The following is a 72,089-nucleotide window of genomic DNA, read 5'->3' as shown; positions in this document are numbered from 1 at the left end:
GTGGCTCAGCAGTTAAGGACACAGCCTAGCCTCCATGAGGACATGGATTTGATACCTGGCCTCACTCAGTGGGCTAAGGATCTTGCATTTCCTCGAGATGCAACATGGTTCACAGATGAGGTTCAGATCCAGGATTGCTGTGGCTGTGGTGCAGGCCTGAGGTTTCTACCCTGATTCAAACCCTGGCCTGGGAACTTTCATATGCCACAGGAGATGCCATAAAAAGGAAAACAAATTTTTTTAGCGTTCTTACATTTTTATACAGAAGTAAAACCAGTTTTGTATTTCTGCTCACATGTAAGTTTTATACTCAAGTAATTCTGATAATTTCTGTGATACTACTTATTTAGTCTGTTAGTTAAGTATTTTAGTTTGGGGATTATTTCTCAGTGCCAGTTAAATAAGCCTCCTTATGTTTGGTTCATGTGTATTAAATCAGGCATCAGTCCTTATATATTGCTACTATTGAAAACTAAGCACTGACACTGGTCATTGTTGCTATAAATGACAATTGAGAGTTATAAGTAGATACTGTGGACCAAGAGATACCCAAGGGACCACTGCAGTGTCAGACATATTCCTCTTAGTCCTCAACTGTCTCACTATAGTCAGTGTTATTATAGTTTTTTTAAGCAATATAAAGAGACATAAACAAAGATACCTTATATAGTTATTTAAGTTTCTATTTTTAATGTTTATCATATTTCCATCTTATATTATTTTTCTACCACTTTAAGTGCTTCCTTTTATATTTCTTGTAGTGTGAGTCTACTGGTGGTAAATTCTTGCAACTTTTGCCTTTTCTTTTTTTTGTCTTTTGTCTTTTTAGGGCTGCGCCTGTGGCATATGGAGGTTCTTAGGCTACAGGTCTAATCAGAGCTGTTGCTGCCAGCCTACGCCAGAGCCACAGCAATGCCAGATGTGAGCCATGTCTGCGACCTACACCACAGCTCATGGCAACACTGGATCCTTAACCCACTGAACAAGGCCAGGGATCGAACCTGCAACCTCATGGTTCCTAGTCGGATTCATTTCTGCTGTGCCAAGATGGGAACTCCAAGCTTTTGAATTTCTTTAAACATCTTTATTTTGCTTTTATTGTTGAAAGATATTTTCACTGGATGTAGCTCTATTGAGAGTCACATGAGATACTATGTATACCTTAGTTATGGCTTGGTGTAAGTTGCAGCAGCCTGCTATTAACTGTCATGAACTGACCCACTAGTTGTGTGTCACAGATTTAAAGGATATATTTAATTTGTGTCTGGTCCTTGCAAAACTGACACAAATTAAATATATCCTCTAAATCTGTGACACACAACTTGTGTCATTACCTAGGGATACAACATTGCTTGTTATTTATTATCTGGTCATAAGGGAGCAGTTTCAGAGGCTTCCATGTGAGTTTTCCTACTAGAGTAGCTCTTATCCCACCGAGGGTGTGTTGTAGACAACCAAGAATGTCCATTAAATTATATATTGAAGAAATGACTAGAAGGCAAATACATGTACATAATAGACACATTTTGACACAAATTTGGGTTAAAACTTCAATTATTACCTAATTCCTATATGTGCCCTATGTCTTAAGAGTCTCTTAAAAGTCCACTTTCTCCAATGTATGTTTGCCTGAGAAGGCTGATTTTTTCTTGGAATACTGGGAAGATCACAACTGTGTATGCTTTTTCCGCCTTTACAAGGTCCTTCCAAAGCAGACTGGCCATTTCCATCACATGGAACTGATATAGATCAGAGAAAAAAAAATGGGAAAATTTTTGACTTGCGCAGCTCCATGCCTAATATTTTCTGACTATATACTGAGAAATACCGTTTTGGCTGTCCATCAGTTTAATTCCTGGAGACACCAAGAACTACGACTCATCTCCATAGGTACCTGATGGTCGTATTCCTGACTGACATACCTATTTCTCTGAGATTTGATCCATTTTGCCACACCTTGTAGTGATAGTTCTGGCATCTCTACTCCATTTACTGTGAACCATTAACTTTTGTTACTTTGTCCAATCTTCTAAGAAGAGCACAATAGAACTTTCAACAGGGCCTCTGCCAGTGTTTTGGATCTTGCATAGCATTTATAAATACTTCTATCCAAGCAGTGGGTAAGATTTTATCTTGTGAAGTATCTGCCCAATTTCAGTACTCTGTCTTTTCTTCTAGCAAGACAGTAGTCTATTTTCTGACAAGGTAGGGTGGGCCATGTTTGAAGATTCAGTTGGAACAGGGGAGACTGAGAAGTCAATGTTCTCAAATGCCTCTACCAAGGAATCCTCATACAAAATCAAAGTGCCCCATTCCTTCCCTTTAATGACTTTAATGTGAAACTTTCCTGAATACCTGCCACTCTGGGAATTAAGTATTGCACTTGATACTCAGCTGTGTCTGATTAGGGGCTATAAAAGATGAGAATCTATTTAAATGCTATGAAGTCTCTCCTTCTCTCTCTCTCAATTTTAAATTGCTAATTAATTATCCAGGCTTGTTATTTCAACTCTTTAAATGAATTGGTCATGTTGCAAATAGCCATCCAGTTCTACAGTTGCTGTTTTTTCCATACTTCTCAAATTCCCAAGACACATCTGTATCTCATCCCAATTTAAACAACGGAAAGTCTTTGGAGTCACATTAGGGTTGCCAGAAATTTTTATTACTTCACCTACCACCAGGGATGGGATACTCCTCTTTGCAAACAGCTGACAAGAGATGCAAATCCAGAACCATATCCTTTGAGTCTGCTTTCTAGGGCCATTCACAGTACCAAGAGCCTCAGATCAGCTTCCCTAAAAACAAAAGCACAAGATGGGAATCCTGTTTGAGTGATTTATTGGGGGAGAACAAAGGGACTTCTTTTATAGTCAGTCCTGTCTGGAGACAAGAAGCCTGTGTCATCTTATAGCAAGGTGGGGGCAGCAGTGGGAAGGTCCTCTGAATAACTTGGCACCCTTCGGCTGAAGGCAATTTTTTGGAAAAGAAGGCAGCTGTGGGCTGTTCAGAGGCAAAACTAACAGGCTGAGAGTGTCCCTGGATAGTGCAAGGGGCACCAGCAGAATCCACTGTAGGAAGTTTAACGCCATGAACATTCTGTACATTTCTTGAGGCTGATGATTTTAAGATATTAGTTTCACTCAATGAATGTTTACTGAGCACTTACAATATGATAAATTTTGTGATAGCCATAGTTCTCTACTCTTAAAGCATTAGACAGTTCGAATAAAATAGTAGATAGGCAGTGCAGTTAGCAAAATGTAGGGCAGAATGTAGAAATCGCCTTAGGTCTAAAGAGAGATTAGATCAAAGAAGCATTTATTTCAGAGAAAAACTTTTGTGAGTATGAGCTATGGGTTTTCCTGATATTGTGATACATAAAAAAAGTTGCTCTCCTTCACTGTGAAATAAATATGATGCCTTTATTCTATTTAGTTTTATAACTATTCATTAGACATCACATTCTGAGTATAAAAGTATAAAGGGTAAGACAGTCTCTGACTTCATGAAGTTTAGGGTAAATATTATATTTTGAAGGGTTTTTTCCTTGATTTAACTTAAAATCAAAAATAAAGTAGTCATAATTTGCAAAATTTTCCCAATTAAAGGTTTTGTTTTTGTTTTTTTGTTTTTTTAAAAATCTCTTAGTTTCCAGAAAGAAAAGTTTTGCTTGCAATTCACACTAGTAAGAATGGCTGAGGAACTCCTAACCTTGAAGTCCCTATGTACATTTTTCAATTTTCTTTGTGTGTTCTAACAATTAACTTGTTAAACAGTACAGATATGCCATACCAATACTCCAGTACCCCCAAACTTTAGTGAAATGTAGCATTGTGTTGTGATATTGGAAGTATCCAATTAAAAACAAAACAAAACAAAACAAAACTAACATGGAATATAACAGTCCTACAGCAAAGTAAGATGACTCAGAGGAAGAAGATCCTTAGAGAAATTTTGTGTAATTATACTGATTTTTACTTTCTTCTAAATGATTGTCATAACTTTGGAGTCTCCTCTCCCTTTAAGAACTCTGAAAAGAGTATGCCTGGATATTGTATTTGTTTTATAAAGCAGAATGTTGCATTAAAAGTAAATGATCTTTTCCAAGTGTGTGTAGATATTTGATGTTAGTTGATATGACAGCTGAGATAATACAATTTCCACCTCAAGGCTTTTTATAAGAACTATTGCCTTGTGAAATTAAAATATCCTTGATTTCTCAAGACAGTTTTAGAACCAGTATTTTTAATTATTGTAGAAGCAACAGGTTATTCTCTCTTCCCTGTATCTTGTCAATCTTTGTTGATAGGTGTCAATTCCTAAGTACATCAGAGTTTGGATGGAAGTCAGTCTCCATTTCATGTTTGCATTTGAATTTAGGTCTGTCACAAATGATCAAGAGTGACAAATGTGACATTGCCATGTTGAAAGATCATTAAATGTCACTCTGTGTCCTGGCAGCCAAATGGCTGGCAGAAAGTCAATGATGCAGATGTAGTTTGGAGCATGGAGACTGGAGATAGATCTAGGGCAGCACGGAATCATGCAAGCTGTGAACAATCAATCAATCATTTCATTCAAAGATGGGTGAAGTGACACTTGATGGAAATACTGTGTGCGCACCTACAGCAGTGGACATCTTGGTTGTAAGTGTTTTGATTTACATCTATAACCATCTAGTTGCCAGCAGCTATAATAACAGGCTGGGAAAACTACATATTTGATCAATTTACTTGAAAATCTCCTTGACTTTAGATGTTCTTTATACACCTTATGTCTTAAACAGTCTTAACCAACTTTCCTAGCTCTAGAGCACAGAGAGCCTACAGTGACTCTGGTGTACAGTCAGCCTATTAGAGGTATGATTTATGCATCCTGATAAAGAAAGCACTAAATCTGACTGGCGATGCTATTCTACTTCTTCAGAGCTTCCTACAATTTGCATATAATTTATTTAGCTTTCCACTTTACTCACTGCGCTTCCATTTCTATGAATTGATTCCCTAACGTTGCTAAATATAAATTGTACTTAAAACAGTAAGTGCTTACTCAATATTAATATTTATTTTCAAAAAGCTTTTAAAGCCATAACGCAAAATATGGAGCACTTTTTCTATGTTGATCCAGTAATTTACATCTTTTGCGTTTTCAGTGTAAGTTAGAAAATGAAACACATGGCCATTGACTACTACCAGGTATCTGTTAGACTGATAAATCTGTTTAATCTAGTTCACTTCCACTTGATGAAAATGGAGGGTATAAAATACACCAAGCAAAAAGTGGAGCGGGAGGCATTACGGGAGAAGGTTGCATTAGTGAGTTCTTTCTGTATTCAATATGTTTGACTCAGGGTATTTTAGCATGAGTTATGAGTGTGTCGGTATAAGTGTACTGAGAATAATATTATCTGTTTCAAGTCATAACCATATTTTAAATTTTTGACTAGACTGTACAGGTAGTGGATATTCTAAATCAAGTTCAGGTAGTTATTTTCTGAGGTAGAATTAGAAACTCATTTTTTTTCCTAAAATTCATGTCAATGAAATTCAGGGAATTGGGCAGTATTCATTCAGCAACATTCAGTTTAATGTAACCATTCAGACCCTTTGGCCAAATTATCACAAGATAGAAATAATGGGGTGGATATTTGAGCCTAATGTCATTGACAATTAAAATTATCCAATCAAATCCCCATGTTCCAATTTACAGGAAGTGACAAGTATTGTTCTGAGCAATCCTTAGAGCCCCATCTAGATTTTCCTGCAGGAAAAACAGAGAATTTCTAGGTGCCATGGTATCGTCTGGGTTTTTTGTTGTTGTTGTTTTTGGCAATGATGTTTTTATTTAAGGATCAATAAATAGCACCCTGATTAAGTTTAAATGAATATTTTAGCCTAATGTGCCTGTTTTAAAAAAACATTGCCTTCATACTGTCATTAAATAGCTACCTGAATCAGAATCCACCTTCCCTTTCTACCCACTTTTGTGGCTTAGGTCTCTCCTTCTATCACGTACTAGACCCTCTCCTTGCATGGTGACTTCTCCCCAGTTACCGCAACAAAGATAGTTCTTTTAACAATTTCTTTTTGTTTTATTTTACTTGTCTTTTTAGGGCTGCATCCACAGCATATGGAAGTTCCCAGGCTAGGGGTCGAATCGGAGGTACAGCTGTCTGCCTACACCACAGCCACAGTAATGCCAGATCCAAGCCACGTCTGTGACCTACACCTCAGCTCACGGCAACACGAGCTCCTTAACCCACTGAGTGAGGCCAGGGATCGAACTGGCATCCCCATGAATACTAGTCAGGTTCGTTTCCACTGAACCACGACGGGTACTCCTCTTACGTATTTTCTTTTTTTCTCTTTCCTGGATCATTCCTTCATTTATTATTTCCCAAGTAATAAACATGAAATTTCCATTTACCCTCTGCCTCTTCTAGCAATACTACCTTTTTTCTCTTCTTCCTTTAAGGTAACATTTCTCAAGAGTTTTTAGAGTTCTTCATTTGTTCATCTCCCCTTCATTCCCTCTCTCTTTTTAAATATTTCAGGAGTTCCTGCTGTGGCACAGTTGGTTTATGACCTACCTTGTCTCTGTGGAGGTGCTGTTTCAGTCCCCTGCCTGGCATGGTGGGTTAAAAATCTGGCATGGCTTCAGCTATGGTTATAGCGCTGGCTCAGATTCCATCCCTGGCTGCGTGGGTGTGGCTAAAAAAGAAAATAGATAAATAAATAACATTTGAAACAGCATAACTTCTGAAGTGTCTAAAATTATACAATCTGCTAAAAGAAAGAAAAAATGAGTGTTCCCAACAGCTGGGTGAAAGGGTTAGTTACTATTACTTAGAAGTACCTGTATGTGTTTTCCCACTGCATTCCATCTCTTCCTTTAGAGGTAACCACCATTCTAAATTTTATTTCAATCATGATATAATTCAATAATATATGGTTTAGTTTTCTTACCTTTTTACATGCATATAAATAGAATCATATGGCACGTGATCTTCTATGGGTTGTGTCTATCAATCAACATTATGTTGCATTATTATCCAGGGTAATATTTTTGGTTTTAATTTATTTACTTTCACTGTTGTAAAATTACATCTTTGAGTGAACATAGCATAATTTGTGTATCCATGCATATTGTTGATGGAAGAGAGAATTTTAAAAGCTTCAAATTCTTTGACACCCACTCACAGATAAGACCTATGTTCTCTCCTCTCTACTCTGGGCAAACTTGTATTTGCTTTGACAAATAGATTATGAAAGAAAAGAAGTTTTCCTTCCATTGATAGATAACATGTGACCAAGGAACTTCCATTTTGTTTACTGGAGCAATTATTCTTACTGCTCCAAGATACAATTTTAATAATCCAACTGCCCTTAGGTTACCATTGTGGAAACCAAACCTACAGACACTCTGGTCGATAGTCCCAACCAATACCAGCCTTCCAGTAACCCCCAATGAGAAACCAAACTTGTGAGGAAAGTGATCTAGGATCTTGCAGACTAGCCCATTTACTAGTTGAATACCACCAAGTGACCTCTGTTAATATTGCATGGAACCAAAAGATCATCTAGCCAAGTTTTGCTAAAATCTCTGATCCTCAAATCATGAGATGAACACAATAATTGTTGTTTTAAGCCACTATGTTTGGGAACAGTTTTATTGCAAAAAAAAAAAAAATGGAAAATAATTTTTGCACCTGGAAGTGGGATAATGTATACACTGTACAAAACCTTAAACTGTTATGGAGTAGGGTGGCAGTCAAAGACCTGAAGGAAATCCATTGATGGGAGTTTGTAAAAAAGTGTGAACAAAGTATTGGAAGATAGAGAAAAGAAGGCTCTTATTATATAGCAGTGGGATTTCGGCAACATCACTGCCTGCAGTAATGTGAAAAATAGGAAATATTCCAAATGAATTCGGTGATCGAATTAAAGAGATTTCTCCACTGAGTATTAAATTGTCACTTGCCTTCTTCTCTTTGCTTATCATAAAGAGACAGATGAGTGAAAGATAGAACTTTAGGTTTTATAACTTTTTTTTTTTTTTTTTGTCTTTTTGCTATTTCTTTGGGCCGCTTCCGCGGCATATGGAGGTTCCCAGGCTAGGGGTCTAATCGAAGCTGTAGCCACCGGCCTACGCCAGAGCCACAGCAATGCAGGATCCGAGCCACGTCTGCAACCTACACCACAGCTCACGGCAACGCCGGATCTGTTAACCCACTGAGCAAGGGCAGGGACCGAACCCACAACCTCATGGTTCCTAGTCGGATTCGTTAACCACTGCGCCACGATGGGAACTCCTATAACTTTTTTTTAAACTTTAGTTTTTGAGTAGAATTTGGATGGAATGTGAAAGGGCCAGGACAGTCTTTTTTTCAACCAGAAAAGGGTTCCCCAAAAAGAGTAAATGTCTCAAGGAAAAAATTAAATCCAGCTCACGGTCAAGTTGTCATCCAATGTGAAAATGGAGACAAAGTGGTAACTATAAAAACATTTTTAAAACCTTAGAAAGATTCCCACTGACGCTTCAAAGACCCTTTTGGATAGACAAAGGTCTTCTATGGATCTGAAGATCGGCCCCACAAGTCTTATTTGTTAAATGAAAGAACTTCTAAGAAGCTTCCAGGCATTTTCCAGCTGCAGCTTCATAAAATGCCCAGAGTAGAGAAAAACTTATCTCAAAGAGATCTGTGGCCATATCTGTTGCCTAGTGGAATAGCTGTAGGAGGATACATAATACTCTCATGAATTTTACAGGATTGTATCAATTTGCACTAAATAGGATGGAGAAAATAACTCTATTCCTAAATTTCTATGGGAAGAAAAGTCAAGAAAACTATTCAGCTGAAATATAGCCTATTTCTTCCTCCCTTCCTCCCTCTCTGCCTCCCTCCCTCCTGCCCCCCCTTCCTCCTTCCTTCCTTCCTTCATTTTTTTTTATGAGGAAGAATGGTTCAGAATATGGAATCAAGAGCCCAGAAGGCAGAGTTAAGGACCAGAGAGATTCATTCTCAGGAAGGAGGTCTGAGCCCTATACAAGATTTGGCAACATGACCCAGCTGGTTCTCAGATCTGCTATCAAAGAGCAACTACTATTTCTCCTATTTTCAGAGGGGAGTTTCTCTTAATGTTAACTTGTGCCTGCCATACCACTCTGTGCTGGATTCTTGCAGGTTAGATAACTGGTCTCTAGTTCATAGCTCTTTAGATCTAAGAAACTGAATGTGAGAACCCTCTTGGGCACCTGGATTTGATTTGAATGAAGATTCTAATCCTTGAGTCCAAACCTATGCCATCACGTGATGTGACTTTTGAAAGTGTTTTTGGCAGGAGTGACTTCATTTTGTATTGAGGAATATGTGAAATTTATGGCCAGAAATATAAATAGGTGTTGCCTTTTTTTTTTTTTTTTAATATGGTGACATCTTTTTGACAGACCTCCCCACAACATGTGCAGTCTCTCTCCCCTGCCCTTGAATCTGAGTGGGCTGGTGTCAGTTTCAACCTATAGAGTCTAGCAAATGTGCCTCCAACAGTGGATCACACCATGGCATACAGCTGTTATCTTGCCCCTGAATCACTTTATCTTGGATCTCTGACCCTGCAGGAAAGACTTGAACAACTAGAGGTACCATGCAAGAGATCAGACAGCACTCTGATCAAAATAGCTGAGTCCAGCCTACCCCATCTCTACTAAAGCACATGGTAAGAAATGACAGCCCTTCCATCATCTGAATAACATCACGTAATTTCAGAGAAAAAAAGAATCGCTTGGCTGAACTCTGCTGAGTATCCAGTTTCCTTTTCCCACATTATTCCAGCGTTTCACCCTAAAATACATCACAAATTCACTACTGTTTCTTCCTCTCAAGGGGAGCTTCTTTAACTTAAATGCTTAAAGTAGTCAGTCCTTCCTTATTCTCTCTCAACTGTAATTTATCTCAATTACTTTATCTCAATTCCCTATTTTATCTTCTTCATTGTAGTTATAAATATCTGAAATTACATTATCTAAGTGTTTATTTTATCTCTACATTCATTATCTGCCTAATAAATACAATCATTCCAAGGCCAAGCATTCCCTTGTTCTTATTTATTATATCATCCTCAAGCCAAGAAGACTAACTCACACTTTTGTAGGGGCTTTATAAGAAAACACTGAATAGCTGACTAAAGGAACTTCCATTACCGTCACCTGCTATTTTACCTACAGAACACTTTAGTTATTTTTTTAACAGATATTTATACTTTACATTATCTTGCTTCAAGTCACCATTATGTCTCGTTTGGGAAAATTCCAAAGCTACTTGACAAATTTTTTTCTTCTATCTTCAGTCTTTTTCCTTAAAATTGATTTTCCTCAAAGACATATTCATAGATCAAAACAAAATCTTTAAATCTATGAGAACATTTAATTTAAACAAATATCAAAATCCCCAAACATCATTTGAAAAATTGTGCATGATTTCTCCTTTTTATCCTTCAGGACTGGGCTTAGAAGTTCTCCCCAGGAGGTTCTCATCACCATCACCCTACCTGCAAAATACAAAACAAAACAAAACAAAACAAAAAAACAGTATTTTTCATCCAATGTAAGTGTCCAACACAGTATGTAACTCATATTTAGTAAGTAGGGGTATTCCATAAATAATTGATAAATAAATGCACCAAACGAGGAACTGATCAAATCTAATCAACATGTATATTGATGAATGACTTCATATGGAAGATATGTATGACCAATAGCTTTTTCCCACAAAAACTCCAATGAGATAATAGGTTTCTATATCCAGCTTAAAATGCTGGATGATGGTTCAATTCATATAATTCTTAAACCCATAGGATGTGAGAAAGAGAAAACATTTGCTAAAAGGCAATTAGTGCAGAATTTAATACATTCATCTTTAAGCAACATTTCACTATTTTTTATATATGTAGCAGAAATACTACAGGAATAGATACAATAGAATCTTCCTGCCTTAAAAAAAATCAAACCTGTTTATAGTAAAGTTCTAAACCTAAGTTTAAATAACTCCTTGCATTTAACCTTCTGCTCTAGTGATTGTTTATCTTACATTGTTTTCCACATGGAATCAAGTTAATTGTCCTCACTATTTTTAGTGTCTCAGTAGAGATCTAATTACTAATTAGAGTAGTAGGAAGGGCCGTAAAATTTTGAAATTTTTCTAGGTAACAATTTTTAATCTTTTTTTTTTTTTTTGTCTTTTTTTTGCCATTTCTTAGGCCACTCCTGCGGCATATGGGAGGTTCCCAGGCTAGGGGTCTAATCGAAGCTGTAGCTGCCAGCCTACGCCAGAGCCACAGCAACGCGGGATCCGAGCTGCGTCTGCAACCTACACCAGAGCTCACGGCAACGCCGGATCATTAACCCACTGAGCAAGGGCAGGGATCGAACCCGCAACCTCATGGATCCTAGTTGGATTCGTTAACCACTGCGCCACGATGGGAACTCCCCAATTTTTAATCTTCTTATACCTTAATTTTATTCCATTTCAAGACATAACACATGACCAAATTCCATAATTGTATTTTATAATTATGAAATCTCAAAATATATACTCACATATTCATTTATTCAACAATTTTTTAGAAATTTTTGTCTTTTTAGGTCAACACCCACAGCATATGTAAGTTCCCAGGTTAGGGGTCCAATTGGGGCTACAGAAGCTGGCTTATGCCACAGCCACAGCAATGCAGGATCTGAGGCTTGTCTGCAACCTACACCAGAGCTCACGGCAATGTCGGATCCTTAATCCACTGATCGAGGCCGGGGATCGAATCCACATCCTCATGGATACTAGTTAGGTTTCTTAACTACTGAGCCACAGCAGGAACTCCCAACAATTATTTATTATTTAATAGGTGTCTGGCATGGTACATATGAGGAAGATCCACAGATACCATCTGTGGCCTGATGGTCATTAAGGGTCAAGGAAGACACTACCACTAAGTAAACTATACATATAATTCTATAAATCGTAACGTAGTGATAGGAAGAGAAACTATAGGTTGCAGAGACTATGTACAAGATGGCAGCTTAACCAAGTAGGAGGTTCAGGTAAATATTCCATGAGTAAATACCTTTTAACCCAAGGCCTGGGAAATAATCTGGCATTATACAGGTAAGGGGCTGGGTTGGGGGATGGGAGTGGAAATGTAGATTCTGTCTAAGGCAGAAAGAAAGCTTGGAAGGAAATCTATGTGTTTATTATGTAAAGCATTTCCCATGAATGCTCAGATTTATTCAATTTTTTATCTCATAAAACCTCTTAAAGATAATGTATTTGTTCTTTATTATTTATTCTCTTATTAAAACATTTCTTACATGTGTCTTTGAATAATACGTTTTTATGACCACAAGTTTTCATAGTATACCATGCTTTCTTAACACATAGTGTTCTCTAGATTCTTTTTTATTTCTAAAGAAGACTTGTAAGAGTTATGATTTTATTTCCATCACTTCTTAAGGGAAGATTCTAACTCCCTCCCTCCCCCCCAGTGATTGAATACACTGGTCACCCGTGTCCTTCCTTCTTTCCTGTCAAGTGGATGATTTACCACCTGAGTAGTTAACCTACTGTTCGGTAAGAACGGAAATAGTTCCCATCAGTACAACAGTGTACTGGTTGTACCCTACATAAATAATGTGAAACTCACAAAAGAAACTGCTTGTTCAGCCTTATTCTCTCTGAGTCTAATGAAAAAGGTCAAATACCCATCATGTGCACTTGGAGTTTATTTTTTCCTATCCCTTCCCATCAATGTATGTGCCAAGAATTTTCACTTCCTCAGCCCCCACACTAACATTTACAGCAATAGCATCATTCTCTTTATTTTCCTCTTTATTCAATTTATGGTTAATTTTATGTTCCAGCTTATCTAGTATAGCTTAATTTTCGAAATGGCCTTCTTTTATTCTTTGTTAGTATAAATACAATGCTGTATATAAATATGGCCATAAATAGATAATATCAATAAATACATGCTGTTTTGCTCATTTTTAACTGGCATATGTCATGTTCATCAATGTTAATATGTACTTTCTGAGGGGAGTGCTGCCTCAAAATGCTATACACATATGGGACAGCCTGTCCTGGTCTCCTGGTCATTTCTTTCCTGACTCACCTATTGAATAAAGAATTGTTGACATTTATTTTCTGTTCTCTAATCTGCTATATTTTCTCTCTTCCAACGAATTTGGCATGCCTTTGTATCTTTTCTTATGTATCATACTTTCACGTTTTCAGCAAGATGGCTACTAAAATTGTATGAAATAGTGATTGGCATGTGTCAGGATTCTCCTATTTCTGAGATCTTCCTTATCTCCTCTTAATATAATTATTTAAAAGCTATTAAGGAGTTCCCACTGTGGCACAGTGGATTAAGAATCCAGCATAGCCACAGCTGTGGCATAGGCTGCAGCTGTGGCTGAGATTCAATCCTTGGCCCCAAAATTTCCATATGCTGTGGGGGCAGCTGAAAGAGAGTTAAAAAGCTATTAGGCTGATGATAATTTTCTTTCTCTTCTATATGCATAGACAGCTTGTTCTAAAAAAAAGTCAGTAATTTAAGCTACAGACACTTGACCATATTTTAAAATCACATCCTTCTTTTCTTTCTTTCTACCTGTGCATTTTCACCTGTGCAGTGATCAACAAAAGTTTATTCTATGACTGCTTCTTGTGAGGCACTTGTGCTAATTTCTGAGTATGTAGAGATGCATAAAAGCATAATTCCTGCCATCAGGTGGTTTATGATCCAATAGAGAATAAAGAGGCATAAGTGAATAAATAAAGTAGAAATTAGTAGATTTACATGTGGGCCTGAGTGGTAAAGGATGATTAAGTGTTTATCTGTTAAATGATACATGGAAAGCGTATTCTGGGGAGGAGAAAAACAATCAAAAGCAGAATTGTATGTTGGTATCAGCAAATATGTTAGCAGGTCCTATAACGAAAAAAAGAATGAATGTAAGGCAAGATAGATTCACTACATCATGGCTAGAATCTCTCATTTTATTTTACTTGAGGAGAAGAGAAGATTCTGAAGAATATTTATTTGGGGTAGAAGAAAATCACATTGGACTTTAGAAAATTTAATTTTATTTCTCCATTTTAAAAAAATCCTACAAATATCTTATGTTTCCCTTTTTTGCAGACGTCTTTGTCCATTTTTTGGTTACTTTGCTATCAATTTATAAATACCTCTTCTATTTGTAGGTACTAATTTCGGTGTGATTTTATTATGAAATTTTTGCTTTATGTTCATCAATACTCCCCCACAATTTCTCTCCAACTAGTTCATAGCCTGAAATCAAAGCTTTGTTTACTTTTTTTGCCATCACTTTGAGTAGGTTGAATATATTTGTATGTTTTTCTTGACCTCTAGAATTTTACTTAGTAAGGCTTCATTTTTTAGTCCAGTTTTAAGTTCACATCAAAATTGAAGGGAAGGCATAGAGATTTCCCAAATGTCCCCTCCCCTACAGCAGAGCCTCCCCCACCATCAATATTCCCACTGGAGTGGTACATTTGTTGCAATTGGTAAACCTACACTGACACACCAACACCCCGAGTCCACAATTTCCATTAAGGTTAATTCTTGGTGTGGTACATTCTAAGAGTTTTGACAATCTATAATGACATTGGTCCATCATTATAATATCATACCAAGTATTTTCACTTCCCTAAAACTCCTCTGTACCCTCCCTATTCATCTCTCTCCCACTCCCACCCTGGCAACAACTGATCTTTTAATTTTTTTCTAAAGTTTTGCCTTTTCTAGAATGTCATACTGTTGGAATCCTAACAGTATGTAGCCTTTTCAAATTGGCTTCTTTCACTTAGTAACATGCATTTAATGTCCCGTCATGTCTTTTCATGGCTGGATAGCTCATTTCTTTATAGTGCTGAGTAATATTACACTGCTTGGATGGACCATAATTTATCCACCCCCCCTGCTGAAGGACACCTTGTTTGCTTACAAGTTTTACCAGTTAGAATAAAGCTCCTATCAACATCTGTCTGCAGGTTTTTGTGTAAACATAAATTTTCAATCACTTTGTGTAAATTCCAAGGAGCATGAGTGCTGGATCATATGCTTAGTGTATGTTTAGTTGTGTAAGAAACTGCCAAACTGTTTTTCCAAGTGCCAAGACCATTTTGCATCCCCACCAGCAGTAAATGAGAGTTCCTGTTGCTCCACCTCCTTGTCAGCATTTGTTGTTCTCAGTTTTGGATTTTGGCCACTCTAATAGGTATACAGTGGCATCTTATTTTCATTTTAATTTTCAATTCCCTGATGAAATGTCATATGGAGCAGCTTTTCCTGTGATTATTTGTCATCTGCGTATCTTCATTGTTGAGGTGTCCATTTAGGTCTTTGGCCTCTTTTGAAATCAGCCTTTTCTTTTTTTTATTGTTGGGTTTTAAGTGTTCTTTATATATATTGGATAACCATCTTTATCAGATGTATCTTTTGCAAGTATTTACTCTGTCTCTGGTTTGTCTTCTCATCCTCTTAAGATTACCTTTCACAGAGCAGGAGTTTTTAGTTTTAATGAAGTTCAACATCAATTATTTGTTTTATAGATTATATCTTCATTGCTATATTTAAAAAATCATCACCATACACAGCTGAGGTTTTTTTTTCCTATGTTGTCTTCTAGAAGTTTTATAGTTTTGCATTTTACAGTGAAGTATGTGATCCATTTTGAATTAATTTTTGTGAAGAGGGCAAGGTGTGGCTAGATTCTTTTTTTCCAGGTAGATGTCCAGTTGCTCAAGCACCATTTGCTGAATAGAAATTTTTTGTTTCATTGTATTGCCTTTGCCTTTTTTTTGGCAAAGATCCCATAACCATATCTATGCAGGTCTATTTCTGGGCACTCTATTCTTTTCCATTGGTCCATTTGTCTACTCTTTCATCCATACCATGCAGTCTTGACCAGCTGTAGATTTATAGTAAGAACTGTGGCCAGGTAATCAGGCAGGGTCAGTCCTTCCACTTTGTCGCCTTTTGTTGTGCTGGCTATTCTGACATTTTTTTTAGTTGGTATAATTATTTTATTATTTAGGGTTTTTTTCTCCTGTTTGACTCAGTGCCAGATAAAAATCCCCCAAAGTATTGGGATTTGCAGAGATCAGAGAGTATGGAAGTGAATTTACATCTAGCACATTCTTGCCTTAAGAGCGCAGCCCTTTGAGTTTCCAGTCTTGAGTCTCCAGTTCTTTTACAATTCCAAATCTAGATTTAAATTATACCCCTCTTTTACTACTTACTCCATTAGACTTTAAACTAAAGCCTGCATTTGCTGGATTGTCAGGACTGAGAGGACAACAATATTTGTATGTTCAAGTATTATGCCTGAGTTTCTTCCTTTAGAGGGTTTCTAAGAATTTGTTTTGGCTATGTCCTATTGACATGACTGCCCTTCTGAATGTATTCAGGTCACTAAAAACATTTACCCAGTAGTTTTATTATTTTTCTTCTTAAAAAACTGGTCTTAATAAAGAACTTGATTCAACTTATTAGCAACAGAAGTCCAAATTTCTGAATCTCTAGTACTTTATGAAGTACATGACACACATTACAAACTTCATAATGACAAAATGAATTGTTGAGGAGTGCTTTTATCAATCACTTTGGGGCCTTAGTCACAAATTACACATTTCATAATTGAATATATTCGAAATAAGTTACTACTGAAATTCTGAAAATGAACAACTTTTAGAAAATAAAATAATCTCTGCATCAAGGGAAAATTTGAGCTAGAAGACTTCTGTTAAGTTTTTGTTTGTTTGTTTGTTTGTCTTTTTGCCTTTTCTAGGGCCGCACCCATGGCATATGGAGGTTCCCAGGCTAGGGGTCGAATCGGAGCCATAGCCACTGGCCTACGCCAGAGCCACAGCAACGTGGGATCCAAGCCGTGTCTGCAACCTACTCCACAGCTCACAGCAACGCCGGATCCTTAACCCACTGAGCAAGGCCAGGGATAGAACCCGCAACCTCATGGTTCCTAGTCAGATTCGTTAACCACTGAGCCACGATGGGAACTTCTCTGTTAAGTTTTAAAGCAATTTTTTTCAAGGTTAAAATTCCCCAATATGAAGCTTTCTAAAACCAACTTTCATGATTCTTGCTAGTACACATCAGTAGAAGTTTAGATTTGGTACAGAAACATTTAACAGAGTTTATTATTTATAAATGAAAAAATAATCAATGTTTAAACATCGACTTGGTCAAAACATATTGGAGCTCAATGTCAGTTTCCTCAAATATTTTTCAAATACATAAATGAAGCATTTAATTTTGGGGGCTGAGGTCAATTAAATTATTTGTATAAATGGATAAAAACAGATAATTCATGAAATTGTAATGATACTTCTTTAAAGCTGTTTAAAAGTTTACATCAAGAATACTCCATCAATATTGTGATTTTATTAAAATATCAGAGAACTTTTACAGAAATCTAACAAAAACTAATGGATAAAATATAACAGATAGTCAATTTCAGATGTGGGCAACATGGATACTCACTGAGAACTGTCCGAATCTCCATTAAGTACCAAGTACATTTTCTCATTGTGATGAGCATAGCCTAGAGTAACCCCCACTGAGTCATGCTTTTGCACTGGGTTCTTACTTTCTTACTGTGGGCAGTAGCTGTATCTTGCTTTGAACCAGTAGATTGTGGTACTCCCTTGATTAGGTAATGTTATATGGAAAGATATTATTAAATTACCTAATTAATTGTCTTTAAGTTATTCAAAGGATTAGCTTGGGTGAACTTGACCTAATCATCTTAAAAGAGGCTTTGAAATCAAAGCCTCAAAGTAGTAGATACTGTCCTGCTGGTCTCCGAGGGGCGAAGGGCTATGTGATACTCATTACTGGGTACTGAATGCCAGGTGATTTCGAGAAGCCCTCATACTTCAAGGAACTGAAGCCCTCATACTTCAAGTGAATCTGTCAACCACAGAGAGTTTTTAAAAGCAAATACCAAGATCAGAGACAATAACAACCCTGGCCACTCCAATATGAAACTTTGTGAACTTCCCCACAGAAGACCCAGTTAGCACACAGCTACAGTACTGATTCACGAAAACTGAGATAATAAATATGTGTTGTTTAAAGCTGCTAAGTGTGTAGTATTTTTTGACATAGCAATAGAAAACAAACACACAAATACTTGCTCACATGTTCTAAAAATAACAACATTGTGAGGAAATATTCTCCCTTCAAATTCCACCTAAAAGAAAATTTTAATAAGCCTTTATAAATGAATAATTGAATATACAGTAGCAGATTAAAATAATTGAATCACATTATTATAACATTTTAATAATGGCATTATCCTTTACTATAGCCAAAAACTAATTGTTAACAAGATCATTGTAGTGCATTATGACAAATTGATTTCTGAACTGATCTCAATTATTCTTTTTAATTTTTATCTAATTAAACAATTAGTTCATTTTCCTTTCAGAAAATACATTAAAGCAAAATTTAAAAAATAATAAAAGACTGTAATAATCACTTTTAATCTTTACTCAAGAAGTTAATGAGGACATTTTGATCTATAAGCCTTTAAATATTTCCTATGCCTTTCTGCAGAGAAATACACAACCCCACATGAACACTCAAAGAGTTATAAAACTGGAAAAATACTATTGACATTCACTTTAATCTTTTTCCAATCAACTCTATATCTACATCATATTTAATATAATGTATTTCCATTTGAAATATACCCTACATCATTATCTTTAAAATCATTTAATAGCCTGTATGATATAAAATATATTAAATATATTCCATATTTCTGATATATTTTTATAATTTTTTTTTTTTTTTTGTCTTTTTGCTATTTCTTGGGCCGCTCCTGTGGCATATGGAGGTTCCCAGGCTAGGGGTCCAATCGGAGCTGTAGCCACCGGCCTACGCCAGAGCCACAGCAACGCGGGATCCGAGCCGCGTCTGCAACCTACACCACAGCTCACGGCAACGCCGGATCGTTAACCCACTGAGCAAGGACAGGGATCGAACCCGCAACTTCATGGTTTCTAGTTGGATTCGCTAACCACTGCGCCACGACGGGAACTCCTCTTTTTATTTTAAATAAAATGGTGAAAAGTATTTGTACACATATACCTTAACGTATTTTTGGATCACTTTATTAGCGACCTTTTTAAAAATAGAACTACTTATGACTCTATAGCATTAAATAATCATTACTGATTTTAAAGCTTTTTTTTTTGGCTTTTTAGGGCCATACCCTCTGCATATCGAGGTTCCCAGGCCAGGGGTTGAATTGGAGCTGTAGCTGCCAGCCTACACCACAGCCACAGCCACAGCAAGGCCACATCTGAGCCGCCTGTGACCTACACCACAGCTCACGGGCAATGCTGGATCCTTAACCCAATGAGCGAGGCCAGGGATCAAACCTGCGTCCTCATGGATCCTAGTCAGATTGGTTTCCGCTGCACCATGACGGGAACGCCATATCCACGTTTTTTCCATACTATTTTATGTGTTTCTTATGCTGGTAACACTCTTATTTTGATTAGAGGATATTCCGTTAGTGAGACATATCTGAACACTCTCCTTTGTTTGGGGAATCTGGCTCCAGGTCAACACCCTTTGCCGGATCTTTCAGGCCCCCATAAGCAATTGCAGGACTTGCCCTGGCAGGTCTCACAGGGGACGCTGCCCTCCCACACTAGATTGGAGGACTCAGAGGCCAGCCATGCTCACGTGCGTGTTTGCATTTTCAGTCCAGATACCTCATTTGGGAGATCTTTTCATAAGGGCACCTTGGCTGAGGCACTTTTAAGGTGTTTCCACAGAGATCTCCTTATTGGGATAGAGGAGGGCCTTGACACTTTTCTCCACTTGGACCTGCTTGGTATTTTTCTACTCCCAGCCCTTCCCTGATTTCTCTTTCTGTACTCTCCTGGATCCATAAAATGGCAGGAGACTTTCCTTCAGGGCCTCCAGGAAGGAGACAAGATTCACCCATCTGCACTAAAGCACCTGACTCTCCATGGGTAAAAATAAAAGACTGAGGAGCTGGTGCCTATTTTGGCCTCTTGCTTTAGAATAAAGCCTAGATTTTTATTCTCAGTTTGGCTCATTGTCCTAATTGACCACCTCACCACCTGGCTGAATGAAGAAAGTAATTCTGTTGGTGTAATCTCCACCATGCATTTATATGTAGAAATTAAAGTGAATACAAATGAAAAGATAATTGAAAATTTTTAAAAAGAATTAGATAATAAAATCAGAGCAGTTGAATTATATAATCAGGAAAAAATGAAACATAATTATTATTTTTGAGGAACTCACCAATTAGTGGATACTTTTACAGATATGAAATTTTAACTAGAATTGAACGGGTTTCTATATTTGAAATGTTCCAAATTGTTTCACTGTGAACCAGAAGCAAATATATAAATATGAAATCTTTTCTTCAGCATTGTGCACATAGTGCTGGGAATGCATAATGGTTACTTTTTGGACATAGTAAGAATCAAGTGTTATCAATTGATCTCAAAATCTATATTCTGATAACAATAATTTCAAAAATATGCCTGTATCATTTAAATGTCATATTTATTAATAAAACAAGTCCAAATGGACCAGATAAGTGTCATCACTGGTGATAGAAATGTTTGAAAATCATAAAACATCCTTTAGAACTTTAAGAAAACCATCTATCTTTGGTGTGTTTTCTCAATAACAGCTGTGGGAACAAAATGTTGAAATTTGTATCGGTATTTACATAACAAAAACATGTCTAAAACAGTCTCTTGATTTCAAACACGTTCATAGCTTCAAGTTGTTGAATTAAAACAATATGATGCTCATCAATTAATAAATGTGTTATTTACAACCCAAAACATGTCGTTTTTTTGTTTCTTTTTTGGCTGCACCACAGCATGTGAAAGTTTCTGGACCAGGGATCAAATCCGCACCAGAGCAGTGATCCTGAGCTGCTGCAGTGACAACAGCAGATCCTTAACCTGATGAGACATAGTAGAACTTCCCAAATGAAGTACTAATGAATCATTGGATTGATAGGATATTCAACAGAGCATAGCACATTGCTGGGAGGAGAAAGCCCTTGTCACCAAGTTTTCCTCTCTTTAAGATTATTCTGGGGAGCTCCCCTTGTGGCGCAGTGGTTAATGAATCTAAGTAGGAACCATGAGGTTGTGGGTTCGATCCCTGTCCTTGCTCAGTGGGTTAAGGATCCAGTGTTGCAGTGAGCTGTGATGTAGGTGGCAGACACTGATCAGATCTGGCGTTGCTGTGGCTCTGGCATAGGCCGGTGGCTATGGCTCCGATTCAACCCCTAGCCTGGGAACCTCCATATGACCCCAGGAAGCAGCCCTAGAAAAGGAAAAAAGACAAAAAAAAAAAAAAATTGTTCTGGGACCAAATGTATTTACCATCTTTGTATCTGTGACTTCTGTTCTCAGATATTTCGGGATCAGTATAAATTCACAGCCTCGAAATGTATTGAGGGGCAAAAAGCCCTTGAGGATTGATTTAAGTAAGAATCTCCAAAAACATGCTCCTCCATAATCCATTTATTCAGAACTCTGAAAACTAACAATATAAGGAATATTTATTATAGAACCATTGCTGATTTTTGTTTTGAATTGTGAGCTTTGTGGCATTTTGTCTAATTTCGATCTCATCTCCTTCTCCCCAGATCTGAGGCAGCCTTGAAAACCAATAACCTCACAACTACGGGAACTGTTAAAATCATCAGCCTAGGGCAGGGGAGGAATGCATTTGAGCTCTCCAAAAGCACCAACCCTAGACAATTGTCACTATTTGACATTTCTGGTACCTCACAGGAAAGCTCCATTATCAGGGCTTGTCTTTATGTGACCTGACTCAGAACTTGCTTGGTGTGATCAGCCATCTCCCTAGGGCTTTTGTCAAAAACATTCCGTGGGAATTGTTTAACATCACAGCCGCCTGAGGTGGTGTTACCGTAGGAACTAATAAGAGGCTGACCAAAAACCTTGAAAGCAAAAAACTAAAAAATAGGAAGTCCATAGAGGGCTTTAAAACATGACTTTTCTTGGAAATATAGGAGTCCACAGGCACACGCTGAGCTGTGTGTGCTTAGGCAAGACAAGAGGTGTTTATCCACACAAATCTGCACATCCTCACACACAGATAATCTCTGCAAGGGTATATATTGGAAAGTCCTCACATTCTCTTGAGGATAGTTATTTTTGTGATTTTTCTCTTTTCTCCCTGGACCCTAATCCCTATCCTCCTTTCTTTCCCTCTCTTCTTTCTTCTTTCCTTCCCTCATCCCTCTCTCCTTTCTTCTTTCTTTTTCTCTTTGCTTCTTCCTTTTTAATGTTGTGTATAATAACTATATATTATTTCTAATTAAAGATAAAAAGGAAGAGTGCATTTTAAATAATTATTTCTGAACGTTTTAGTTCATTATGGGCTTCAGTTTATATTAGTGAGTGAAATAAAAATAGAGCATATTCATTTGATCATCTAATAACTTGGGATTTGCCAGAAAATATCTAGATTTTATCTCATAGCTCTTCAACCTAAAAATCTGTCTTTCGTGTTTTGCAGTTATAATGCTCTGAAGCATTATAGAGTCTTAACTTTAAGAGGCCAACAGCCCAATGAAGCAACTTCTCCTTTATGAATGGTCTTTGATAATGATCTTTATTCCTTTGGCCAAAAATTTAAATTTGTTCCCCTTTAAAAAAATATTTGGACTGTCTAATAATAATTGATATAAGAACATTATTTACCATATAGCTCAAATGTATTTAATTTTATCAGTAATATTTTGCATAATTCTGGGGCCAGAAAAAGTTACTGTGGCTTTTATATAAATTTTGAAGATACTTGAAATACTTCAACAAATGAATTTAAATAACAAATAAGTAAACTTTTAAACTACTTTTCAATCCTGAAACATTTAGAGGCATTTCTATTTTACTTTTGTTCAATTTAACAAATTTCCATATATCTACAAATAAGTACAACTTTTATAGGTGATAAAAAAGTTGAGAATCAAAGACTAATAAAACATAACCCCTTGCATAAAAGATTACAAATAAGGAAAAATTAATTATTATTCAGTACATTTTAAACTGAAAATACCTTAATTAAATATGCGATTGTTTTTCTTAGTTAAAGTTTATTTTCTGTGACCATTATGTATTTCATGTCCTTCAATTGGTAAGTTATTTTATACAAATTGTAGCTTATCCAAATAACTAAGATATGGTCATCAGTGGCTTCTCATAAGTAACATTTATCCAAAAACTACAGAAAATATAAAATTTTACTTCACTTTAGTATAATTTGGTGAAATTAGTTATATTAGGTAAAGACATTCAGTTGTTTGCATAAATGCACCCTTCAGCCAGAAAAGTCTAATCTCATCCAATCTAAAGCACCAGATATTTAATTGAGCTAATCGCACAAGTTTACGTATTGGTGGCTTAAATCACTATATACGCATGTTTATAGAATTAGATGATCAGTTTATTATGTTATTATGTTAGCATCCTGCTGACTCTGAAGCAAAAATCCATTATATTCATTATGTTGTTATTTTTCTCTTTGTGAGTAATGTGATAGTCCATTGAATATAATTAAGAGTTTGAAAAAGGAAAACTGCTAGCAGAATTAGACAATGATATGAGTTGTTTCTTAATATAAAATAGCCACTTGCATAAATTTGATACAAAGCCCAGGTTCCTTTTGAAGAAGATAAGTCTCTTAAAGCAAAAAATGTGCACTTAGAAACCTAGCTTTTTTTTCCAAAAAACAACCCCTGTGTTATGAAAAAAGTTGACAATCATCTAAAAATAACACTGATCCTTAGGATTAATACTTAGAATGAATTGAAGTAAAACTAAATCCTATCAGGCAATGGGACTAATAAAAAGTAGAATTAAGAAGGTTATTGATGTAGTTATTATCATACTCAGAAACCTAGTCAACTTTTTGATTACAATTTCAGATATTGGATGTTTAAAAATTCACTTATATGGATTTCCCATTGTGACTCAGTGGGTTAGGAACCCAACATTGTGTCTGTGAGGACATGGATTCAATCTCCAAGCTCACTCAGTGGGTTAAGGATCCAGCACTGCTGCAAGCTATAGTGTATGTTGCAGATGCAGCTTGGATCCCTAGTAGCTATAGCTGTGGCATAGGCCACAGCTGCAGTTCCCATTAGACCCTTAGCCTGGGAACTTCCATATGTCACAGGTACAGCTGTAAAAAGAAAAAAAAAAAAAATCACTTATGGATTGGTTTTAGAAAATGAAATTTATCTGCAGTTTTACTGCAAAACCAGTCAGTATACAAAGTCTGGTTCTAGCCCACACAGAACATAAAGTGTCAGTGAGGGAGAAAATAGACACCGCAGGATTTAAAACAAGTAAACAGTGAGTTCTCACCGTGGCTCAGTGGTAAAGACCATGAGGACGCAGGTTTGATCTCTGGCTTCCCTAATTGAGCTAAGAATCCAGCGTTGCCTTGAGCTGTGGTGTAGGCTGGCAGCTACAGCTCCCATTTGACCCCTAGCATGGGAATTTCTATATGCCACGGGTGCAGCCCTAAAAGACAATAAATAAAACAAGTGAACAGTGTCAAATGTTTGTATAAACACTGACGGTCAGGTTTAACATATGGCAAGGGGGTGTAGTAAAAACTGGGAAGACTGAGTGAGAGGAACCGCATTAGATTGGGCAGTTACAGACAACAATGTCTATCTTGGAAGCTGAAGATAATCTTGAGCATTTTTTTACCATTGGTTAAAAAGTTTGGTATAAAGTACGTAAGTAGGAACTCTTTATTCCTATCCCATAATTTGTATTAGGCTAGATATATTTTATTTCTGCCTTTTAATCTTAAAGCTAGTGTGTAATTTTAGACTTTATGGTAGGAATTCTAAATGAATGTGCATGGATAAAGTATTATACAAAGAAAATATAAATGCCATTACATAAATTCAATTTAAAGTATTATATTTGCCTTGTGACCTTCTAGCATTTATTTTAGGTGATCCTAGTTACCTATATTGGTATATTCATCCAAACAGAGTTAAAATAATCCTTACAATAGAAGAAAAAGGGATAATAGTTAAAATTAACATAGAATTACACTAGTGAGTGTACAATCAGTTTCATTGCTGAAAATTAATTCTAATTACAGTAATAAAAGATTTTTAACTGCCATTTTCACCTGCCATTCTTTTCTCTAAGTTAAAGATGTAAATGTACACAAGGCTTTTTAGAGATAAATGTTTTACTGGGTTATAAATGCAATGGACTTTCATAGACCAGAAAAGATCAAGCCAGTGAGAAAACATTAGCATATTTTTCTCTCACTTCTTAAAAGGCAGATGCTAATTAAAAGTACTGAAATGCTTGGTGGTCTAGTGGTTAGGACTTGGCACTTCACCTCTGCAGCCCAGGTTGGAACGAATATCCTGCATCAAGCTGCTGCACACTTCAGACAAAAAAAAATAAGGGAAAAAAAGGACTGAATTTCTATCTTGTTAAATTACATGCATTTTCTTATCTAATATCCTACTTATTTATGAGCATGATTTAAATTTTCTGGGTCGAACATTAAGAATCTGTCCTTAATTGGAGTTCCTGTCGTGGCTCAGTGGAACCGAATCCGACAAGGAACCATGAGGTTTCGGGTTCAATCCCTGGCCTTGCTCAGTGCGTTAGGGATCCAGCATTGCCATGAGCTGTGGTGTAGGTCAGAGAAGGCTCGGATCTGGTGTTGCTGTGGCTCTGGCATAGGCTAGCAGCAACAGCTCTGATCAGACGCCTAGCCTGGGCACCTCCATATGCCGTGGGTGCGGCCCTCAAAAGACAAAAGACAAAGAAAAAAAAAAGAAACTTTTATTAGGAGTTCCCTGGTGGCTCAGCAGATGAGGGACATGGCATTGTCACTGCTGTGGCACAGGTTGGATCTCCGGCCCAGGAGCTGCTGCATGCCACAGATATGCCCCCCCCAAAATCTTTTCTTAAATAGATTATTAATGATAAATAGAAGTTACAAAAGTGGAATTGCAAGTATAACACTTCAAACTATTAAGTGTGGAAATTTAATTCTTGTGAGGTATTCAGTCATTAGAATTTTATTTGGTTAAACATCTAAGTAATCATTTTCTGATCCTAAATAAACACAGAAGTGTACATTGTTCAGTTTTGCACCAAACATAGATTTAGGTCAAGCTGCCCAATTCCCTCTGATTTGTCAGTGTTGTAGTCACGTCTTTCCAAGAAATCACAAGATAAATGTGTCGAGCACACAACCACCATTTTTTTCTTTTTGCAAAAATTTCATACATAAACTGTTCTAAGTAGACTTAAAATACCTTGACTTTGAAATGTGTAATGCAAATTCTTTGAAATTCTGCTACTATAATGAGGATTGAAAGTCAGACCAAAAGGTAAGGAAAATTAATTAAAAATAAACTTTGCTTCCATAATAATTTTGAACAGCTGTGGATAATTTTAGGACGGTAAGAAATTTTGATTAATGTTTTAGGGTATGAATAGGAGGTAACATTGAGAAAATATTCACTGGCTGGCTGGAAGTACACTGTTTGTATAAATGATATAACCTCACCCATGGCTTTTGAGAGCTATTTTTAAGTTCCAGTTGCTCATCAGAACTTGGGTGTATCTTTGGCAACATGGGGATGAAATAAGTGTCTCTTCCTGCTTGATTAGAAAGACTGAAAAAGCAGTTATTACTTCGTAATATTAACTGGAGAACATGCAGCATCTCTGAATGAGAAGATGTCTGTGGTATATGGTCCTTTAAATAAAATAGGTTTGCCAAATATTTAGGTTGTCTCCAGGAAGAATTGGTGTGCAGACTGAATGCAGCAATGAGCAAGAAAACCCTTGATTAATACCAACAGAACCTGGCATTATACTATTGCAGTTGTTATTTCCCTTCTGAATGTTTTGGATGCCATTTTTTCATGAGCCAGACAGCCCTATGTAGTTTCACCATAGTTAGTTATCTGGATCAGAGCCACTGTACCATTTGGCAGGGTAGCAATGTGATAAATGAAGCATCAAACTCAAGGCAAAAGGTTTGTAAACTGCTGTGTGGCTTTCAGTCTGTTCTGTGTGTATGAGACTTGAAAGCTTTCACAATTATCTTCGAAACAAATTGTATTTGCCTTTCTTGTGCATGAAGGCTATACTCAGATACACATATATGAGAATGCATGTGTATATGTATGTACACACACCACCCCCCCCCACACACACAAGATAAAACATAATTTCAAACCACCAAACTGGGAATGAAGAGCAGCAGTCAGAATCCAAGCCTAAAAAAAATTGAAGATTTGAAATTTTTCCCTAATAAAAATGAGTCATTCTTTTTTATATAATGATTTTTATTTTTTCCGTTATAGCTGGTTTACAGTGTTCTGTCAATTCTCCATGAGTTATTTTTTAATAAGGGCAGAATTGCCGCATTGCAAACAGCAGTTGGCCTTCTCTAAGGTGCTTCTTCCCCCAAATGGAGCTTGTGCATATGAATCTCATGGCCAGTTATACCTTCCCTTTCTCCATCATTTATCAACCTGAGAAATTCCCAGCGATTCTCAGAATGGGTTTTCAACTCGGAAAATTATGTTGATATAAAAAACTGCAAGGTTTTATAGCAGTTTGCCTCAATGTTCTAATTCCAAAAAGGTCATGACTACATTTTTCATTTTTATCTATTTTGAATAAAATTAGTTTTTGTTAATAATGATCCAAAATAGAATATCAGGTGAAATAGAGTGATGAAATCATTTTCAATATCATTTGGTTTCTCAAAGAAACAAGATTTTAAAAGTACAAGTCATTTTATTTCTGTTAATGCAATTCTTTTTGATGTAATAAGTTTGAGTAAAATAACCTAAACAAATAATTACAGGATAAGAAAAGCAAGATGAGTTTTTGCAAAAAGTAAGTTCAAACTAAACTCAACAAAACCAGTCATTCTTATCTCATGCCAAAATTTTCCATGACATATTAGTGCTAAATAGTATTACCAATGTTTCAGCACAATAGTTGCTATTCACTAATTTACAAAATTATATGCCAAAGACACTTATTTTGCAAATTTATTCCAAAGAAATTTTGTTCATACTTAACTCAAAGCTGCAACCAAGACATTTCTTTAAAATAATATGTTCAGATTTTTTGAGCAGTTGCAAGCCTGTTTAACAAAGAAATACATATGTATGAAACTTTTTCATAATGTAATTTTAATATTATTGAACCATATAGTGATTCTTTTCTATAGAGGATTTCTTCTACAATTGTATCAGAAAGTTGAAGTCATAGACCAGATTAGTATATGATGCATTTTAACAAATAGAGAAAAGTTTGATCTGAAGAAAAGCTCAAAAGAATGCAGATTTATCATAATGACATGCTAAACTCAAATATGCACAAATATTTAAAATAAATGTCTTACAATAGTAAAAAGTGATGCAATATCTATCATAAAATGATGTCTGGTCAGCAAATCCATCCAAATGTCTTTTCATCTATTTTCCACACACTTTCCAATAACCACTTACATAAGAGATAACCATAAGTGGGAGTACTGGAGACTAAGACTCAAAGTTCCTACCATTAGAATCAAGGAGTAATTAAACAAATCAGAGATTACCTGAATTGGTTGCTCAAAAATCCAAGAGCATTATCATCTGAAATTAGGTCAAAAGTACTCTATTCTTTCCAGTTTCCTACCCCACATTTACCAGACATTCACGATGCACTATCTGGACCAAGTGGAACTTAGGACATGTGTTTCTCCACTTCATGACCATGAATTTACAATCATCCAAAAGTGCTGAGGCCAGATGATCACTTCATCTTCACCTTTCATCTTTAGGATGATGAAACTTTCTGAAAAACAATTAGTGAGGGATAAGAGTGAATTGGTGGTAGGGTGCATTAAGTTGGGAGGCAACCTTCCAAATTAAGTTTTGTGGGCCGGATAGAAACAAGATATAATTTGGAATATTAAAATTCTTCATGTATTCTATTTTTCAGGGTGTAAGATTTTACACTGAAGAACATTCAGTTCACAAAATGGTATAGATAAGACCAAACTTGTATTCTGCATCAAAATGTATCAATTCTGGAGACCACCCACAGATAAAAATACATGAGAAGATGCAAAATACATATATTTAAAAAATTGTACTACATAAAAGTAAATTTTAAAATGTCAGTCATTAACATAGCCTACAGTGTTTTTAAATTGAAACTATGAATTAAATAATTTAAATACCAGTCACTTTGTTAACATTGTTTTTCAAAGAATTGGCATTTTGAAATGTGATGAAGCCCAACTTACCTATTTTTTTCTATTAAGAAATCTTCACCAACTCCATTTCCCCTTTTTCTGATTATGTTCATTTTTTTGTCATATTGAGAAAATGAAGCACATTTTTAATAGGTACTTAAATGTCCTTGCCTCCTAATTACATCTTTCTGTTTCATTTCTGGCTCTGTTTTCTTTTCCTGGTAATTTTCATGGTCATGAAACACAATTTCTTGGTTTTGGAAATGTGTAGTTTTTTTTCATTAAATTCTGGAGTTTATGATTTTACGTTGTCAGATGGAGAAATCTGGTGTCTTTTGAAAGTGATTTTGAACTTGGTTTTACAATTGCCAAAGAATAGAGTGACTATATTCTAATGAAACTTCATGAAATCCTTATTGTGCAAGTGTATGTAATGAAACTCCAAATTGTGAAACATTTTCTTGTTTTCAATATTTTTGTGTGTTTTTGAGACTGTACTTTAAAAAGTCTCATAAAAAGACAGAATACTTGTTAGTTTTGCTCAATCAGTTCACTTTTTTCATGGAGTCTTAACATATTTATAGAAGAAAAAATGTGTAAAGGCAACTGATTAAATTTTTATAGTTTCAAAGTCAAGAGTAGTACTGAAATGGAGTTCCCTCATGGCTCAGGGGGTTAAGGACCCAGTGTTGTCACAGCTGTTACAGCTGTGGCATGGGTTCCTGCCCTGGCCTGGGAACTTCTATGTGATTCTGGTATAGCCAAAAAACAAAAAAAAAAAGAATAAGCACTGAGTATCATGACCCTTTTTCTAGAATATCTGTGCTTTATTTTTTTTTATGTACTAGCTTTTGGTAACAACTTTTATAAGATCTTACTATTTTAAAATAATTTCTATATTTTGATAGTAATAAGTGAAAACAGATTAAGATAAATGTATTTATAAACTATCCCTTTATGTGAAACTATGTAACAGAATATAAAATATATTAAGGCATTTTAATTGACATAATGCCCTGGAGAGAATTGTTATAATGGCTGGTCTGTGACAGAGATGAAATATTTATTTTTGAGATGGTATCATTTACTTGATTTGTTTGATTTCTGTAGAGTTACATATTTTCTACATCATTTTAGACACATTCTGTCCATGTTAAAGTCCTTAAATTAAACAGTGTGCAACAGATTTTATCTGAATTGTGTTAGAAGAGTAAGCTGATTATGCCACATCACCTAAGTAGGCCCAAAGCATGAAGATACAAAAATATGACCAGCAATAAATGCTAAAACAGCAATTTGTGCAATGTAGAACATTAACTAAAATCTTAAAACAGTTTATATTCCAGGTATGTACCAAACTGCAGATGTCATGTAAAATGCATTCACTGATGGAGATTACATGTCACGCAGAAAGGTCTTTTAAGGAAACTTACAAGGTGATGAGCCATAATAATAAATCAGCCAAATGATTCTCCTCTCTGGCTGATGAAAGAAAATTCTCCTTAAGATCAATCATCGTGAACAAGCTGACAACGAAGTAGCCTTGCTGATCTTGTGCCAGACTATGTGGAAGATTTCACATATCCTTGAAATGCAACTCGTGTAAAAATTGCACACTCTTCTCATGGACAATTTGGTTGAGAGAGAGAGAAAGAGAGAGTGATAGCCTTTTGACCTCAGAAAAGGAAAAGCATAAAGTTCTGCAAAAAAGAGGTGTGTGTGTGTGTGAACATCAGGAGGAGATTTAGAGGCAAGAGAGAGATAACAGGGAAGGTAAAGAGGAGGCAAGAGGGGTAGGGCAGCTAGTATTCTAATAGAAATTCCACATTATACTGATTTCAATTAAGAGTTCAGCACCCAGAAGCTGGTTGGAACCATTCATTCCCCTAAAATCACCATTGACACCTCTCTGCACATACAGTTTAATATGGAAAACTGCCATCTTTCCCACTATTGCGTAAACTGCTATTTGGAAAGAACCTCAGGCCTCAGCTACAAACAGATTATGGTTCCTAAAACACTCCCTCCACACAGATGATCAGGTGTACCAATGTATTTGTGGTTAACAACAGAGTAATTCACCAAGAGAGTCTCAGGATAGAAGACTGAGAGTTTTGCTGGAAACACAGGAAGTTACACACATTACCTATAATTGAGAAATGTGCTTAGTTTAAGTATAGGAATCTATTCTGAAAAATCCTTCTTAGTCATCACCTTAAAGATATTTGTACTTGTTCAGACTTATAACAGCCTGTGGTAGAACATGGTGGACTATTACTGGCTTGAAGAGAACTTGGTTTACTCTTGGCTCTACTACCAATTAGTTCCTGGACTTTGAGTAAATTGTTTAATCATTTTTGACTTTATTTTTCCTAGCTTCAAGGGGAAATTCTTGTCCTTGGTGAAACTTGAGTTTCTTATTATCAAACCTGCTAAACTTACTGTGCTCTACTCTGTCATTGAAATGAGTTGGCCAAGGAAAAATATCACATGGAAAATATGGTAGGATCTTCTCTAGCTTAATTTCAATGTTCTCTGAAACATTTAAAGTTTCAAAGTGAATTTTGATCCTTTATTTTTATCACATAAATTGTGGTCAGAAATCATACTATCCCCTTCCTAATAATTAACAAGGAAGTAAACATTATTTGTAAATATTTCTCAATCACTTTTTAAAAAGTTTCAACTTTAACCTTATGCATCCGAATTATTTTCACAGTTATTTAAAAAACCTAGACAGTCAATTAGGAAATTTAGTAATTTTACAAAAATGTTTGAACTAATACCAATGTGGTTATATTTCACAAGCTTTGAAGTTCAAAAATCTTACAAGGAGACTTGCAAGTTTGTCATGTTAATGCTTGCATTGATGACTGAAACATGGCATTTTTTCAAAAATATGATTTATTGAATGTCAAACCTTTATAATAATATAGGTCCTTTAATTTCCTTTCCTCGTAATGGACATTACTGAAATGAATCAAGAACAAAGAGAAAGAGAATGGACAAAGAAACCACTTGTATAAAATGAAGAACAATTCCTTTTGTACAAATTCACTGTCTGCATTTGTGAAAAATAAAATCAAATATATTCTTCAGTTCTATCCTACTTACTGATGGTTGCTGATTGCACATCTGAGTTTTTGATTAGGATTAATTTTACTTTCTGGTATTTTGTCTCCTTTCACTGAGAACATTTTTTCATATGATTTTAATGTAAACATTTTCCATCTATAATGCTATATCATGAAGACTCAACTGTGTCTCTGAAGTTGAATCCTTCATATACACTGTTTTCTATTAACTGGAATTCACTTCATCTCCTAATAGAAATCTCAGAATCAAGGGAGGAAAGAAGATGAATAACCTTGTAGCATATTTCTTTTTCTCATCTTAAAGTCAACATGCTCTGTGTTTAAGGTGAAAAAAGATGTATCTGAGAGATTATAGATTCCAACATATGTAGTTTGTGTAGCATCATTGCGCTGTTTGCTCTGGGGAGGACAAATTTTAAAGTGCACATTCGAGTCTTATAACGGCCCCTTGATGTTGCTAGTAAGACAGTTACAGTAGCTTGGGAAGCACAGAGGTTTGGTTATAAATCAGGCTCAAGTATTATAATAAAGTTTATAGACGCTATATCACCAGCATATACCCAGTGTAAGATCAACTACTTTTGTCCTCTTCTTGCCTTTCTGTTTTTATTCCTACAGTAAGAACTTGTGAATACTTGGGAAGTTGGTCTCTAAGTCCCTCACGTAGTCCTCATCGGGAAGGAGTAATAATATATTCAGTGTGACAGGAATGAAAAACACAGCACAGCTGAGTGTAGCTCAGTCCTTCAGGTTAGCTGGTCTGTAGCATGGCCACTCTTCCTTCCACACAGCAACGAAATCCAGGTAGAATTCTTGCCCTAGAAAGGTGGATATGGAGGTCAATCTTTTTCTATGTCTTTCTGTCTCTGTCTGTTTTTCTGACACACACACACACACTTAATACATAGATTTATTTCTAAAGTATTAACCCAGATTTTTATATGATTTCAGTCAAGGAACATTCACGTATTCAGTATTCAGAACACAAATGAAAATGACACTTGCTAATTTAAAAATCGATACTGATGAATGCCAACACAGGCTATTCTGGGCTTTGTTTTCACAGAGTTTCTAAATGGAAGCTTAGACTTTCTAAAACGTGTAATGTTAAACTTAACCTGATTTGAATTGAATTACTCTAAGTGTTATTATAATTATATTATAAAATCATAAGTGTTACATATGTTTCCGAGGTTTATGTACTTAGATTTACACAAAGTTTGAGTTGAGCCACAGGCAAAAAGTCTGATATTGTACAAAATGTCAAAGAAATATTGGAGGATAGATCAAATTAACTATTATGCTAAAATAAATCTGTAATGATGAAGATGAAATGGGGATATAGGAAAAAATAAATTAATTTTGAAAATGAAAGGGAGAGAAAAACATTGTCAGGCTGATGACAAAGTTTGGTCAATATATTTTAACTCATGTGCAAGAAGGTAACAAAATGAATAAAAACAATTTTACAACTTTGAGTATTATAATTATAATTGTAATTATTGAGTATATTATAATACCGAAAGTCTGTATTCTGAACAATTTTTCTCATCCTTAATACTTAGAAATCCTTATGCCACTTTACGTTCCTGAAACACAATACACTCAATAGTCTTCTTACAAGATATCTCTATGTATTACATTGGCAAATATTTCTGGCAAAAATTTAGGAAAATGGTTGACCCACAGTGACTTCCTATAAAGTTTATATTAAAAAAATATGCTTTTTATATCCCTAGATTTTTTTGGGGGGTGGGGCTACAACCACAGAATATGGAATTTCCCAGGCTAGGGGTCAAATCAGACCTGCAGCTGCCAGCCTACGCCACCACCACAGCAATGCCAGATCTGAGCTGCGTCTGTGACCTATACCATAAACTCACAGCAACACCAGATCCTTAACCCACTGATTGGGGCCAGGGATCAAACCCATATCTTGATACTAATTGGGTTCCTTACTGCAAGCCACAGTGAGAACTCCCCCTAGCTTTTTCAAACAGGATCCACAAATCTTACTTATGACAGATTCTGCTTTTCATTCTAAACCTTTGTGAAAGAAAATATGGTTCTCTCCTGAGTGTGATTATTGGACTCTGTAATCTGGGAAGTAAAGGTTTATAACATAAAGTCTAGAATTTGGTAATATTTTATTAGTGATTATTTTCAAGTATTGTTATACCTGTAAGCTGCATGTAGCCAGTTCTTATAAGGCTGGATACCAACATCAATAACATGCCTGGGCTTTGCTGACTATTGAGCATAGGCTTTAACATCAGAAAAAGTAAGGCATTTCCCCTTGCTCTCTACTAACTGTTCAACTTCCAACTTGGAGGGCTCTTACAAAGTTGCATCTAAGAATGGAAAAGGAAAATCAGAATGGAGTCAGTATTGTAAGAGAATGCTGTAAAATAGAGCCAGGAGGCCATTGAGGAAGTACGACTTATGCTCAGCTCAGCCTTAATGGAATCTGAACTTCAAAGACTAATTGTCTTAACGCAGGCATTCAGAACATCTTCCCAATGTTCCAGAAACAAGATACTTAAGAGACACTTACCCTAAAATGACTCATGACAGCTTTTCCCTTAAGGACAAATATCTCCTTTCCAGTGTCAGAAGCAACCATAATTCCTGCCAGACAACTTTAATAACCTCGTGGTTTTCTATAAGCCTCTGTCTCTTTTTCTTCCCCAGAACATTTTCAGTTTTACCAGAATTTGTGTCGCCTGAATTGTAATTCCTAGGCCGCTAAATGAAGCTCTTTGTTCCTTGCATCCTTAATATTGATTATTGTTTAACTAGAAACTTCTGCCAAAGAGCTAGTGTGTTCTTTGGTTTTGGTAGAAGATGCAGACATTAAAAGGTTTTACATTAAAATAATTATTTTGTACCTTCTCCTACCAGGAATTATCATTTAAAAGATTACCTCTCTGAAGGTCAAAAGTTGAAACCAGAGTGGGCATTGCATGCCGAGAGACCAGCTCAGCAGGATGGGGCTGAAGAAGGGGTGCTGTGAAACTTAAGGAAAAAAGTTAACATAAAACAAGACACAGAGACATTATCTTAAGTAAAGGTGGGAACGGGGGACTCAAGGTCTCAGGAACCTAGAGCCCTGCCTCAAGAAACCACACTGCTTTTATTGTGCTCTTGAGGATTACGTCAAGTGTAAAGGGGGTTGTAGGTGCAGGATATAGATTTTTTAATTATTTTATAAGTTCTTTCATTATTTTAAAAGTCACTTAGCTGGTAGATGGTTAAAGTTTTACTCTAAACTTTAGGCATTTAAGAATCATTAGCATTTGAGTTAGTTATCTATGCATAGCATTTCAGAGACTCCTCACTGTGCTTCCGCAAGGGCATGCCTACTTGAGGCAACCCTGTGTGCCTAGGTTTGCGCCTTGGTTCTCTTTGCTAATGCATATTCGGCTAACGACCACTCATAAACCACTTGGTCTGAGGTTCCTCTTTCTCTTTCTCGTATTCTTTAGAGGACATATCATGCATGTGCAAATGGCGTGCCAATCTGCACAGGTCTGGAGTGCCTAGACCAATGTATTATGTCCTCATTCAGCTGACCCCGTGAATAACCCATGCCTTTAGGTCTTTGTTCTTAAGCTTAAGTCATTTACCATCACCGTGATTGTTTCTCAAGCAGGAAGACAGGACAAAGTAAGGAAGGACAAGATGGAGTTTGCAGTAAGGAGGCGAAGAAAATATTATAAAAACATGTCTCGCAACAATTGTGGACGAGCCTCAAGTAGGCATCAAATGTTTTCCTCAAGTCTAAGTGAAAAGGCTCTAGGTTAACTTAAAAATAATCCTATCAAGAGCACCTGGGAGAACTAAATAAAGCCCAGAGTGAAGGCTCAAACTAGTAATAAAGTGTGATTTTTAAATAGTACAGCCCCTTTTCATATTTCCTTCAGGTTAGGAGCAGCCTCAAGTTAGTGGGATAAGAGTTGATGATTTGGAGGTCTTTATCTTTCAAGGAACATGCTCATTTAGAGCCTTCTATATTCAGAATGTAGAATTAGACACTTACCTTGACAGAATTCACACAATGACCTTCATGACCTTCAAGGCCAAAGACACATTCATAACAGTATTCTTGGCAGATGTGTAAAAAATAGTTTGAGGAGTAAAATACATTTTTTTTTTCAGTTTATAATGTGGCAAAATTCACATTAGAACAGTCACTGTGGACATTTCACTTTCATTATTCATGCACTTGTTTGGGATTGTGTTTCTGTAAGGACTACATATTTATAATTTACATTTCAAATATCCCACCGATGTTTTGCTTTCATCATTTGCAACTGCTGCTGAGATTACTGAATATATCACAGTTCTATGGAGAAAGTAAGACGCTCCAAGCATTTACTATTATGTTAGGAAATGACGGTAAAGGAAGCAAAAGGCAAGGTTTGTTGACAATGAATAAAGTTAGGACAGAAATTTTAGGAAAGGTCTCAGCTTCACAATGTAGCTTGTAGTATCTCCAATTGCTATTGAATTGTCATTGCTAACCTAGAGATAGAAAATAGATGAAGGTACTTTATTGCTTTTTGAAACTTGGAGGGGGGTAAAATCAGTATCTTAAATAAAGATTTCAATTCCTGACCTCACTAGCCTATTTTGCAATTGAACCAAAGTCATTAAATTTTAGCCTCCAGTAAATGAGAATCTGAGCTTTTACCTATGCATGTGAAAGCTCAATAAAATGGGCCGTGGTGGAAGAGGAGAACCACTGCATATGCAAATTCAGACACATTAGGAGTGGATTTCATTTCACAATGTCATAGTAAGTCACTCTAATAGGAAACTACTGTGCTTTTTCTAAGAAAATCATGTTTTTAAGCCTTCTATGCTGAACTTTAGAAAAAGTTTTTGTTTCCTAATCATCTGGCATTTGAGAGTTTGGATTCTTTTTCCCACTCTCAAATTTCTGCACCTCTAATGATCATTTTTGACACCCCATTATCATTATCTTAAATTGTCCCTTAGGATAGATAGACATAGGGTGAATTAGGAGACATGAGTTCTATGGTGGGGACAAGCCCATTGACTGGTTGGAGGGCAGCTGAGACAAGTAGAACTGGGAAGCCTGGGCTCTGCTTGTGAGGAGGGGGCAAGGCTATCTAGTCTCCAGGCAGGGAAGAGAGGTGGGCTGTGGCACCTGCCAGGTTTCCTGCCACTGCCTCACTGTGAGCTGCGAGTGTCCCAGGCTGAGCTGGAGGCAATTTCAAGCTCTATTTGCAAAGTTACAGTCATCAAAACTGGCACAGAAACAGACACATCAAGTGATGGAACAGAATAGAGAGCCACCAAGAAATAAACTCACATACCTCTGGTCAATTAATATATAACAAAGGAAGCAAGAACATACAATGGAGAAAAATTGTCTCCAACAAGTGCTGGGAAAGCTGAATCGCAACATGTCACAAAATGAGATCACATTTCACCATACCACACACAAAGACAAACTCAAAGGGGATTAAAGACCTAAATGTAAAATTGTGCAAAACTCTTAGAAGAGAACACTCTTTGACATAAATCGTAGTAATATTTTTTTTGGATCTGTCTCCAAAGGCAAAAGAAATAAAAGCAAAAGTTTTAAAGTGCGACCTAATTAGATTTAAAACCGTTTGCATAGCAAAGGAAACCATTGACAAAACAAAAAGACAACCTACCAAATGGGAGAAAAATATTTACAAATGACGGTGCAAGAAGGGGTTATTATCCAAATTAGAAAAACAGCTCATATAACTCAATATCAAAAAATGAACCCAATTAAAAAAGAGAAGACCTAAATAGACATTTTTCCAAAGGAAATATACAGATGGCTAACAGGCACATGAAAAGATGCTCATCACTAATTGTTAGAGAAATGCAAATCAAAACAGTAATGATATATCATCTCACACTGGTCAGAATGGCTATCATCAAAAAAACCTAAAATATCAAAAGTTGGAGAGGATGTGGAGAAAAAAGAACCTTTGTACACTATTGGTGGAGATACAAATTTATTCAGCCACTATGGAAAACAATATATATGTGCCTAAAAAACTGAAACTAAAACTACAAAATGATCTGGCAATTCCACCCCTGGGTATATATACAGAAAAAAATGGCAGCAGTAATTCAAAAAGATACCTGCACCTTAATGTTCATAGAAGCAGTATTTACATTAGCCAAGATATGAAAGCAACCCAAATGCCCATCAACAGACAAATGGATAAAGAAGGTGTTTTATAGATATAGATACAGATATACAGCGGAATATTACTCAGTCATAAAATGGAATGAAATTCTGCCAGTTGCAGCAACAAGGATGGACCTAGAGAATATCATACATAGTGACATAAGCCAGAGAAAGACAAATACTGTATGACATCACTTACATGTAGAGTCTGAAAAATAATACAAATGAATGTATATGCCAAACAGAAGCAGATTCAGACATGGAAAACAAACTAGTGGCTACCAAAAGGAAGAGGGTGTGGGGAGGGGCAAATTAGGGGTATGGGATTAAGAGACAAAGACTACTTTATATAAAATTGATAAGCAACATGGATATATTACATAGTACAAGGAAATACAGCCACTATCTTATAATAATAACTTTTAATGGAGTATAATCCGTAAAAATATGGAATCACTCTGCTGTATGACTGAAGCTAATATAATGTTGTAAATCAATAAAAACAAAGAAACAAATCTCAAAATAGGTCATCCAGAAGAGTAACTTATTTGTGATTGGATATATCTAAAATATACAATAATCTATAGGTCTTCTTAACATGGCATAGAAGCAAAATGTAAACATTTTTAAATTGTAAAAAAGAGGAAAAAAGAAAAGATACTACAGAGGGAAATATGCTATTCTTGACAGTTTTGCATTCAATTGCAGATATGAGCACTTTATCATCAGTAACTGATGTAATTAAAGAGGCAGGGAAATGAGGGTATATGATTGCCACTTCTATTTCTGGGCCCAATTTACATTAAGTTTTCTGAAAAAAAAATTTAATCTCCATCTTAAGAGTACATTCAGGAGTTCCCGTTGTGGCACAGTGGAAATGAATCTAACTAGGAACCATGAGGTTTCAGGTTCGATCCCTGGCCTCGCTCAGTGGGTTAAGGATCCATCGTTGCCATGAGCTGTGCTGTAGGTCGCAGATGAGGCTCGGATCTGGCGTTGCTATGGCTCTGGCATAGGCCAGTGGCTACAGCTCTGATTCGACCCCTGGGAACCTCCATATGCTGCTGGTGCAGCCCTAAAAGGACAAAAGACAAAGAAAAAAAAAGAAAAAAGAAAAAAAGAGTACATTCACATTTTACTCCATAGTTAAATGTATTTTGTCAACTTCGACATTAATATACTCAATTTTACTAGACTAATACAACAAAAATCTTTGTATACCCATCAATTTATAGCAAATGTCTGTAGTCACAAGGTTCTGGGAAATGAAACCTATAGAGCTAAAAGTATATCAGATGTGGCTGGGAAGATTTTAATTGATTAATCCAGATTTGAAGACATTTATTTTATTTCTTCTATAAAATTATTAGCACTGATTTTTAAGAATATTCAAGGAATATTCAACCGCACATATTAATATAAACTATCTTTTCAAATGTTAGATTCTTAGTCATATTGCTAAATACCCAGTTCCATTTAGAACATTTTTTTTTTTAGCAGATCAGTCTACTATCTTACTTCAGCTTGAGAAAGAAAGCATATTTTTTTTCATTTTTTAAAAAAATTCCTTTGAGGAGTTCCCATTGTGGCAGAGCAGAAATAAATCCATCTAGGAACCATGAGGCTGTAGGTTTGATCCCTGGTCTTGCTCAGTGGGTTAAGGATCCCACGTTGCAGTGGCTGTGGTGTAGGCCAGCAGCTATAGCTCTGATTAGACCCCTAGCCTGGGAACCTCCACATGCCATGGGTACAGCCCTAAAAAGCAAAAATAAATAAATAAATCCTTTTCAAACACCTTCTCATTATTTATATTAACTGTTCCTATTTCTATATTTCATGTTGTCTTGTTTACTTTCACAATTTTTTCAACTGTATTTTCTTATAAATCTTAGCTAATGAGAACAACCATATAGCTAATGATTAAAATATAAATACCAAAGAGTCTTTGGATTTTCTTTTATATTGACTTTTTCAACATAGAGTTTATGCTAGTTCAGGGAGATGCCCATCAATTTCAGTAGTTAGTTGTTATTAGAGAAATAGGAACATAGAGAAACTGTCAAGAAAGCAGATGAATTATAATGTCAGAATTTTCTATGACAAAGAGCAATAAAAATCTTGGGTCAGGAAACTATTTATTTCAACCCCCAACATTTGCCCAGGGAAATAGCAAGAAAGAGTTTATTCTAAAAAAAGATTTAAAATAAAAATGTAAAGGTTTTTTGCTTTTTTTTTAATAAAAAATAAATATCTCAACCCTGTACCATCTGTGGTTGTGAGATTGCAACTTACTCTGCTCACATGATAAAGAAATCTCAAGCTAAGAGAATAACACAATAACTATATCTGTGTCCACAGACTCCCTAGGGCTCTGGGAGAAGCAGTATTAAACCATGCTGCAGAGACAGACTCATAGCTTATAAAAAACCCTGAGACTAACAATCTTTGTTAAAAATAAGCAAAAAGTTCAAATTTAAAAGCCACATGAGAAAACAAGTCATTAAGAGGTAGAATCACAGTAATTAGTACAGAAGGATCTGGAGTAATTACCAAACTGATAAGTATAAAATCAGTATGCATAAAATAATGAAACTAGTACAAAAGTTAATAAAAATCAAAATTAATAATTTAACACTATGTTTGAAACATGACCAAACTGAAATCCTAGTGTTGCAAATCGTAGTGCATAAACAAAATACTTGTTATATTTTTATACTCAAGCAAACGAGCATACAAGGATAGGTGTGGATTACATTTTAATTCAATGTAGAGAAAATACAAAATTTGAATCCCTGGCCCAGGTACTTCTACATGCCACAGGTGCAGAAAAACAAAATACTAAAACCTTTGTCTCTCTCCTGTTTATAAATTCTAGTGAGTTATAAGGAATGTAGTTGAGTAAGGAGGAACTCAAGCTCTTAAAAAGAAATTGAAAACAAAGACATGATGAGACTGAGCAGATACATTTAAGTTAACACTAATCACAAAAGTCAATATCAAAAATAATAATGGAGTTTCTATTGTGGCACAGTGGGCTAAGAATCCCACTGTGGCAGCTCAGGTTTCTGGAGAGGTGAAGGTTCAATCCTTAGTTGGCTTGGGGCAGTAAGTTAAAGGCTCCTGTGTTGCTGCAGCTGTGGCAAAATTCACAGCTGTGGCTTGGATTCAATCCCTGGCCTGAGAACTTCCATATGACTTTGATTCAGCCATTAAAAGCAGCATCAGCAGCAGAAGAAAACAGTAATTTGAGTAGTTACAAAAGGGGAGGTAAAATACTCAGAGATTAGATTTACAGCATTTTATAAAAAGAGCTCTTGAAAACATTAAAAATTGTTAGATCGAGACTGATGTTAAAGATCTACTGGTAGATAGAATGAATGATTCCCAAACTCTAAGGATCAAAAGGAAAAAAAAAAAATATATGAAACCTGATCCATCTTAAGTCTTGTCAGATAAAAATTACCAAAATCTTAGAGTGCACATATCAGAACATAGTGAAATCATAAAATATTTATTCTGTTCAAAATCAGTCTCTACTATCACTGCTACCTTTCTGCATTATATTGGAAACCCAATTCAGCTGAATAAAATATGAAAATGATTTAAAATGTAATAAAGGAAATGAAATTGTCATGTAACTTTGATGATATGATCTTTTGCAGTGTACAGCATCAGAGAAACCCTAAAAACTATAAAAAGTTATCAGCAAGTTTGTTGGATACAAAAATCAAACACAAAAACCATTATAAAAATTATAGATCAGAAAAAAATTATAAAAATTATTTTTTAAAAAGCTAATTTTTAATAGCAACAAAACTAAAGTCTTTTAGGATAAATTTCACAAAATTATTCAAAGTTTGTAAATAATTATCACAATTTATTAAAGCCCATAAAGAAGATCTAAAGAAAAATATTCATAAACTCCAAATCACACAGATAGCCTTTTTGCCTGCAAATCATCTCAGAATTACAATGCAATCAGGCAGGCTGATCCAATCCTTCATATAGAAGATGAACTAGTTCAAGATGAAACAATTTTCCTAAAGAAAAGTAAGGCCAAAACTTGCCATGTTAGATTATAAAGCCAACAATTCAAACATTGTGTTAATGGCTTAAGAATAGAGAGACAGAAGAAAGTTTGTAAAGAAAGATAAAGAGCCATATATGTATTGGCACTTTGAGTATGATGAAGATGGCAATGAAAATCAATGGGCAAAAGATGGACCAGTTAAACCATACATAAAATGTTTTATGACATATTAAAATATACTTTATGTAAAAAATACTAATAATATTATTTATTGTTAGTGAATATAGCAGAGTATTAAGAGGACCCAACAGTGTTATATTCATATATATATAACACAACAGTGTTATATATATATAAATGTGCACACACAGCACACACATATACCCATTTTGGCAATTATTAAATGTTTTGTTCTGTAAATTCAAATTATTTTATAATTAAATAATCATTTATTTTAATTACATATTTTATTATTTATTTTATTTCATATTTCAAGATAAATGAAATAAGAATTGTCATAGAAAATAAAATATTCCAGCCTTTCACAGTGATTCTTCAGCAGGCAAATGTGTTATGTCACATGAGCACAACTCAGTTTTTATTCTTCCATCCTCACCCTGTTGCGCACTACTAATTGTCTATTTGTGCGTGCAGTGAAAACATTTACTGAACTTTCATGGATTCAGTAAAAGCGTTGAGTATTTTTCCCTTTCTAAATTTTTTTTAGATCTCGAATGTTATGTGGAATGGTTTCCATTTTGTTTTTATCTCCTAAACCTGAGTCAGCACAGTTCTATTTTCTTGCTGTAAGAATGGCCTTTTTTTCCTCTGGAAACCATTTGAGGGATTAGAGGATGAGAAGAGTAATTACCCAAAACATTAAAACCGCCCACTGTGATTTGTATGGCTTCGGCCAAGTAGGGTGATTCAGCGACAAACTACCACCTTTATAACTCCAGGTAATAGAAGACTAGCAGATCCTTACCATCTGGACCGCATTTTATTTTCCGCTGAGCTGAAGTATCATCTCTCACCGTCTCTCGCGTTTTAATTCATCCTCTGAAATGGAATAAACCATACTGCAGTTATAAAGCAAATGGACATATGTAGGCGATTTCTGAGAGGGCTTGGCACCCTCTCCTCCCCCGTGTCGCTGCCTTTCCTCAACCTGCTGTCCTCTGCCCTCCTTTTTGATCCGTTCCTGTCTGGGAGCCAGCGGCTCCCGCCGCACAGAGGGCACTCTTGGCAGCTCTCGGACTCATCAGCACGCTGGCCGGCCTTAGCTGGCTATGGAACAGATGTTGGGGAAGTCACAGTTTTGAAATTTATATTCTCTGTAGAATGGAGGACAGGGTTTTAAAAATAATTTTGTCCACATTACACTTTTTCCTCTTTTGATAGTTAGGCTCTTAAAATGCAGTCCGTAGAGAAGAAACATATTAGTTGAATATTTTCTGCTGATTTCATTAGACATTGATTTGATGATCAGGAAAGGCTAGAGTCTAAGATATGAGGAATGTTATCTTGGGTTATACCAGCTGAACAAGGTGTCAAATAAGCCAAGGTTTTCACTAAGGAAGAAATCGAAAGAAAATACAACTTAGTGGTCATATTGTAGGTTTGTTAAAGTAATAGCAATATTTTAGAAATATTAATTATGGAGGTTTCCATAAAGACACAACCTCCCCTGAAAAAAATGCATAAGTTGCTTAATTTCATGGCCTCCACCCTCAAGAGAATTTATAATGTAGTGATGTAGTAATCACAGAAAGGGAATAAAAATAATAAAATACTAGTTAGATGGGGGAAAAAAAAGGGATGGAAATAAAATGCCACCTGTATGTAGTATGAGTCTAGATAAAATGCCACCTGTATCTGGTAGGAGTGTGGAATATAGCGTGAGTATGTGAGCACCATTTGAAACAGAAATGTTGGGATTATTCTGTAATGTTTGGTTGCTAGTTTTGTATCTTGATATTCACAGTTCTTTTTTAAAGACTGAGTTGGTTATTTCTGAACACATGAGGGGGACGCACATTTGAGTTGTCTCAGAGGCCAGTTTTGAAGTCTGAAGAAAGAATGAGGAATTTCTGTTTTCTTTTAAATGGATAAAATATTACTATGTGGAAACACAGAATGTTTAGGTATGGCTAGAAGTGTGTTTGAGAGAATCAAATTATACTGATTTGAACACTATTACTGCCCCTCCTCACCTACCAAAGTATCAGATAATGTTTTTAGTACTTGATTGTATCTGTAGCAGCTGAGAGAGAGAGCGTGATTACAGTCAGGACTATGTCAGCCTTTCAATTATAACACTACACAATTAATGATTTACAACTTAGTCATAAAATGCCATTTCCCTCTGAGGGGGAGGAAAAAATAAAACTTGGCTTATCAGGTCCCAGAAGGAGAATTATTTTTAAAAACTGATTTTTTTAAGGCTGGTTATTTTCATTTTAGAGCATCCTTCAAAGAATGTTTTCAGGACATTTTCAACTCTAGCATTTTCAAAAAGGGATTGGTTCAGTAATCATTGAGGCTTTGCTATAGAATAATTACTTGGGTTTATTTCCAATGTTAATATACTTTAATTTCTATGATAATTGAAGTTTAAAATTCTATTTCAAAGATATTTTCTGTGTCACATGCTGGTAATGATGATTTAATATCTGCCAAGAATCTTCTGAATGTAAAACGAACTAAGAGAAATCATTCAAAATCTAATCTCTAAATGTTACATTTCACCCAGCTGTATTAGAGACAGAGAGTTTCCATTTTAGACATAAACTTTATCTTGATAACTTAATGAAAGTAGGCACAGGGTAGTCAAGAATTTAACCTTGAAAAAAGAGGTTTGGATTTTGCCCTTGGCTTCTAGGAGGTAAACTCTAAATCCTAGAATGCCTTGTCTGATGGAATATCTTCATTTGTCTGGGGGCCTTTGGCCAGCCAGACATTAACAATATGACTAGCAGAACTCTGAGCCACATGGGCAATGTGATGTAGGTTGGGGCTTTGAGCCATATGGAGTAAGTGTAATTCTAGAGGGGCTGAGATGGAGAGGAGGCATGTGGGCAACCACTCCTGCCTAAGTGATGGGGCACCATAAATTCTCTGGACTTAAGGGTTCAAGTCACCTGGTTGGTGGTAGTCTTTGCCTATTGTCCCACAGTGATGGTAGGAAGCTCTGTGTTTGGTTCTCTCTTACACTCTGCCCTGTATGTCTCTCCTCTGGACTTATTTTAATCTTTACCTTTTTTCTGCGATAAACCACAACCACAAGCAAAACCACTTTCAGTGACATCCATGAGCCCTTCTAGGAAATTATTAAAACTGAGAGTGGTTTGGGAAACCTTCTGAAGTAGCAGTTGGTGCCAGAAGTGAAGATGGTCTTACGTGAACTGTTTCCTTCAATTTCAAAGTTGGCAAAGCTCCATTATTATTTTAAAGCAGTCATATTACATCAAAGATGCATTTTTATTGCTTTGCAGATTACCTCAGAGTCTGAATCCACCACTTGAAGAAGGCAGAACTTAGTGAAATTTCCTATGAAGACTATCATTTGCTTTTTCTCCATATGTTAACCACAAACTCTACTGCTTTCTAATATAAGCTATGGAAACAATAGCAATGGAGTATATTTTCCAGAACTGAATTCCATTTACTTCAGTATTTCTATGACTACGCATGAGAAATAGAGAGTACAATTCCACCAGATTTATCCTTTGCTAAGTTTTCAGTCTTTTTCCTCAGAACGTTATAATTTAATTTTATGGTTTTAATTATTATATATATATATTTTTTGTCTTTTCTAGGACCGCACCTGCGGTATATTGAAGTTCCCAGGCTAGGGGTCGAATCAGAGCTGTAGCCACCAGCCTACACCAGAGCCACAGCAATGCAGGATCCGAGCCGCATCTGCGACCTACACCACAGCTCACGGCAACGCCAAATCCTTAATCCACTGAGCAAGGGCAGGGACCGAACCTGCAACCTCATGGTTCCTAGTCAGATTCGTTAACCACTGCACCACGACAGGAACTCCTTAATTATTATAATTTAATATTATAATTATTTAGAGATATCAGATATTAGATTCAGAAAACTGTGCCTTTATAGAAATGAAGGTAGCCCCAAAGCAGTAATTTGGCTCTTCTAAAGGAATGCTTGGACTCTTTGCTTACTCACTCTGCTGTGGTAGGAATGAGATACTTTTACTTTGTCTTCCAGCTCTTTCAAAGCCCTTATAACAATGGTCATTCTATGTGAGAATTATTAATTTATTCACTTAAATTTCACAGTAGATTGGTAGTGTTTTAGGGTCATGATCTGTTCATTTCATCTTCTTATGATCAGTACCAGAACACAGTGTCAGGTTAATATTAGACATTATACAAATATTTATTGAATAAATGGATGAGATAAAACATACATGGCCTGATTATCTTGCCTACTGGTATAGCTATTGATTTGGAATCAATTCTGCCTCAGGGATTTTGCCCCTTTGCTTGGCCATAAAGATATATTTTTTCCTTTTATTAAATACACATGAGCACACACACACCAAACACAGATACACGCACATAAAAATGAAATTTTATTTCCTTTATAGATGTGCATAATTCTTTAATAAATCTTTTAGTGGCTTCTGATGAACTTCTACTTTGTTTCCTAACATTTTTATAAGAACTGCATTTTTTTAAAAGGAACTGGCATGTGTATATTATTTTTACTTCTAATTTGGTGGTTTTTAAAAAATGCATTTAAAGCTATTTTTAGTAACATCAAAAATATAAGCATCAAAAAAATGGAGAAAGTTATATTACTTTTTTTCCATTTCTCCCCAAAGTTTTTTTATTGCCATAAGTGCTAATTATATTAATATTATTTTTAAATTTTATTTTTCTAGAGTTATCTCTGCAACTATTTTAAAACAATCATATTATATCAAAGATGCATGTCTGATGTTGTCTCTTCACTAATATGCATATCTCTGTCTTTTTTTTTTCCCACTGTTTCTTCCCTTTTTTTGGCAAAATGAATTCTGGGAAGAATTTCCCAAAGTTTTTCTTCACTTCACTAATTTAATTTTCTCTTTGATATCAATTTTGCATTTTACTGCTTCAAACACAGGTTTTAACTCTGCAGTTATATCTTTATTTTCCTTGCAATTTTATCATATTTAAATGCAGAATGCAAAATAAACATTAATCCTCTCATTTTCATCTTTTGTTTCCTAGAGCACATTTCAACAGTTGTAACTGAATGCAAGACAGATGTTTTCTAACAGTTACTTTGTTTATGTGCTACTATCACAATCACCATCTCTGTGTGTATTTGTTTTGTTTCTTTTTTGCAGAATTTTGCATGGGTTTGTGTCAAGATGTTTATTTATTTGTTTGTTTTTGTTCTCCTTCAGGAATTATTTCTAGATGCGAAGTTCTTAATAATAGTTAGCTTATGGATATTTTTTGCTTTCCTTAGTGTTCACTCAATTGCCAGTTAAAATCCTCTTCTTATATCTTAAACTGAAGGGCTGCTTACTGTAAACATTGTCAAACCAAAAGGCATGGTGTTTAACAGTTCTTTGCTAAATAAGGATCCATTGACCCATTGTCTAATTATAGACAATTTTTATCTTAAAGAGTAAGTGCAAGTAAATTGAGAAAAAAACATAGACACAAAGATCAATTTTTTAGTTAAATATAACATTTGAATACATAGGTGTTTACTTATATATTGGTTTCTGTGTGTATATATGTATGTATAAACACACGCATACATAAAAATCTCTTTATACCATATAATTGATAAAAATCAATTGAGCAACTTATAATGGAGTTTCTTCAACGTTATAGGGTGTTAACTGAAGACATTCAATCAGTGTTTATACTGAAAGCAGCTCTTGTGCCCCTTTCCTATTTGCTCATTTCTGTTCCCTTCTAACCTTTAAAAGAACCTAATTATAGGAATGTGATCACTAAGCAATTAAAACTAACTCCTGACTCATGCTCTCCTGAATGCACACCATGCCTTGTCTAACAGTGTTCTTTTCCTAGATAAAAAGTAAGACTAGCTCTCTACCCCCAAGTTCCACCCTGCCTCCCAGCAATCCTACAGGCAGATCACTCATGCTAGATAATATCTGAAGAGCCAGCTAGTCTGCACAAAATGGAGAATGATGTGGAGCACAACCTCCTGCTTCAATGATTCGCTGTGACTCTTCCCCTTCCAGTTTTCCTTATAAAAACTGTCATGGCTGAGCAGAATCTTTGGAGGTGGTCTCTGGACCACCAGCTCCCCTGATTGCCAGCTTTCCAATTAGACATCTGTCTTTTCTACTGACACTTGACATTGAATTAGCCAAACCTGGTTTGGGTAACAGTTTTATATATATATATATATATATATATATATATGTGTGTGTGTGTGTGTGTGTATGTATGTATGTATATCTCCAGTATGTGTATCTGTTGATTTCGTATATAATTCCACATGCATTATATTGTATATATGTATATAACATTCCATATATAATACCTTAATATAAAGGCAAAGACAGAGGGACTGACTACTGGTTGTGAAAGCAAGAAAGAAAATCTGACCAAACTGGAAAGGAAGTTTGGAGTTGAGTAGAAATAAAATTTAAGACAAGAAGCCCCAACTAATATGTCTGTGTCCCCTGTGAAGTCATCCTTCAGGGACCACTGCAGTGATGGGATACTGATGCCAGAAAGATGATACCAGAATCCAGGTTCTTGTTCACGGCAGTCAAATAATGAACTCTGCGAACACACAGGCAGCAAGCAAGAAAAGTCTTTATTAAAGAAAAGCAAATAGCTCCCAGGACAGCTGGGAGGGGGGAGAAGAGGCCCCTTTCTCTACCGTCCTATAGGGGGTTTTATTCCTTAAAGATGGGGGTACCAACGTGGGGTCCAGAAAAATGTGCTTTTTTCCCATTGGCCTTGCTCAATTACCTATATCAGTCCTTGTCCAATAGGACTTTTAGGGTTGGAAATGTCCTAGTAAGTTTTATGGTTTCTTTGTCCTTTTCTTCTCTTAGATTAAGTCACCATTCCTCTCATTCCTTTTTATCAGTTGATGTGTGGGCTAGAGTTTCGCATTTCCTATAGTAAACAAAGTCTGTGGGGAATGAGAATTTCCTATAATAAAACAAGGCCTGTGGAAGTGTTATTCCCTGGAGCCCTTAAGCCACAAATGTTAATTAATATCCATATCAAAAGAATGTATTGGAGCCCAGGTTCCTACACTGACTACCTGAGTTAAAATTCTGTCTCCATACTATAATACCCAAGATTTCCCATGACTTGATTGATAGTAATACCTAAGTCACTAATATATTTCAATATAAAATCAATATTTTGTAACAGATCCTTGTTTTCCTATCTTTCACCTCTTTGTTCTAGCTTGCATAAAATGCACTCCTAGTGTTCAGGATGGCCCACAATAAGAATTGAATTTGAGGAGAGGAAGACCTCAAGTAACTTCATAAAATTTTGACCAAAGTAATTCATTTCTCATAAATGTATTATCTTTTCTGATAAAGAACCTAAAGAACCCTGAAGCTGGTGATGCATAATTAAAACTGTGAAATATTTCTTTCTGTATTTCAAAATAAGCCAAAATTCTTAAAGTTTAATATAATGCTGCAAATGGAAGGGATAAATAGAATGGAAGGGATAAATAGACTAATATGTCACAACTTACTTAACTGAATACCTTAATACTGCCTTAATTTTGTTTGTCCAATTGCCCCTTTGGTTTATGATTTAATCTCTCACTATCTTTCACAGTCAGTGTTTAATATAATTCTATTCAAGGCCACTTGTAGCAAGCAGAGCAATTAAGTATGCAATGGCCTGAGCTATAATCCAGTAGTTCAAACATTTTAGGTATTCTTTATGAAAAAAAAAAAAAATGGTTCTTGACTGTAGCCAAGTAATATTGTTGAAGTTCTATTCATTAATTATTTATTAAGTACCTCTTCTGTACCTGGCATTAGGCTATGTAGTGCTGCCTTGCACAAATGAGAAATGGCTTAATTGCTGGTCTCAATGTACTCATGGTTTAAAAGAGAAGATTTGAAACAGACTCAACAACAAAGCTTGGCTGGATGTGATAGGTACCTGAAGGGTAGTAGGTACAAAATGCCAAAAGAGTTTAGAAGAGGCAGGTCTATCTGGGCTACAAGAAGTAATGAAGACTCTATGAGGAAGTGACGTGTTGATGGATGAATAAGATTTGGAGAGATAGATATAGGAAAATTGCATGCCAGGTCTGATGGAATGTATTAATAAAGCATCAAAATATGACAAATGCTTTAGAATAAGCCAAGGTGAGCTTTAGCTAGAGTATTTCTGCAGAGCTCAATGGGCTTGAGGACAGACTGTATAAGTGTGAATGGCAAGCTAAGGGTAGAAATTTATTTGGTGTCTATACACAACAAATGTCTACATATGAGCGTCATGTAAGCACTTCTTTACAAAGCCCCAAAATATTAAAAATAGCATATTTTCTGTGAGAAAAATTTAAAACCAGTTTAATATTGAGTCGTGCAACATATAGTTTTTGTTATTTTTGTAACTCATTTAAAAGCTGTTCATTTATATTAACACATTTTCACATTTATAATCCAATGGTTTCATGTTCATATTAAAAAAAAAAAGATGTTACCCGAAGAGTATTTACATACATGCCAAAATTACTCTAGCTATCTAATTTTTTTTTCATGTCTACATCCCTATTGCCTTCTCTTTTTTGTGGCATATGGAAGTTCCCAGGCTAGGGGTCAAATCGAAGCTATAGCTGCTGGCCTATGATATAGCCACAGCAATGGAGGATCCAAGCCACATGCAAACTACACCACAGCTCACAGCAATGCTGGATCCCACACCTGCTGAGCAAGGCCAGGGATCAAATCCACATCCTCATGGATACTAGTCAGATTCATTTCTGCTGAGTCACAATGGATGTGAACTCTGCCTTCTCTCTCTCTCTCTCTCTCTTTTTTTTTTTGCCACTCAGCATGTAGAGGTCTCAGGCAAGGGATCAAACCCACGCCACATTATTTAAGGGCTGGGAATGGCACTGCATTGTCCATTGCTCACTGAAATAATCATATAAATGAGCAGAGTGGGAGCAAAGGGGATCTGGCAATCTCCACAGCATCCAGAATCACACCTGCCCAGCTACAACCTTGCCCTCAGCCAGAAACCAGGCCAGATTGGAGGGTTCCTTTCAAAACTAAATGAGATGACCTGCGGGGAAAGTGCAAGACATAGGTTATATTTTTATTAATATTTCCTCTGGGCTTTCACATAACTTGGGCATAATTATGATTAATGCATACTAGTTGCATGCACTGGATTGTGAGTTTAACTAAAGAGACAATATTTTGGTTTTCTAGGGTAAAACTCAAAATAACAACAGACGTGGAAAAATGTGTAAAAAATGGGCACTGCAGAAGGCAAACAGAGGTTTCCTACTAGTCCATGCATCAATACTTAATTGCTGGCTTATGTGAATATATGCGGGAGTCCATGCTGGCTGGGGAGGTGGCAATTCACTCAGGGAGTGGTGACAATTTGTCAAACAACCCAGAGTTATTCAATGTTTAACAGTTTCTGAACTGTACTATTGCATGTCTCTGTGTCTACAAGTGATATGGTACTTCTATGACATCCTGCCTGCTATTCATCAATTACTTAAGAAAATGAATATAAGTTTTCATTTTACTAAGCAGGATGTCTATATGCTCACTCTATAACTTTGTAATAAGCTCATCCTATTGTATAGTTACATTAAAAGAATCACCTCAGGAGTTCCCGTTGTGGCTCAGCAGGTTAAGAATCCAAGTAGTGTCCATGAGGATGTGGGTTTGATCCCTTGCTTCACTTAGTGGGTTAAGAATTCAGCATTGCTGCAAGCTGCAGGTGTAGGTTGAAAACGTGGCTTGGATCCTGCTTTTCTGTGGCTGTGGTATAGGCCTCAGCTGTAGCTCCAATTCATTCCCTAGCCTGGGAACTTCCGTATGCTAACAGTACAGTCCTTAAAAAAAAAAAAAAAAAAAAAAAAAAAAAAAAAAAAAAAGTGATCACTTCAGGGCTAACATACAAGGGACCCTCCCAAAGATCAATTTATATCATTGGAGCATTTGGAGAAGAATTATTTGTGATTGTTCCTTTTCCTCATGTATTATTTATTTGCTCTTGGGTTTCAATCTAAACTCCTTAATTTAGATTGCCTTTTGCTACCTGTTAGTATCTTTCAAAACTGCAGAGAGATGGAGCTGGGCATATAATTATACGTTTAAAAGTATTCACAATTCTTTGTCTCAGAACAACCCTTCTATCTGCCACCCAATGACAAAGCAAACGAGGAAACAGGAATGAGTAGATTTGGGGAGAAAGGAAGATGAGAAAGAAGGTGAGTTAAAAGAAGTTAGAGAATCTGAGCAGAAGAGAATGAAAAGGGAAAGAAACAGAGTTCTTATTGTGGTTCAGTGGGTTAAGGACCTAATGTTGTCTCTGTGAGGATGCAGGTTTTATCCCTGACCTTGCTCAATGGGTTAAGGATCTGGCATTGCTGCAAGCTGTGCTGAAGCTGCAGTGTAGGCTGCAGATGTGGTTTGGATCCAATGTTGCCTTGGCTGTGGTGTAGGTAGGCCTCAGCTGTAGTTCCAATTTGACCCCTGGCCTGGGGAACTTCTGTATGCTACAGGTGTGGCCATAAAAAGAAAAGAAAAAAAGAGTGGGGTGGAGGCCAAGGCCAATGAAAGAGCCTGAGATCACGCTTATAGGAACCAAGAAAGACAACAATAAAAATATCCATAACCAATTGAAGGAAACAAATTGAAAATTTTGAAAAAAAAAGAAAAATATTTAGAAAAAAAGAAAAATCTGAATGGTTTCATTAAAAAAAAAAAAGAAAAGAAAAATGGGGAGAAAAGCAAGGGAGACAGAAACAAGATAAAAGAAAATAATAACAAATGATAAAAGGGAGGAAAAAAGGAAAGGAAAAGAGAGAAAAGTTAAAGGAAAGGCAAAAGTAGTAAGAATAGAGAAAACCTGAGAGGCAGATGGGTTTAGAGAGGACACTAAATAGGAGGGAATAGGAGATTTTAAAAGATGAAAAATACAAACAACTAGAGAAATGGAGTATATATTGGAATTTAAGAGAAAAGAAATACAAGGCCATTCAACTCTGGGGGAGAGAATTATATATTTTATGTTCATTATTAAATGTTAGTTGATGGATCAGAGACAATGAGGGCTTAAAAAGAAACCCCAGCATTCTATGCTAATTGAGATAGTTGCATATCTTACATTCATCAGTAATTACCTAAGAAGAAAAAAAACTAAAACAAGAGAAAACCACCCTGGGAAAAGTGCTGTAGGCAGCCCAGGGGTTAGCTCTAGAATGTTAATGACAAGTCATTTGCTCTGTTATCCACACATCATGAAGAGATACATTTGTAATTTCAATTGACAGCCTTTTGATTTAATCTTCATTTAATATATAAATGACTATTTACAGGTGAAGTGCTAGCTGAGCAGGTGGAGGATCAAGACACAATAAGACAGAAATTTATTCTACTTTAGCCAAAACTGATGGAAGGAAAAGTGGAGTGTGCAAAACACTTCTTGCTAATTACAGCAAGCCATGAAATAAAATTTTGTATTTAGTTGAGATGTGTTAAGTCCTCTCATATTAGAAAAAATAGCAAAATATATTCTGGGAACACATATAGCCTGAGGCTGTGTTATTACTGATTTTATATCTTTTTTAAAAAATTCATGTATTTTATTTTTAAATTGATGTACAATATTATATGTTTCAGGTATGCAACACAGTGATTCACAATTTTTTAAGTTTATGCCCCATTTATAGTTATTATAAAATATAATATAATATAAAAGCTATATTCCCTGTGCTGTAAAATATATTCTTGTAGCTTATTAATTTTATACCTATTAGTTTGTACCCTTAATCCCCTATATATATCTTACCCCTCCCCCCTTTCCTGTCCCTACTGGTAACCACTAGTTTGTTCTCTGTGTCTGTGGGTATGGTTATTTTTTGTTATACTTACTGGTTTGTTTAATTTTTTAGATTACACACATAAGTGATATACAGTACTACTGAATTTTTTTAGTTTTATTTTGCTTCTAGGAAGGAAAATTTGGGGCTTATCCTTAGATGGATATGTTATTCCAAGTTTGCAGGCAAGAGTAGCAGTGAAAGCCATAATGATATATGTTAAATTTTGTATTTGGATCAGGGTAAAATTTTAAGAGGTTGAATACAGTTCAAAGAACAGGAACAAAAGCTAAAACCATTATTTTACTCCTGTCTTATCTAGAACTTTTTTCCTCTCTTTCTCCCTTCACATTTTGTATTATAGCTGCATTGCTGTCACCTACTATATGCCTCATAGGTAATATATCTTTAAATAAATATTATTTAAAAGAGAATGTCTTAATTAATAAATACTCTAAATATTGGGTTCAAAAGGGGAAAGACAGGGACAAGAGGAGGGGAAAGGAGAAAAAGATTGAATAAATATATTTTAAATAATTTGAATTTGAATCAAAATTTGAGAGGCATGATATAAGCACTTTGGAAAAGATACTATATTCAATAATGAGCAGGACTTAATAGGACATTGTATGTCATTTTGAATAGTTGTGTTTTTAAAAGAACAAAGAGAAATGGAAGAGGATTCCATTTCTTTCTCCACGTAATTAAGAAGAAAGAAAATAAAATCTGTAAGCAGTGGATGAAAGGAAATGATATGTAAGTTGGAGGAATCAATCCTAACGATCAAATACAACTTAAAAAAAAAAAAAAAAAGGCTTTTAGAAGAGTATCAGCCTGCCCTTATCTACACAATGCACTCATTTTCTATGTTTTTGTATATACACTCAGATTGGTTAAAAAAAAAAAAAAAAAAAAAAAAAAAAAAAAGCCCCTCAATGGCACTTATAATAAATTTTAAGGCACACTGCACCTTTAATCCCAGCTAGAGCTACTAATCCTAAATACTATTAAAAACAGATCATGTCTGGACAGGACACTTCAGGATGAACAGGAACAAAGTAAGTGAAAATTTTTATCATTCATTCAACAAACACTTAAGTTTCCATTATACATAAGGCTGGGACAGTGAAGATACTTTCATGAAGGGAGTTTATATTACTTATAAGGAATGTGGGGCATTTGAGACAGTATATCTCTGGCAAACAATCCATTAGCACTAATCTTAGCTGAGTAAAAGGATGATAATTAACACATAGATCTGTAAAGCAGTGCATGAGAAAGGAGTAGGGCTCCAGCATGCTGACTACTAGCCAGGTAAGAAAACGCATTTAGACCAAATGGATTAAGATGAAAGATTGTGAAGTTTAGGTGGCCCTTGATCCAATGATTCTAACAGTCACAGCAAGGAGGGCAGCTTCAGTTCAGGACGGCTCCTCTTAGAAAGGGAAGGTTGGCTAATTAATGGACAGGATAATGAGTCTAATAAGAATAGGAGACAAACCCTTTTAGATTACAGATCAAATAATTTATATTTAACAGAACGAAATCCTGTTAGGCAAGTTTTTACCAGAAAAAAAAAAAAAAACATACTGTGGCAAAAGTGGGGTCTCTGCATTCTCAATGCTGGCCATACAGCTCAAAGGGGTTTTTTTGGTGTTTTTTGTTTTGTTTTGTTTTTTTCTGGTCTCTGGGTATTTCCTCAAAGTTCCTGAGGTGAATCTAATGTGTATTCAAGGCCATGAACACTGTTAGGAATTTAAATGTAATATGCCTAAGGGATTTCCAATTGTGTTTTCGGTCAAGTTTCATTGTTTTATGTGACTGTTCATGTGTGGACATGGGTTTATGTGCATGCATGCCCTTTTTAATTTGCCATAAAATTATTGGGAATGGAGGAGGGGAAGGTATTCTGAGAGCAAATTTTAGAATTCAGTTGAACTATGGATTAGATGGATTATGCAACATGTCATGCTGCTTAATGACTATAACTTGGATACAGTTTAACCTCACCATATCCCAGCCTTTTCACCTGTAAAAGAGTGTAATTAATAGGGCCAGCCTCATGAGTTTGTTATGACAATTAGATGAATTAATGGATATATATTCTCTTTTAGACTCATGGGGTATGTGGATATGTTCTATAAATATTCAGCATTAATTATTAGGACTTTTTGCCATTATTAGTCAAGGAAGAGTAAGGAGTGCATCTTGAGAAATGTGGGAAGGGCAGTACATAATGTGCACCTTGATTAATCTCCTTCTAATTCAATAAAAATTGATAAAAAACATACAAGCTGCATAAGCAAGATAATAAGAAGCAGGTGTTTATAGTTGTAATATGGATTGGTACTGTCTCCTATTAATGCAGATAACACAACCCCCTTTTTTAGTGTAAAGAGGAAGTTCTTATTCCTTCTTTAGGATCTCTTTTAAAGTAGTGTCATTGTTGGAATAGAGTTTTCTTCGTATTTTTTTCTTGCTCCAAAACATATGGAGTTCCCAGGCCAAGGATCAGATCCGAGCTGCAGTTGTGACCCACTCTGCCTGGACTTGGGATCAAACCTGCATCCTGGCACTGCAGAGACACCACCGATTCCATTTGCTCCCCATGTCATATTTTTTAATTCTGAAGAATTTATGGTCAAAGCAGCACCTCTCACATGGAAAATGTGAAAAATTTTGTAACAAAAATGATATTTGTCTTAGAGTTTATGTATTTCATGTCTATGGAACTTGTTAATTCATTGGCGAAAACTAAATATTTAATTTTATATTTCTACTTTAAGTTCCAACAATGTCTCAAGAAGTTTTAACATGATGTTGAAGGAAACTTGAGAAATTCATTAGTAGTAATTTTTAAAGTGCTTCTTGAATAATTTGAGTAGCAATACAAATAAATCACATAATCATCAGAAAATATTTCCAAGTAAGTTTTTTATCCCTGTCCATGTTCTTTGTTCTATGATTGCTCAGAGAAATTATATAAAAGTCAACCTCAGCCCTCAAAATTTTCGCAATTTTAAAGATGAGACGGTGTTAATATTGATGAGAGAGTTACTCAGTGTTGAACTCAGTGTTTCTGACAATATGAGCAAAAAACTTTGGGGAAAAAAAAATGAAAACAGGCTGAAGTAAACAAGGAAGGTAGGATGGAAATGGGATTGAAAAAACTCCAGTGGCACTAGGATTTGCAAAATGAACAAGATTTGAGTAAGGAAACTCACAAGGGCAAGAACCTTTGATAATGATGTAATAATTCTTGAGACCATTCACTTTAAAGTATAAATTTATTCTGTATTTCACCTTTTTTTCTTTCCATATACACACATATAAAATATCAGCAAAACAGAATGATGTTGAGAAGGATGGTTGTGTAGTTTTTTAAATTTAATCATATCATAACACTTCCAGAAAATTTGCAAATTTCACACTGTGAACAGCCCACTCCCCCATGTGTTTGCCATCAAAAATGTTATCAATGATGCTTGCTTTTTACAGTGAAACAAGCCATATATCTCTTTCTTTTAGTGAAGTTAACTGAAATGTTATTCTTTTTGACCATTTTATTTCTTGTCTCCTAAATTGCTTTTTCAGAGTCTTTCCTAATTTTCATTGATTTTTTTCTTAATTATTTGTAAAAGTTAATGGCATATTGTTTTACCATTGCACATATATCATTTTCTCTTTATGTGTCCTTTTAATATATTTTACAATGATTTTAATCCACTTGTTTGGCTGTGCTCCTTCTATCATAAGAAAATTTTATGTACATATTTGCTCATTTTTTTCTCTTATGGCTTAAAGTTTCTCTTTCCTTGTCTGGCTTACATTTTCCTTTTCATGTTAAAGAATGTTTTCCCCTACCCCAAGTACAAATATTATATAAAGTTGTTAGAAAGGAATTATATGAATAGAGTCTATCAGGAAGTATTAACTATTGGTTTAATTTTAGGAGTATTCAACCATGTTTCTAAGTATTTAGAAAATGTGTTGAAAATGTAAAGTTCATTGCATCAATAAGCATTGCTGTATAGCAACAAAGACATTCAGTTTCGTGCAACAATAGTATTCTCTTCTCATGGATATTTGTGTTGGCCACGAAATCTATGCTCTTTTGGCCTGGAATGGCTGTGTGTTTATACACTGACACACTACTTTTCACTTCTGGTTCAGGAGAAGCTCTTCTTACAGCAATGACCACAGAGCAAGAGGAAGATTTCACTGCAGAAATGTATTTCAAATTCTGACTTGGATTAGGTTTGCAAACATCCATTTGGCCAAAGCAAGTCAGGGGCTGATAACCACATTAAAGACTGAGAAAGAAAGTTTTGCTTTAGGAGAGAGACTTCAAGGCAATGTTCCTGGGTACAGGGTAGAGTAAAGAAACAGGCATATAATTCAGTTTAATTCATATACACATACTTAAATACATACACATTTACACACACATATATTTATGAGCTTAAGTACATATTAATATAAATATAAACTATGGTAGAATTTGCTAAGAGCCAAATGCTTAATCATAATTTTTAGAGATAATCTCTAAACAGCAAACCCCTTCTGCAAAGACTGAAATTAGCACTTCTGTGCAAAAATGTAGAATTTCATATTTTGTATAAAGCATGGATTTTGCAAAAGCTTTGCAAGAAAATCAACCATGACTGTGTAACTGAAATAATTCATCTGTTCCAATAGTTACTTTACTCCATTTGAACTGCCTCACAACTAAATTAATTTAACCTGGATCTGTTCAATCAATCATAATAGGTAGAGACCATATATCATTCAAGAATGCAGACTGTGGTTTTCTACTCCATTTAGCTTTTTTCTACTTATGTTTGGAAGTGGGAGACTTCAACATTCTATTTGTTGCTTAGCATATGTTCAATATTATATTATTTAATCAAACCTTTTTAAAGGTATATGTTATGTCCTTACCTGGAATGATGTTTTATGGAGTTATAGAATTGGGAAAGAGTTTTCTGTAATAATATGATCTCCAAATAGCTCTCATATTTCAGATTATTAATAAAGCTTTGATTCATTGCACATGCGCACACACGCACACATACTGCATTTGATCTAATAAAAGCAACATTGATTAAAAAAGAAAAAGAGATCAGCACAGGTTAAATGTTAGCCAAATAATCCATAGACCTTTTAAAATGTATCATCAAGTGATCAACCTAGAGGTAACTAACTGGTGCCAAGAAAAATGCCTAAAGAGCTTGCCAAGGAGCCAGATGCTCCTACTGCTAAATTATCTCCTGCAGATTGTCACGGGCTTCTTACAACTGGCACATCTACAGGTATCGCTCACACCACACCGCCTTATGGTTTGAGCTAATTATTTAAAAATAGTTTGCTTCTTATGGAGCAAATGTGCATTCTCTGTACACATTTATTTTATCCTCCTAGGGAATCAGTCTTTTTTTTTTTGGTAAGTCATGAGTTAGAAAATAATACACGTGTGAAATAGACTTGCTTAAACTAAATAGGTTGTTATATAAAAGTGACATATCATTCACTAGTGCCAGCTCTTTCTACCACTGCTTATATTTTTCTTTTACTCAATCCCTTTTTGAAAATTGGCTTATAGGACCCCAATAGAGTGGGTGACATTAAAATTTAACCATCAGGTGTTTAAAATATCAATACGCTATATATTATGCAGCCAAAAACAACAACAAAAAAACAACAAAAGAAAAAAACACATCTGCTTTTGATTTGTAATCTAAGTATTTTGTGGGCATATCCTGAGATTAATACTTGTGGTATGAAGAAGTGAGTATGTAGTTGAATTGTATGTAATCGATTAAGCTATGATGTGTTAATAACAATTAAATTATAGACACCCTAATATTCTTTGACTTTCTCCAAATAACATATTGAGGTGTGTTAAATGCATGACAATATTTCTCACCAAAACCAGTGAAATCAAGAAAAATTTTTTTGGTGTAATAGGGCAATTTTAAACAACTTCCCATTATCTACAGCAACTATACAATTGTTTTTATAAATGCGTCAACAATCTTTCAAAATATTGGCTTTTATGTTTATCTAAAGATAGAAAAATTTTTGAAACTTATTTTTATTTTAAAAAGACCTTATTTCCTTAGATATTATGGAGCATTGTGCCAAGTGAGAAAATAGAGTAGAAAGAACCAGAATGACATTATATAAGTTTGATACAAAATAGAAGAGCTGAGATACTTTGCTATAAACATCTTTTTAATGTATTCAAAAATATCTTATAGTGTAGGTGGCACATTTATTTTGGAAAGAATTTTGAGAAAGGAAAGAGTTTAACATGCCACATAATAGCAGCTTGTGTTGGTGATAATAATTGGATTATACAGAGAATTACAAAATAGGAAAGCCCCCCAATTTATTTTTCCCCTAGGCTATTGAAAATTAAAGGCAGATCTTACTTTAATTTAATGCCAAGTGTGTTCAAGAACATACATTGAAATTAAATATGAGAAAGGAATTTCAGTTATTTACATTGTGTTATCAGCATATTTGTATCATTCTTTAGCGAGTATTTCTTATTTTGAGGTTTTAAAATCAGTATTCTCTAATTCTGAAAAAAGGATGAAATAGATTGCCATTTCCTTGCTACACTTAATGTAAGCTACAATGATTTTTTTCAGTATCAGTATATATCCAAGAATGTATAGGTGTTCATATATGTGTATACAGTACATCCATATAAGATTTAAACCTAATAATGCATTATACCATTTATTATATTCTGAAGTTTAGTTGATAGTATTTATTTTTTCTGACTAATGTACAAACTTAGGTGTATCTCTTGGGAATATATGTTTCATAATATATTCATAATTCATATGCAATATTTAACCCAAAATTAAGCAATATTATAACGAGTATGTTGAGGGGTGTATGTGTATATTGAATCCATTAGAGAACCAGCTGCTGCTGGAAAAACAAATATGGGACTTAAAAAATATTATTATTATTAAAAGCAATGAATACCAGATTTTGAAAAGACTTTTAAAGCAAAGGATGGTTTTCTTTAGCCAGACGGAAGATTTTCCCCCGGGACCTTGTTTGCCAGGAAGAGTACTGGGTGGGAAAATATCAGCAGCTGGCATGATAATGAGTCCACTTCACTGCAAATGAGTTCATTATTATTCCATTCCTGCAGTCTTGTAATTCACAGCTGCATGTCATTTATACATAAATAAAAAAATAGGTATTATATATAGCTAAACTCTGGCAATCTATAAGAGCAACATTTACAAACATAAAGGACAAACTGGGGAACATACACAAATGAAGCTGGATGATAATGAGAAAAAACAGTTTAAATGTTCCATAAAACAGCCTTTCTTATTAAACAACAACAACAAGAACAAAATCTGTATGAATTTTTACTTTTTATACTTGGGATTCAGCTTTGTTTTACTGTTATATCAACCAGAAAAAGAAAGATAACGTAGTTATTTGACCATAATTGACTTCTAAGGAATTACTTTTGCATGTGAAAGAGAATCTTATGTTAGCACAACATGAAAAATGTCTACTTATACATAATTAATATAATATATAATAATAGGCTATAATAATATAATAACAAAAACAAGTATTGTATTAAAAGATCCTGGGATTTGTTAATGCACAGCTTCTTTGGGACAGGACCACAAAAAAATGAACCTCAGAACACTCACGCTTAGGAAATTTAAACAAAAGATAAAAATTCAAAATGCCTTTACTATAATGAAAATGAAATAGAAAATGAATATTTTAGATGTTAGGTAGAATTTGAATTATTATAGACATTATCGAATATATAAAACACATGAAAGAAAAAGTTAAAATAGTTTAATATAAATCAGTTTAAAGTAAGTCAGGGAGTTCCCGTCGTGGTGCAGTGGTTAACGAATCCGACTAGGAACCATGAGGTTGCGGGTTCGGTCCCTGCCCTTGCTCAGTGGGTTAATGATCCGGCGTTGCTGTGGCTCTGGTGTAGGCCGGCGGCTACAGCTCCGATTCAACCCCTAGGCCTGGGAACCTCCCTATGCCGCGGGAGCGGCCCTAGAAACGGCAAAAAGACAAAATAAATAAATAAATAAAGTCAAAATATGATAAACATAATTTAAGACATAATTTCCAATAAGTTAGTAATATACTTTGCTGGTTGACATAATAGTTAAAATGGAAAAACAAGTTTAGTTTTAGTGTTTTGTTGGTTGATTTTTAAAAAGTGTCAAAATAAATAAGCTTTGTAATAATAAATTTATGAAGTGATTAAATCACTTAGAATATTTAGAAATTGTCAAAGCAGTATGATCTGCATGTTAACACATTGAGAAAAAAACCTGGTGGAATACAGCACGATATTAGTTGTAGACTAGGACAGAAGACAACAGAGATTTTCATTGAAGAGAAGAAAAAATTACCTTGGTAGTTATTAAAATATTTTTAAATGGACTTTTCAAAAAAGTTTGGTCAATTAAATTTGGTGAATAGCTTGGTAAAATAAAATAAAAATCTGTTTAAGCTTTTCAAAAAGTAAAATAAAACTTGTAAAATCTGTGATAATTGAGTTTATAGAAAATATAATTATGTTTACTTAATTACAGAAAATGAGAAATTAATATGAAAACTATCATTCAAAGTGTAATTATCCTCATGATCAAGAACAAAATTATATTTAAAAACAATGTGTGTGAGTGTTTTTCTTTTTTTGGCCATACCTGTGGCATCTGGCCATATGGAAGTTCCCAGGCTAGGGATCAAATCAGAGCTGCAGCTGCTGGCTTACACCACAACCACAGCAAGACTGGATCTGAGCTGCAAATGTCACCTATACCACAGCTTGAAGCAATGCAGTGTCCTTAATGTATTGAGTGAGGCCAGGAATTGAAACCATGTCCTCATGGACACTGTGTCAGATTCCTAACCCGCTGAACTGCAATAGGAACTCCAATCTTCCACTCATTTTTGAAATTTCAAACTGTGTGATCATACCACAGGAACTTAGAAAACTACCAAATTAATCCGACAAATTTCAGAGATGGTGATGCCTCTTTAGGCAACAATCAAGGGATGCAACTGAATCATAAGAAATCTTTTTATAAGAGTAACATAGATAAAGTCTAGGAAATTTAGGAGAGAAACAATAGCATGAGATACTGATTTATGAAAAAATATTCTAGAAATAAATATGCTTAAAACAGTAAGCAAAGACAAACAAGCAATGGCCAACAATGTGTTGATATTTAAAGAATAAAAGGAAAGAGGAAGAGTAACCTACCATACACAACATGGCTAAAAGAATATAGGCAGGTTTTAGAAAACGGGAAAAATGTTTCACATATGCCTGTGAAACATTTCCAAATGATGAGATTATTCTTGGCTTAAGATAATTTACAATCAGTACTGGTACAAAGTATCCTTCCAAGGAACTGGGGAGAGTATTGCTTTAATCTCACAAGAAAACATTGTGTAAAACATTAGCTGTTTGGTTTTAATAAAATGTACCATTGGAAGGCCTAAACTTGTCAGGAATTCCCACATTTCAGGCGAGAGTGATCATGACTGCAATTGTCATTTGTGTACTATATCACCACCACCTCCTAGTTCTGGTCTAAGTATCTAATTTAAAGGTATATTGTCATGGAGTTCCTGTTGTGGTGCAGTGGTTAATGAATCCCACTAGGAACCATGAGGTTGCAGGTTCGATCCCTGGCCTTGCTCAGTGGGTTAACGATCCAGCGTTGCCATGAGCTGTGGTGTAGGGCACAGATGCAGCTTGGATCCTGTGTTGCTGTGGCTCTGGCATAGGCTGGTAGCTACAGCTCCAATGAGACGCCTAGCCTGGGAACTCCATATGCCACGGAGAAGCTCTAGAAAAGGCAAAAAAAAAAAAAAAAAAAAAGCCTAAATAAATAAATAAATAAATAAATAAATAAAGGTACATTGTCATGATTTGTATCTAGGCTATAATAGCTACAAAAAAAATCAGTTGAAAATGGGTAGAACTTCTTCATGGAGCTTACATTGAATAATTAAATCTATATATCAATAATTAAATATATGTTAAAGAGATAATAATTATATATAATGACTGTATATATTTATATTCTTTTAATCTAATCTATCCATTTTTGAGAATTCACAGACCCTTACTAAGGACTGAAATAAGGTAAAGTCTTATATGGTACTGGCACAAAGACAGAAATATAGATCAGTGAAACAGGATAGAAAGCCCAGAATTCAACCCACGCACCTACATCCAACTCATCTACAACAAAGGAGGCAAGGATATACAATGGAGAAAAGACAGCCTGTTCAAAAAGTGGTGCTGGGAAAACTGGACAGCCACATGGAAAAGAATGAAACTAGAACACTCCCTAACATAATACACAAAAATAAACTCAAAATGGATTAAAGACCTAAATATAAGACCAGACACTATAAAACTCTTAGAGGAAAACCTAGGCCAAACACCCTCCGACATAAATAACAGCAAAATCTTCTCAGATCCACCTCCTAGAGTAATGACAACAAAAACAAAAATAAACAAATGGGACCTAATTCAACTTAAAAGTTTCTGCACAGCAAAGGAAACCCTAAACAAAATGAAAAGACAACCCACAGAATGGGAGAAAATATTTGCAAATGAATTGACTGACAAGGGATTAATCCCCAAAATTTATAAACACCTCTTACTGCTGAATACCAAAAAAACAAACAAACCCATCAAAAAAAGGGCAGAAGATCTAAACAGTCAAGTCTCCAAAGAAGGCATGCAGATGGCCATAAAATGCAGATGTTCAACATCACTCATTATTAGAGAAATGCGAATCAAAACCACTATGAGGTAGCACTTTACACTGGCCAGAATGGCAATCATCAAAAAGTCTACAAACAATAAGTGCTGGAGAGGGTCTGTTGGTGTGAATATAAATTGGTGCAAACACTGTGGAAAACAGTATGGAGATTCCTTAGAAAACTAAAAAGAGAATTACCATTTGATCCAGCAATCCCACTCCTGGGCATCTATCCAGAGAAAACCATGACTTGAAAAGATACATGTACTCCAATGTTCATTGCAGCACTCTATACAATAGCCAAGACATGGAAATAACCTAAATGTCCATCAACAGTGGATAAGGCATATGTGGTACATATACACAATGGAATATTACTCAGCCATTAAAAGGAAAGAAATAATGGCATTTGCAGCTACATGGGTGGACCTAGAAATTATCATGCCAAGTGAAGTCAGTCAGTCAGACAGTGTGACACCAACATTAAATGCTATTACTTACACGTGGAATCTAAAAAAAGGACACAATGAGCTTCTTTGCAGAACAGATACTGACTCACAGACTTTGAAAAACTTATGGTTTCCAAATGAGACAGGTTGAGGGGTGAGGGATGGGCTGGGGGTTTGGGATGAAAATCCTATATAATCGGGTTTTGGTGATCATTGTACAACTATAAATGTAATAAAATTCATTGAGTAATTAAAAAAATAAACTTAACATTAATCAAAAACAAATGAAACAAGGTAAAGTCCTGAATAGTTATCTTCTATGACTTACTTCATTGTCTTCTTTGGAATACTCTTTTATATCTTGTGGCTTTTGAGATAAATTAAAGAGAATTTTAATCCTTTTTTTTTTTCACATATGGAAATTTCCAGGCTGGGGATCAAACCTGTGCTGCCACAGAGAAAACACCAGATCTTTAACCTGCTATGCCAAAGCAGGAACTAGGAATTCTAGCCTTTAAGTAAAACTTAAAAAGACTTAGCAAGTCCCTTAGAGAGAGACTGAGATTTGCCTCATCCACTAAATTCTGCACATTGTCTGCCCAGTTACTGCCCAGCAAGGGTCTATTTTGCCATAGTGTTATCACTCAGCATTGTCTTTCTCCGGGTAAATTTCATTGTACATTGGGGAGTCCCTGACATTCAACAGTGGGTTCAGGAAATCTTGGTACTAAATAGAACTTTGAGAATTTGTCTGAACAGAAAAATTATTCTCTATTATGAAAAAAAGTTGCAAATTTCATGATGCATTTTGTGCAACACTGGAAATTTTTCTACCTTGCTGGACAATATGGTATTTCATGGTTGATTTGTTACCTGCTTACATGTAAATCACAATTCTCCTCCAATTAAAAGTGGAATACTTTTTCTAATTTTTTCTACATATTCTTCAAACTTTTGAACTATGTAACATCTATTCTGTTATATTTGTGACATGAATTTGAATAAACTGTGATATCATTTGGAGATGTGAAACACACAATTTCTTTGCAAACATTTAGGTTTATTTTATATATTTTATATACCCAAACACACCATATGCTATTCCCCATGGGTTTTTGGCTGCCATGCAAGCATTCTATGCTTCTACTTAGAAAAGCCAAAAGGCAAAAAATAAATAAATAAAAAGAAGGAAACCTTTAGTAGCAAGTAAGAATATAGACGTCACAAGTTACATCTGTTGGGAGTTAGCTTATCTGTCGACTAAAATATTGAGTGTGTGTGTGAGCCAGCCTGGAACAGAGATTCTCCGGGGTACTAAATATTGTTTCCTCCAAATGTCTGTTAGACTCAAGAGGGTAAAGAGTTAGCCAATTCTTTCCAAACTGTAGGGGAATAACATTTGATTCACACAATTGTTTCTTTCCTTCTGAAAATGCATTTAATGCTCAATGTAACAGCAGACAGGAGCTATAGGAACTGCTTATTGTTTTTGTTTTTGTTTTTAGGTACATAAACTAGACTTTCATGATCCTCATCATTCTTGGGGTTTGTGTTCTTCTCTCCTTATATTAATATCAATGTCCAAATTCCATTTTTTTTTCGTTAGATTTAAAGCACATGTTTTATAAGGGCTGGAATCTCTCTCCACTGTAGTTGTGGAGCTTCTAACTAGTCCCTTCAGTCATAGATTTGATATCTTTCTGACTCATTTTAAAATTATGCTGAAAGAGAAAGATATCATTTATATCTGGAATCTTTTTTTTATTGTTATTCCCCCAATACAATTTTGTTTTCTACTGTACAGCATGGTGACCCAGTTACACATACATGTACATATTCTATTTTCGCACATTATCATGCTCCATCATAAGAGACTAGACATAGTTCCCAGCGTTACACAGCAGGATCTCATTGCTAATCCATACCAAAGGCAATAGTTTGCATCTATTAACTCCAAGTTCCCAATCCACCCCACTCCCTCCCCCTCCCCCTCCCCCTTGGCAATCACAAGTCTTTTCTGCAAGTCCATGATTTTCTTTCCTATGGAAAGTTTCATTTGTGCCATATATTAGATTCCAGACATAAGTGATATCATATCGTATTTGTCTTTCTCTTTCTGACTGACTTCATTCCAGTATGAGAGTCTCTAGTTTCATCCATGTTGCTGCAAATGACATTATTTTTTTGTTTTTATGGCTGAGTAGTATTCCATTGTGTATATATACCACACCTTCCTAACCCAATCATCTGTCAATGGACATTTGGGTTGTTTCCATGTCTTGGCTATTGTGAATAGCGACTCAATGAACATGAGGGTGCATGTATCTCTTTTAAGGAAAGTTTTCAAATTACCCATGACATTTTTCACAGAACTACAACAAACAATCCAAAAATTTATATGGAACCAGAGAAGACCCAGAATTGCCAAAACAATTCTGAATAACAAAAACCAAGCAGGAGGCATGACTCTCCCAGACTTCAGGCAATCTTACAGAGCCGCAGGAATCAAGACAGTGTGGTAATGGTACCAAAACAGACATAGAGACCAAAGGAACAGAATAGAGAACCCAGAAATAAACCCAGACACCTATGGTCAATTAATCTTTGACAAAGGAGGCAAGAACATAAAATGGAATATAATATATGGCACAAATGAACTTATCTACAGAAATGAACAAACTCTTGATCATGGAGAACAGACTTGTGGTTGCCAAGGGGGAGGTGGAGGAAGTGGAATGGACTGGGAGTTTGGGGTTACTAGATGTAAACTATTGCATTTGGAGTGGATAAGAAATGAGATATTGCTGTATAGCACAGGGAACTAAATCCAATCACTTGTGATGGAACATGGTGGAGGATAATATGAAAAAAATAATGGGTATAAATGTATGACTAGGTCACTTTGCTGTATAGCAGAAATTAACAGAACATTGTAAATCAACCATAATAAAAAAAAATTAAATAGTCCCTGTTCAGGAACAAGGAAGTTCCTGGACGTCAGGTCCAGTCTTTCTTAGAAATCCACTGACATGACATCAGGAGGGGGCATCAGACCACTGCCAGGACTAGACACTCAAGCAGCCTCTCTTTGATGTTTGCAGATCCTTCTTTGATGTTTGTGAACCTTTGTCAAGTTGGCCCCCAAGGCACAATGGTTCATGCTTGGCATGTCATCAAAAAGATGGTCCCCACGCCTTTCACTCTTTCCATAGAAGTGTGACAGCTTGATCTCTCCATTCCTTCTTATCATCCCATTCCCAGTCTGCACCATGTACCTGGGTGCCTCTCTACACATTCATTTGAGCCTTCACTCTACCAAAACTAAGGAAGCAGTAAACACCCACACTTAATAGTCTATGCAGATTGGATTGTGGGAGACAAGATACTGTTGCTACCTCCAAGGTCCCATATCACTTGGACTGAGCAAAGCACACCTCTAAGTAGAGCTACAAACATAGACTCAAGGAATGGGTGGACATTTTTGCCTCCAGGTTCCCCAAGTCATGAAGTCATTCATTCAGGGCTCAGGTAATTGAGATTTGCTCTCTTCCTTCAGGCTTAGTTGGTAAGAATGTTTCAATGAATTGGGACATAATACTCAATTAAATTGTGAAATGGGGGTTGGAGCATAGAGTGTTTAGCAGCTGAGTTATCTGATCGAAGTGACACTTTTGGAAGGTTTGAGAAAGATTTTCTCACATTCAGTTGAAATTAAGATGGATAATTAAATACCTAAAAAAATTGTTAAAAATAAAAGAATTTGATTAAAGGGAATTTAAAAGTTGTCTCATAGAGCATGACTATTTATGGAGTAAGATAAAGAAATATAGTGTTTATCTGAAAGACAATATAAACAAAACATCTTTATATTTTATAAAATCTGTTTACATTACCTTATAAACTTCATATAAATCATAAATGTACTTTATGTCATACAGTAAATGTCCATTGTTGCCTAAATAAAAGAGAAAAAAATTGTACTAAAACCTATTAGCAGACTGATTTCATTGTGTAAAATAATTATTGTAGGGCTATAGCAAGACAAAGGAATCATAGAGAAATTTCCATAGAAGCCTAAAATTCCTGATAAATGGGCAGCCATCCTAAATATAATATTCACACATAGCAATAGAAATTAAACTACATTAGAAAAGTGACTATTAATGCATTTAAAAGTTGGAAATATAATTAAAACGTTTTAAATGTGATAGTGAATTTAAATTGAATATCGAAACATGAATTCCAAAAGTAAAGAATAAACTGGAAACCAAACTGGTAACAACCAAAGCAAGTGATTAGTGTTTTTGAGTAAAAAAATATTAAGAAAATGGTTCCTTATCATTATTTCCCCTTAAATTATCTTAAGTAATTTCGAGGAGAAAGACTGAGGCTAATTTCTCTTCCTTTAATCTTGAATTAAAAAAAAAATTATCAACCTGATATGTCTAGGGATTGCCATCTTTTCATTAAGTATTATTAATATCCAATTAGCCATTTTAATTTCAAGAAGCCTGGTCTTTATCTACTTCAGGTTGTGTTCAATTATATTTTTTCATTACATTTGTTCAGCTACTTATAGCAGGATTATTTATCTAATAAGTGGCACTAAATTAATGACCTTTAGTTCAACCTTTTCATAATGCTTCTTCATGTTCAAACATTTGTCCTATGTATTAATGATTACATGTTCTATAAACTTGATTCTGCGCCTTGTTTATTCTAAAGAAAATTTAGCTATCAACTGCACTTTTATTTTCCTACACATTTCCTGTCATACAGATATTTTAAAATTATTTATATTTGCATCTTTTTCAGTTTCCTTTTGATTAGAATATACCACTTTATCACAGCTCATATCTTTTATTTTATGACATTTATGACAAAATTTTATTGCAGTAAAAATAAAATAGAAAAAAAATTTGAATTCTCTTGTAGCATAGCAGGTCAAGTATCCAACTTGTCGCTGCAGCAGTTCAGGTAGCTGCTATGGTGCAGCTTTGATCCCTGGCCCAGGAACTTCCACATGCTGCAGACGCAGCCAGAGAAAGGAAAAAAACAAACAAACAAAAAAAAAAAAACAAAAAAAAAACAACCCAGACATTTTCCTTCTATTGTCTTCAATATGTTTTTCTCAAAAATGTGTCTTTCTTCTGTATCTGCAGTACTGTTCTTTGTTCCTGCTAAATTTTTTTCTTTTATTTGGACAAAGGTGTTAGCTACCTTCAGGTTGTATATATTCATTTTGGTTTTCCTTCTTGTTCATAATGTTGCTTTTTTTTGGTCTTTTCAGGGCCACACTAGCAGCATATGGAGGTTCCCAGGCTAGAGATCAAATCAGAGCTGTAGCTACTGCCCACAGCCACAGCAGTGCCAGATCCAAGCAGCATCTGTGCCCTACACCACAGCTCATGGCAACGCTGGATCCTTAACCCACTGAGCGAGGCCTGGGATCAAACCTGTGTCCTCATGGATACTAGTCAGATTTGTTTCTGCTGAGCTACAATGGGAACTCCAAAGGGTGCTATTTGAATTCTCCTCTCTGACCTAAAACTGCTCAGCTATCTTACTGTCAAAAACCTGCATCCATGATACTGACTCTTCTACCAGGCAGTTCGGTGCTGCACTCTCCTAGGAGTTAGCTGAAGTTTCATTCGGCTATCCCTTTTTTTTATGAGTCTTTTATGTCTGGCCTCTGTGAAAGATACTCTTTATGACCATGCTTCTCTTCTTCCTGTTTTTTTTGTTTTATTTTGTTTTGTTTCATTTTGGCCACACACACACAGCATGTGGAAGTTTCCCAGGCCAGGGATCAAAACTGCACCACAGCTGTAGCTAGAGCCACAGAAGTGACAATGCTGGATCCTGAAATTTCTGAACACCAAAGGAACTCCCTCTTTCCTGTTTTAAACAACTGCCTTCTGTATTTTTACTACCATTAGCCATTATGTGACCTCTGATCCTCAGGAGTGCCATGGCTAAAAAAAGCTGCTCATTTGCACAGGCGAAAGTTTTCCTAAATGTTCCTCCTACCACAGACCTTGCAGGAGTTCTC

The 72,089-nt window shown here is 35.4% G+C and overlaps 1 long non-coding RNA gene across 3 annotated transcripts; it reads right to left on the bottom strand.

Moving 5' to 3' along the window:
* Window positions 1–28,190: 28,190 nt before the first annotated feature.
* LOC106509059 (uncharacterized) lies at window positions 28,191–43,949 on the bottom strand. 3 transcript variants are annotated; one of them, XR_001306285.2, is made up of 4 exons: window positions 43,706–43,949; window positions 35,415–35,506; window positions 34,671–34,842; window positions 28,191–33,309 (listed from the first exon to the last, which is right to left on the bottom strand). It is a non-coding gene; the product is annotated as an uncharacterized LOC106509059 (long non-coding RNA). The 3 variants fall into 3 exon arrangements; XR_014841147.1 differs by lacking the exon at window positions 34,671–34,842; XR_014841148.1 differs by lacking the exon at window positions 35,415–35,506.
* Window positions 43,950–72,089: the final 28,140 nt, after the last annotated feature.

This window comes from Sus scrofa, chromosome 1, assembly GCF_054392235.1.
Source record: "Sus scrofa isolate SSC_HxYL_T2T_F1_AM1 chromosome 1, Sscrofa_HxYL_maternal_Yorkshire_Landrace_v2.0, whole genome shotgun sequence".
Classification (NCBI taxonomy): domain Eukaryota; kingdom Metazoa; phylum Chordata; class Mammalia; order Artiodactyla; family Suidae; genus Sus; species Sus scrofa.
The sequence above is the reverse complement of the archived record's forward strand: the minus strand, read 5'-3'. Positions and strand labels throughout refer to the sequence as shown.